At 34.2% G+C, this 65,675-nt stretch overlaps 3 protein-coding genes across 4 annotated transcripts; 1 reads left to right on the top strand and 2 right to left on the bottom strand.

The window, feature by feature from the left end:
• The first annotated feature begins 10,878 nt into the window (after window positions 1–10,878).
• LOC114717685 (heparan-alpha-glucosaminide N-acetyltransferase) lies at window positions 10,879–19,764 on the top strand. Of its 2 annotated transcripts, XM_028902891.1 has the most exons (14): window positions 10,882–10,984; window positions 11,083–11,358; window positions 13,634–13,771; window positions 14,010–14,091; window positions 14,324–14,400; window positions 14,762–14,868; window positions 15,664–15,778; window positions 15,905–16,021; window positions 16,109–16,200; window positions 17,805–17,871; window positions 17,984–18,062; window positions 18,425–18,516; window positions 18,660–18,803; window positions 19,276–19,764. In XM_028902891.1, the coding sequence occupies exons 2-14, from the start codon at window positions 11,083–11,085 to the stop codon at window positions 19,300–19,302; spliced, it is 1,413 nt and encodes a 470-aa protein (XP_028758724.1). In that variant the 5' UTR covers window positions 10,882–10,984; the 3' UTR covers window positions 19,303–19,764. The 2 variants fall into 2 exon arrangements, with proteins under 2 accessions (XP_028758723.1, XP_028758724.1); XM_028902890.1 differs by having other exon boundaries at window positions 10,879–11,358.
• Window positions 19,765–21,509: 1,745 nt separating this feature from the next.
• On the bottom strand, window positions 21,510–23,904 carry LOC114717664 (transmembrane protein 41B-like). Its single transcript, XM_028902874.1, has 2 exons — window positions 23,523–23,904; window positions 21,510–22,234 (listed from the first exon to the last, which is right to left on the bottom strand). Exons 1-2 carry the CDS (start codon window positions 23,828–23,830, stop codon window positions 21,844–21,846), a joined length of 699 nt encoding a protein of 232 aa, XP_028758707.1. The 5' UTR covers window positions 23,831–23,904; the 3' UTR covers window positions 21,510–21,843.
• A 1,016-nt stretch (window positions 23,905–24,920) lies between these two features.
• Window positions 24,921–42,854, bottom strand: LOC114717699 (potassium transporter 5-like). The gene is given in 12 exon segments (XM_028902899.1): window positions 24,921–25,312; window positions 28,871–29,095; window positions 31,927–32,408; window positions 32,507–32,761; window positions 32,864–32,978; window positions 33,282–33,334; window positions 33,430–33,690; window positions 33,782–33,823; window positions 42,007–42,127; window positions 42,130–42,257; window positions 42,398–42,620; window positions 42,724–42,854. Coding segments are annotated over 12 exon segments (2,241 nt in total). The 5' UTR covers window positions 42,850–42,854; the 3' UTR covers window positions 24,921–25,102.
• Window positions 42,855–65,675: the final 22,821 nt, after the last annotated feature.

The following is a 65,675-nucleotide window of genomic DNA, read 5'->3' as shown; positions in this document are numbered from 1 at the left end:
TCAACCATTTATCGATAAAGTATTCGATCAACACTTTGAAGATATATTTCCTCATACTTAGCTTTATTGATAATATGACTGATCAAATTTTTTGATCATTTTTCAATTATTGAACTAGTTTATTTCACAACATCTATTCACGATGATCTTCAAAATCTTTTATCTCTTTATCTTCATGCTTTTCTCAGCCTTCTTTTGACACATAACTCTTTATTAAAAGGATATGAAGGCAAACTTAACTTGAAAAAGATTATTCTTGCATAATCCATTTAGAGCTCACTGTATTCATGTTTCGTCATTTATTGATCATGTGTTCGATCATCGTATGATCCATAATCTATTCGATAAATGCATATATCTGATTTAGTCTTTCTTGTGATATTTAATCAATAACTTGATCGATCAAACATTTATCGATCAAGACATTGATCAAGTAAGTTCAAGATTACTTTTGAAGTATCTGATGATTGATTTTGTGCTTTCCAATCTATTGTATCAATATCATGATTATCACTTACTCTGTTACCCTTACAAATTGCCTTGAAGAGAAGACTTACTTATCAAAAGACTTATGCAGATGATGAAGCTCAACGGGTATTAGTAGCTTGTAATCTACCATGTCAGAAAGCATTAATGACGAACTACTGTTGTAACTACTAAACACACTCAAGCGATCTTCCAACAGCTAAAAGCTCTTCAATCTAACGGATAATTAATTTTCTCTAACTATAAAAGGCGCAAAGGGCATTGAATTAAGTAATTGAATACGTAAGCTACTGTCTGTTGAAAATCTACCGTTGCATTTAATACTCTCTGTTTTACTAAACTTCAATGTTTAACATTTATATACTCTGTAAGAGAGACTGATACACTTTACATTACTCATTTTCTCATTTTCTAAGAATAACTCAAGAGTATGGACTGTTGAGGGGATTGTAGACTTACGGGTAGTAAGGAGGAGTGATTGAGAACATAGTGAAAATCTCATAGGTGTTCTGAGACACCAAGAGCCCGTTTAATCTTATGAACATAGTAAAGATCTCAGAGGTGTTTTGAGGACTGGACGTAGGTGAAGTGGTTGAGATCAAACCAGTAGAAACTCCGTGTCTTCGTTAACATTAACGAATTGCTCTTTTTACATTGAAAATGATATGCACATGAAATATTGCATAACGGTATTGATTTGATGCAAACATATCACATTTTTACATGACATGAATTACATGATGATTATGGTTCTTTACTACTGAGATTTCTATGAAATCTCACTCCCCTCAATATAAAAACAATATAGGAACCCCAAGTGGTGTTACTAAGGGCAAGGAGAAAGGAAAGAGATTCACTTGGAGGATTAAGCTTAATGTCATTGAAGTTATGATTTGTAAATTATAATGAGTTATTATGTATTATTATAAACTATGTTGGAATAGCATATCAATGATTAAGGATGCTCTAACTATAAGCAATTGACTAAGAAATTATGTTTATGCATGTGTTATATTATTAGAAAAGCTAGATGGAAGGAAAAAACAAAGAAAATGCAAGAATTGTATATAAAAAAAAAAAAGGGATAAAGTTGACTTTTTGGAAGTAAAGTTTGATCAATGTGATTTTAGGCAATTGGATGAATCTGAATCTGAAATTTAGCATGCTTATATATATATATATATATATATATCATTTTTAGCTTTAAAATAAGTGGTAATTCATTAAAGTTAGAGTTTTGTACAAAAAGTTATACCCTTCCAATTTGGGAATAAATCCTAAAAAATTGAAAAATAACCAAATAAACAGTACAACTTTAAACAAAATCTGGGATTAATGTGTGAGATCTGGATGCTTATGATATTTTTCCTCTAAAGAGCATGTCAAGAGCTTTCTATAGAATTTAGGACCGCTTCGTTTCGATTTTTCTACAATTAGTTATGAATTTTTAAAATTGACCCAAATTGCTGTGAACAGTGTATAGAAATCTGAAAATGAAAATTATGAAATTAAAATTTTCTCATACTTAAGGGTTATACAATGACCCTGAGTGGTTCCAATTGTTATATAATGAGGTAATAAAAGAAGTGTGACAAGTTATCTATCTCAGGTCTTAAATAATGATTGCATGAGATAATTTAGGAAAATCAACATATTTATTACAAAGCCAACTTAATTAATTTCATTAATCTCTTCAAATTAATTACCTAGATCTTATAACTTAATGTGCCAACAGTAATATTTCAGTCACATGGGACTCTATAGTCACATGGAACCCTTAAATAAACTCAAGAGGCAAATACTAGAGAGCAAACAACTAATCCTTACATCTACACATTTGAATAGACGACTATCCTTGTGTAGATGAGCAAAGCATTTCCCGAAGAGATCTACGCGGATTTTCGTAATGACACTCTCAACATGAGTATACGAGCACACTTCTGATAGTTGATCTGGATTTTTTCAGAATATACAAGACCAAACGTTTGATCATACTAGGTGACCAGTTCAGAGTTTACGGGTTGTCATCAATTTCTAAAGAACCCATGGGTTTGTTAAGAGAATGACTTCATGGGTTTGTTAATAATTATATTGACCTTTTTTTTTTTTTTTCCTTTTTTATATTTTAAGAGATGTCATTCTCTTTGTACTAATGCCAACTACACATTGCCCAGAACTCATGGGTTTGTTTGTTGTTATAATAATAATAATAATAATAATAGAATTAGGGATTATATATAATGTTTATAAAAACATAGAGAAAAATGATGTTATGAAATTTAAAAATTATTATAAAATATTTTTTTTTAGGATCCATTTATTTGAATTCCCTTTCTTGAAAAAATCACTAATTTTGTGAAAACATTTAGTCTTAAGAGATTTTATAAAGTTTGTTTAAATTTTAAAAATAATTAACATATGAAAAAAAATTAGTGATTTATATTTTTCGATAAAATCTCTACTTAAATTTTTCTTCACAAAAATATAAATTATAATAAAATCATTTATTTTTTATTTTAAACAATTTTTTTTCCAACATTGAAGTTTAAAAAAATGAGTCCATACAATTTTTTATGATATATTTCATATTATTTATTATAAAATAAAATTTATAAGGAAAAATATAGATTTGATCTTTTAATTTTGATATGATTTTCATTTTTATCATTTCATTTTATTGAGACTTATTTTAGCACTAAAAGTCTAAAACCTTGTCCACACTGCTAGATAAGCTGACAGAAAATATAATTTTCATGCTTAAAATTTATTTCTTGAACTTATTATGTTAATCTAGCTATTTTAAGTAAAATATTTTTAATGTTTAAAATCAGTAATCAATGCATTCAAAATTAAATAATAAAACTATCTATTCTAATTTATGGCATGAAAAATAACAAACATGAAATAACTTATTTTAAATATTTTAATAAAATTCTTAGAATTAAAATTTCAAAATAAATAAGTTTTATTTATTTGAGCAATATTTTTTTTATATAAAAAGCAGATTACGCATTGAAATATTAAGCGACGTAAGTACAACGTGAGAAGCCATCAAGCATGGTCCAAATGTCCTGAAGGACGTTGAGCAATATTTAAAAATTCAACCAACAGAAACATAAAGTACAAGAAATAAATACTAAAATTTCTTATAAAAATTATTTTCAATATATTAAAACAAATATGTAAAACATGAAAATAAAAAATATTTAATTGAAGGCTAAAAATTAAAATTTATTTATTTAATATTGTAAGTCTTACTTTAAACCATTAAAAGTATTTTTATTATAATTATTATAGACTAATTAAAATACAATAATAGTAGTAATATATATTTTTAACTATGTAAATAATAATTTTTCATTAACTTAATATATTTAGGAAAATTTTGTTCAAATATCGAAAATTAAAAAATTAATGTAAAACTTATTAAACTTGGAAGACTAAAGTAAAAGTTACTTCAAAATTAAGAAACTAACAATATGTTATTATTTGAGTGCTCAAAACAATATGTTTATTATTTTATTTGCAAACTATATTATATAGTTGCAGAGGCCATAACTTTAGCTCACGTAATCCCCAACCCAATGCCTAACATTTTTAAATTATTAAAAAAAGGAAAAAAAAGATAATATAATTTTTAATCCTAAATTTAAGCTCATTTTAGTTTGGGTCCATCGAATTTCAAACCCATGAGTTCGATATGAAATTTAGTCGATATTAAAACATTAGTCCCTCAAGGTGAGGTATAATGGTGTTAAAATATGGTGAAACCTTGTAAACAATATTAAAGTGATAATGTGGACTTACTAGATGGTTAAATAATAGAGGAAAAAGGGGAACGAATTCTCAAAATACAGCTATTTAGCCCTTTTTTCTCATTCATTTGGGGAATTATATATTACGTTGTGTTTTAAGAATCTATCCCCTTCTGTAAAATCACTTTTTATGTTGCATTTACGTTGTGCTTTAAGAACTCATCTCCCTTTATATAATCGTTTCGTATTGCGTTTTGAGTACTTGTTCTTTTCTCTCTCTGTAATCCACACAAGATCAAGTTTTGAGAACTTTTATTTTTTTCAATCTATTATCCACATAAGACATAGCTAGACGCCATCTGATGAATGTCGTCGCCACTTTAGGGTTGTTTATGATACTTCAACAAATTCTAACACCGTTACATATTTAAGACTAATGTTTTAATATGAATTAAATTTTAAAGACTAAAATCACATGTTTAAAATATGAGGGACCAAAATTAAAATGAGCTTAAATTTTAAGGACCAAAAATTTGCATTAACCAAAAAACTTTAACCCCTTTAGTTGGATGTTAATCGAAGAGTATTAAATATCTGATCGTGAAGTTACAATTTATTTTTTTGAAAATAAAGAATAGATTTATTTCAATACCACGAGATAACAATCAGCCTCTCTTTATTTAAGAATTTTTCAAACCATGCGCTCCTTGCTCATGTATTGTTGTTGGGCCCTTTGTGTTTCAAAGTTAATGTTAACAAGGGTGGCCTCGGTAAGGGCATGGATTGGGTTTGGAGATGTGTTTTTTTGAATACTGTTTCTTACCATTGCAATGGTGCTTTTCAATTGAGAGGGTATTTAGATGAAAACCAAATCATGGTTTTGAAAGTGATTTTATGATATATATATATATATATATATACACACACATATGTGTGTGTAGTGAATATATAGAGTAGTTTATCTCAATTTATGAAAAATTACTTTTACAAAGCACTTTTAGAGGTATACAAATACCCCCCAAGTCAAATATGTTGTTTGGTAGAGGATGGTTTTTACTCTCTTTGAAAGTCATGCATTATATTTCTTCATCTTGACATGTATCCATGGTCTGGACGGTAATGTGGGCCCATTGTGACCTGACCCTTGCGCAATGCGGGTTGAAAAGGCCCCTTTGCGTGCCAATCTGAGTCCGCCAACCTATCACATTTTTTAAATTTTCTAATTTTGTCAAATTTTCCTCTATACAATATGTATTAAAATTTTTGTTTTACCTTTCTTTCTTGGTTAATCACAACGTGGTAGCGTCTTATTTTATTTGTAAAATATTAATCATATTTAAGGAACTCATTTTTTTAGCCAAAACTGAATGCAAATAACCAATCAACCATTCCTAACATTAACAATGTATAATTTAGTAGCCGGGTTTCAATTGAGTAGATCAAATCCCAACCATTGCTCGTGTCAAAAGGAAAGAAGAAAAATACTTCATCATTTTTTAATGGAAGAATAATAATTAAGTTCCAAAATTGTAAATTAATAATAGTTAGGTCTTCAATAAGAAAAAATAACAGAAAAATACCTTTTGAATTTTAAAAAGACAAATAGGTTATACTAACTACTCTTGTAATAGTTTAATTACTTTTGTGATAGTTTTGACAAGTCAAAATATGTTAAAATTACTTATTTATCGTTTTTGAAATTCTATAGATATTTTTCTGTTATTCTCTCCTTTAACAATTTCATTTTATGAAAAAATAAGTCATAAATATCAATTCAAACAATTAGTCTCAATTGTAAATAGAATATTTAAACTTAAGATATAATTCTTATCTATAATTAAGATTTTTATTTAAAAGTATAATTAATTTTATTTTTAGTCTTTTAAATTTGAATTCATTTTAGTTTTGATATTTAAAATTTGAAATAAGTAGCTTTAGTCTCTAAAATTTTATTTCAAAGACCGAAAACATTATTGCAGCAACAAAAAACCAAAAATCCTTCGGTGGGGGAAAAATCTTTAAATGAAACAAACTGAAGTAAAATTTTAAGAACCAAAATTATTGATTTCAAATTTTATGGATCAAAATTAAATAATGTCAAATTTAGGAGACTAAATATAATATTAATCTTTGAAATTATTTAAATGCTACTTTCAATCCTTTATATAAAACCTAAATAACTAGTTTTAAAAAATAAGAAAATTAGTTAAATTGGTTGATTGTAAAAAAAAAAAGGTGTGTTGATTTTTTTAAATTATAATATCAAATCATATGTATTGGAATTATTTTTTTAATGAAAACCTTCACAATCAATAAAAACAGTTTTTAAAAAAATCAAATCTGAAAAATAAAGTGAAATAGTATCTTTAGATTTGGAATTAAACTCAACATTTTTTAGGAAATTGAAATGGAAATGAAATCCAAGTCTGTTGTACGTTTGGTATACCAAATCACAATGGAATTTGCTTCCATGTGGAAGCCAAAATGATGGAATTGGCTTCCATCTTACAACCCCAAGATTTACATTTCCATGTCTCATAACTTACTTTTGCCCTCCCTTTATATAACATAGGCATCTTCACACACATCGTTGCTGAGCTTCGTACCCCATCATCTCGCATCCCATTGCCGACAAGCTTTGCACCCACCAACAGATTTAGCGATTACATGTTCTTCAGATCATGACTACTAGAGGTGTTAGCTATCAAAGAGAGCTGATGAACTGAGAGAGGAAGAGGGTTGGGAATGGCTTCTCCTTTGTTTGCCAGAGCTTCGACTTCTTCTCTCTCTAGATCTAGAAGTTGAAGACGCCGCTGGCTTACTATATCTAGATTGAAGGGTTATTTTTTTCTCCTTTGTTATGAGATTTCTTCTCCCTTATACTTCATCTATTTCATCATTTCATCTTTTTCTTTATTGTATTTAGCTGAAACTCAATGGCATTTTTTCGTATTGAGCAAGACATTTTTACTTCTACATCTTGCTTTCTTTTTTGTTTGTTTTTTTTTCGGTGGCCATCATTTGTCATAGATTGTTTATGGTTCCTCTTTCTGGAGGGATGAAGGAAGGTCGGGCATGAAGATCGATGAAAGGGGATTTTTTCCCCTCTAATTGTAAAGGCATTTTAGTCTTTTCAAATAAAAATTTTGTCAAATTCCACCAACATACCAAACATACTTTTAAATCCCATTTCCATGTCTATTTCCATATCCATATCCATTTCCGTCAAATTAATTCTATCATACCAAACGGGGAGCAGAGGCAGGAGATTTTTTTTTGACCTTAGCAGGTAGTAGATACTCGTAGCTTACTTTTTAAAAGACTTTGTTGAAGCCTGGCTACCATTCATTCGACCTTTTCAACCTCAATTGTCCTTTTCCCAGAGTTAATGTATAGACGCAGAGCAGGAGCTCCAAGTGGACCCAATTCACGCGCAAAGATCAGATTTTACTTCGGCAGGCTAATATTTAAAAAAAAAAAAACTCAATACATGTGTTTCTATATTTAAAAAATATTACTCAATAATATATTAATAATAAGTAAAATTATTTATACGTACGATATTTATTGATTTTAAATAATTTTCATATTAATAAAAAAATAACATAGAATATCAAATTGATAAAAAAATACCAATAATACCAACTACCCATTCTTTTTTTTTTTTTTGACCAGCTTACTCCACAGATTACCGGTCCGTGGTGGATGTCTATGCATCTTTAGGTAAGGGGATTCCCTCACATTAATATTATATTATCACTGCGAATAATCATTGTTATCAACACTTTTTTTTATATTAATTCTTGACTAACTTCTGCTTTTCAATACGAGAAATTCTTACATACTCTGGGAGTGTCACCTCACATAAACTCCGACCAATAAAAATGTAACACTTAAATTGATTTTCATCCAAGCTGTCGCCTTTCATTTTGAAGCTAGCATCACACTCCCTAGAACCTACGGGCAGGCCCTTGACATTCAAGCACTCCCGCACTCCTTCACCCCCTCTCCTCTAACATTTTTAACTTTTACTTTATTTTCGGTGCAAATTGGGTTTTAACTTTTAAGTTCTACACTTCCATTTCTTTCCAATTTTTTTATTCCAAGATTCTTCATTTCTGGTTAACAAAATTATATAATAATTTTAACTGTTACAAAAGTTCAATCGCTTACCATTTAAATATTTTATAATTTATTTTGTATTATATAAAAAATATATTTTTATTTAAATATTTAACTTTTATTAAATTAAATTTGAGTTTCATCATATTTAGATGAAAAAAGTCTATCCATTTTTTATTTACATGTTAATTTTTCGTAAAAAAAATTCAATGTAATTAAATACATGATCTAAAGCATCCCCACTCCATCTAATCATCATAGGTAAAATTCAGATGAATTTAGAAAATTGACCTAGGAGTGCAGTAACACTTTTTTAATTCTGTTTACAAGATAGAAATAAAATATTTTTTATCCTATTTATAAATCATATTATTAAAATTTTTCATATAAATAAACAATTCTATTTTTTATTTATTATTATGTAAGTTTTTTTCTTTAGATAGAATGTATATTATTTGGAGAAAATCCCACAAAAAGAATATTAAATAATTAAAATTAATTAGGAATTAAGAATTTTGATATAAAAAAATGGGAAGAATTGAAGAAGGGGGGAACCCGTAGAAAGCGGGGTAGGGAGGGTGAAGGGGTATGGGGGTGCTTCACGCCTCTCTGCCAGCACGTCGGTTTAGAAAAACGTGATGCTAGTGTCAAAAAAGAAGCTGACAGCTTGGATTCAAATTAGCCCAGGTGTTGTATTTTCATTGACCAGAGTTTACATGAGGTGGCACTCCCAGAGTACGTAAAAATTTCTCTTTCAATAGAGTTTTAAAAATACCAATTTTAGAATTTTGGCAGTATGGACAACCATACTTAAACGAACTTCTTTTATTTCACTTCGTTAGATTATGGCCTTCTTTGTTACCATTGAAATTACTTATAAATACATTTTACGTAAATCGAGATAAAATTATTATCATATATTTACTTCGTATTTTGTAAGTTATAATTAAAAAGCTACATATAAGCCATTCCAAACAGGTCTGCATAACAATCCATCAAATTAAAAAAAAATAATAAAAAAGAAGAAAAAAAGTTCCATGCATCTGTTCAACCTTACGGAAGTGTCAGTGCTTTTTAATGTTTGCTTCAAGTTGCGTTAATCTCCATTTATTCCGGCAATCAAAAAGTTTGGGGACTCAAACCATGGTTTGGGAAAAATGCTACCCAAACAGCCTCTCCAAAAACCAAAACCATGGTTTTGGGTCAAAACCATGGTTTTGACTCCAAAACCATGGTTTTGGAAAAAGCAAAATTTTTTTGCTTTTGGAGAAAAAAGGAAGAGTGTGAGGGCCTATATGATATGTATCTTGTTATTTTTTTTATAAACATATTTTTTTATAAAATATTTAATCTTATATTTTATAAATATATATAGACATTAATTATTTATTAATTATATTATCTTATGTATTATTAATTATGTTGGTAAAAAACATATTATTAACAATTTTATTTCTTCAAATTAAAATATATCATAAAATCTATTTTTCTGTAATTATCATATTAACTTATGTCTTTTTTTTAGTAATTTGTATATATAAAAAGTGCTTCTGATAACAACTATCCAAACACTCTCACTTCTCAGAATCACTTTTTTACAAAATCTATTCTTCACAGAATCTATTTTTTCCAGAATCTATTCTCCAGAATCACTTTTCCAAACCACGGTTTGGTTTCATCCAAACACACCCTTAATTTAATGAGTTCTAAAGATAAATCTATTCATTTGGAAACTTATATGATATTTAAAAATTATTTATTAACTATCCTTATTTATTAGGAATCCCTGATCCTATCGGATTGCACATGGATATAGATTTGTTTTTCCAAATAATGTATATAAAATTCAAAAAAAGAAATTAATTATTTGAAAAAAAATCAATATCATTGAATATTACCAGCTCATTTTAATTTTATATAATAAGTGTTTTCACAAACAATCTTATACATTTTAATTGTTTAATTATATAATCTGGCCAAAACATTTATATAATACATTTTTTGCCGACCATTTGTATAGTACATTTAAATTAGTTTGTTTAATTATAATGCTACTTTGAAATTAACTGTTTAAAGGAAGAAAATCATCTCATCTCAAGAAATGATAAAGTAACATTAACAAATCATTCTGTTTTTATCTTATTTATTGATTTATTGATTATCATGTGTATTAATAAAGAAACCAATTCATTAACAATTATATATATATTCACCGACTTAATATCATAAGATATACATGAACACATTTAAAAGTTAGCACATATTAATTTAGTAAATTTAATTTCACTTTAATATCTGAAATTTGCAAATGATATTCCTCAAATAATTTTTATATATTCTTCGCAGAATCTTGTTGATTTTTTTTCTTTTTTTTTTTTAACTAATAAAACTGCACGTTATAGCTGAATAGATACGTGTGGAAGTATCCTAAAAAAAGAAAAAGAGATAATACTAGAAAAATTAAAATTTGTTGTGTGTCCCCGACCTTTAAATATTTGCTTTCGCCGAAGCAGAGAGAAGGTGTAGTGGGCTGAGGCTTCTTCAGAATCAGGAGCGAGAAAAAGGAAGAGCGCATCTCGATGGAGTAGTTCATCTTTTCCATCATCATATTCTCGTCTCAAGTAAGGGAACTCCCCTCTCTATCTCGAAACTCGAATAAATATGCGAATTTAGCGAAAGCAGAGGGATATATGGTGATTCTTTTGATGGGAACAACTAGATGGTGGATTTGAGAGTCATGGGAACTTACAAGCCAATCAAGAACTACGATGAGGGTGATGATGAGCAAAGGAGGTTGGATCCTTGCAGAATGCTGCAAACAACTGGACAAGACGATGTGGAGATGGCTCTTCCGATTTCTGAATCAAGATCTGCCACTGCCTACGCCAATGAGGAAAGATGGGCGAAGAAAATCGACGATCACTCACTCTCGTCTTCCAGGAACCAACCTCAACGTCTTGTTTCACTTGACGTTTTTCGAGGTCTCACCGTTGCGGTAATGTTTTTCTCGCATCTTGCTAGCTAGCTCTCTCTTTTTGTCTCCCCCCTCTGTTTTATGTTGCTGAAGTAGTTACTAATTAGGGGTTTTGGTTAGTATGGCTTGACAGACTTTCTGAACTCGTTTTCATATGATTATTAATAATTAATAATGGTTTAACGGTCGTGTCTCCAGCGCAGAGGTGAAGAGGTGTCTTCCTTGTTCGTCCAATTTGGCCTAAACGTTCTTTCCCCTTCTTTTTGCCTCTGTCATTTGTTTCCCCCCCTTTCTTTTGTCTCTTTTTTAAATTCTTCTTCGATAGATGGTAAGATAGCCCAAGAATGAGGTCCGGGTTCGGCATACCAAATATGGCGCCACTTCTTCTTCTTGTTTTTTTTTTTTTTGGGGGGGGGGGGGTCGTTCTTTCGTGTTCGTCTCTCGTCTCGCTGGCAAATCTTAAAAGTCCAGTAATATTCTCCGATATTTATGGAGGTAGCTTGTTGTCATGGAGAAATGGATTCATCCGGATCTTTAGCTGCCCCGATATTATACCTGTCCAGTTATTCCAAATTTAGCCCTTGTCATCCTTGCGCTCGATTTCCTTGCTTATCCGTGTTTCAGAAATTTAATGATGCAAACATTCAGAAACGCGGTCGTCATAAATACAGCTCACCTTTTAAAGATATAATAATTAATTTCTCCTTACTTTACTTTGAAGAGACGCTATATCATGCACTCGTTTGGTGCCTTGATCCATCGTTTCTTATTGACGGTCTTTCACTCATATGGAAAGTTGACCCTTCCGACTAGTAAAGTGTAAACTATTCTTATAGGTTTTTCCAGCTTTTCCGAATTGACAAGTAATAGACTATCATATGTGAGAGCCTCGGAAGTACTACTCGTGCATTAGAGCCGGGATCCAAGCCTTTAGCTGCCTCAAATAATATACCTCCGCAGACTATACTTAGAAACTTTCTCACTTGTCATTGACTTTTCCCTCTTAAGGTCGTTGTTTTTTCCCCTTACGTGGATGGTCTTCTTAAATAGCTTACCGTTCACCTCTTATTTATAATGATATTTATTCTAAGTTTGCAGATTGAACCTTTGACCTAGCTAGCGTGGCAATCCCCAGTTTACCACGCCCGTCAAAGACGCATAATTTATATTCATATGGGCCCAATCGCTCGTCAAATGCCCTTTTTAGACTTTTTTTTTCCCTCTTATAATTTTATGGAAGCCTTTTTTGAGCATCATGTTTATAATTCACGTATGTGCAGCTGCTATTCTTATTTCCAATTTCCGTATGTTAATTTTGGTGAAATAAAAAACCATATAGTGGATTTACTTGAGAAATTAGCTGTCTTGTCTGTTTCCTTTCCATTTTCTTATGGAGTTTTAGAGTGTGTTGGTTTTCAATTCGTCAGAAGTCTCCATTTGCCAAAAAATTACTTCTGTAAAAGGTAGTTTTTGTAACGGAATTTATCTTTGTATACATTTTTTCAAAACGTAGTTTGGTATACTCAGATGTATGGAAAGTAATCCAGACCAGCTTTTATCGTTGGATGGTAACTTAAAGTTGTTCAAAAGCCAAACTAACTTTTGTTAAGTAACCCATGCTAGAATTTAGCAAATGGACTTTCAGAAGCATTGCAAATGGACTCTCTGAATATGAAAATTATCCACACTGCTTTTGGCTTTTGAAAGTTCCTCAAAAGGACTTTTGCTTTCCCAATGTTACCCAACATGCTCTTAGTCTAGTCTCTAAGCAGAGTTTAACTTCTTTTTGATAATTCAACGATTTCCAAAGTGAGGCGTTGAAGGCAACTTCAAAAATAAGGACATCCTCAGTTTTACAGGTCATGGTGTTTTAAATAGGGTCAGGATGTTATTGTTGGGGATGAAATCAATTTTTCCGTGATTGGAAGTTTTATCTATTCTTTCACTAATCTCCCCCTATAAATTTAGCACTGATTGCACCTATGCAACCTTGTGATATCTATTTTTAGAAGGTATTGCATGAAACCTCGTTTTATAGACTTTGGACATGAGTTTACAGATTATTCTGACTTCTCAAGGAAAACATTGTTTTGTAACTTTGTGAAAGAAGCATGATTTAGTCATTTTAAGTAGCTGAAGGGTTGATAAAATCTATATGCGGTTAATTTTGGACATAATAAATCAATCTTTTGGTTAATGAAACTTAATAATATTTCATCAAGAATTCCTGGATTTATTTCTCCCAAATTTTTCATTTTTAAATTTTCTGATTATTCATTGCTCAATCTCTATGCAGCTGATGATACTGGTGGATGATGTTGGTGGGATCCTTCCAGCGATTAATCATTCCCCATGGAATGGTTTAACAGTAGCAGATTTTGTCATGCCATTTTTCCTTTTTATAGTTGGTGTTTCTCTTGCACTTACATACAAGGTATCCATCTTATACTGTTGTCTAATGAGGTTAGTCAAAATATGTTTGTTATGGCATTATTTAGTACCATAGTTTGTGTTTCTTCTGCATGCTAGATTTTGTGTCATTTAACTAAAACCAATTTCATTATGTAACTTTCTGTAGGCTAGATTTGAATCATTTGACTAGAACCAGTTTCATTATAGGTCTTTCTAGAATCCTGTTTATTTGTTTTGACAAATCTTGGTTGTTTGAACAGAAGCTGTCTTCCAGAGTTGTTTCAACTAGAAAAGCAATTTTGCGAGCACTGAAGCTTCTGGCATTTGGCCTTTTTGTTCAAGGTGGTTGACTGAAACTTTGGCTTTGTATGTAGCAAATCCTAGGCCATGTTTTAAGCGTGATTGGTTGGTGCCAATTTGAAAGGAACATGTGTTAAACAAATATCGTTATTGATAATTAAAAAATCAATTATGATGTACGTGCTAGATTCTGAGTACTAGCAATTTTGATACATAGATGCATATGTGTGTATACATATTTCTCTGTTAAATGCTCTCCCAACTTTTTCTGCAGGAGGATTTCTCCATGGCCTCAACGATCTGACATATGGAGTGGATATTAAACAGATTAGATGGATGGGAATACTGCAGGTATGTTTTTCATATTGGTTCTCGATACCTTTTCTTAATTCCACGTAGTTGATACAAAGACAGAAAGACATCATGTGCCAACTGGCAGCAGGAAGTTATGTATATATGCAAGAAGTCTGAACAATAAGAGCTATTTCCCATAGAAAAATTCTTAAATGTTTCTGCAAGTGACCAAATGTGGAAGTTCATGTGAAAATTTTTTCTTTTGTTGTGAGTACATCCTGTGTAATAATGATCTCCTCTATTTAATGATTCTGCAAGTGACCAAAAGTCAAGCTTCTTATTTATTTATTTATTGTTGGTTGTCTTTGTTCTTCCTGTATAAATAACGGCTACTTTTATTTTCTTGATTGGGCGGCAGAGAATTGCAGTAGCATATTTGGTTGCAGCACTATGTGAAATTTGGCTCAAGGGTGATGACACTGTTAATTCAGGATCATCTTTACTAAGAAAGTATCAAAACCAGTGGTAAGCTTAAATAATCCTTCTGAATTTTGATGTTCTTAATTGAGGATTGGTGAAGCTACATGATTTTCAACTTGGAAGCATGGGTTAATTGCTCTTTCAAGATATAATAATAATGCCGGATTTGGTGACTGAATAAACATTTTTTATTATTATGTATACCCAAACTTTTTGAGTATAATGGAAAAGAAATATATGAGATTTGTTAATGGAGTAAATCTCGAAGGACCGATATACCATAAAATTTGAATTTAATATTTTTGTTTAGAATTCAGAGTTTACAAAGTAGACTATGAATTGATGATTAAATCATATAAATGCAATTTTAATGCCAATGGTTGGAGGCAGTAAATTGATTTTTGTTTGCTCCAAAAACTACGTTACGTGGCACATGGAACATCATAGATTACTTTCTCTTGATCCCGTAGTTTTGCAGAATCTGAGATTGGAACAAATACGTAGAAGGAATCTATGAAGTGAAAAATCATAATGGTCACCCAATGCTGTTCAAATGGCAATTTTGGTGTTTGTGATATGTGTTGGGATATGTTTTCCCCTTCCTGCTGCATTTCTAATTTTGACATTTCTGCATGAGCATGAAAGTGTAATTTAATCTTGGTCACGACTTGTTGAAATCTGCTGGAGTGACTGGATTTCTGCTCGCAATTCAATCGCAGTGTTCATGATGCATGTTTTGTGCCTTCCTCTTCTATCATGCATCCCAAACCAATGCTTTCCTTTTAGATTAACAGTTTATTTTATTTTGCATAATGACTGTGCTTTGCTGATCTTTAACAGGGGGGTGGCTCTGTTTCTTATTAGCCTTTATCTTTCCTTGCTATATGGCTTGTATGTTTCTGACTGGGAGTATCAGATTCCAACAGAGCCTTCTTTACCACCAAAGATAGCTTCTGTAAGTGTTGATGTTTGTTTACTGTTCTATGTTGTTGGGAGGGTAATGATTTTTCGTTGGGGTATAATTTAACTGAGGGTATTGTTTGGAAATGGAATCCGTGTAACCTACGAAACTATTTGCCAGGTTAAATGTGGAGTAAGAGGTGATACTGGACCAGCTTGTAATGCTGTTGGAATGATTGATCGTAAGATATTGGGCATACAGCATTTATACAGGAGACCAATTTATGCAAGGATGCAGGTATACTTTCTTCTATGTTGAATGGTCTTGACTATGTTTGTTTATTTATCTTCTTGTGACCATTTTACCTTTATTTTTTTCAAATAGGAGTGCAGTATCAATTCCCCAGACTATGGACCCTTGCCTTCTGATGCTCCCTCTTGGTGTCAGGCCCCTTTTGATCCTGAAGGACTCCTGAGGTGAGTTTGTTATTTGCCCTCATCTTTCCTACTTCATGCTTGATATACAAATGCAGAGTGGACTATTAAAGAATACAGCTGATGATTGCTGATTTATGGGATTCAAAATGTTTCTTTACGAATATAGAGGGGCACCTCTCATTTTAGATTGGCATAGTTTTCTTGTTATGACATCACTTATAAAAGGATGACATAGCATGTAATCCCACCACTTCATAGCCTGGTAGGTTTGGCCCTCCCTGAAATACCAGCCCACGTTAGGCCGGTTTCGTTTAGTGTGTTGGGACTGCTGGGCGGCAGGCAGCGTGTCCTCTGCCCACTCAACCTGGTTTATATATAACATATTTATATTTATTTTTCAAATTTGTTTAATGTTGATTGATTTTGGAGTTTTTAACTGAAGTTATCTTTATGATTATCATTGTCATTAAGAATTTTTAATAGTTGATTCCTTTTATTTTTAAAATTCTAAATTGATTTCACTATTTCATGTTATGTAAAAATAACGTCTGATTATTAAATATTCTTGATTTTTTTAAAAGATAAAATTTACCTCAAAATTGATTTATAAAATATATATATCTTGAATGAATTTGATTATATTTTTGTAATAAAAAATTATTTTTTATTTTCTTCTTTCCACTTTTTGAATTTTTTTTTTCAAGTTTTACCGCTGGCCCAAAACTTGGCCTGAGCTGGTTTTGGCCCACTTGTCTCAGCTGTTCTTTGAGCAGGGGTTCAATCTAGCCTGTCTCGACCTGGGAACACATTTTTTGGTTTTGGCGGAAAACAGGCCTCCTGAAAACTCTCTCTGGTTCTTTTATTCCCTTTTACTTTTTAATTAAAAAGTATTGGGGTTCGGTCCTTAAAAGAGACAACTCAGTTTGTGAGTAAATTTCTCCGCCCATATTGAAACAAGCTCAAGCGTTGTAATTTGGTTCAATCTTGCCCCATCTCGACCTGTGAACACATTTTTTGGTTTTAGTTGAAAACAAGCTTCCAGAAAACTCTTTCTCGTTCTTTTTCCCTTTTACTTTTTAATTAAAAAGTATTGTAATTTTTTTATTCAAAGACAAAATTTGTCAGTAAATTTCTCTGTCCGTATTGAAACAAGCTCAAGCCATGCATGAGTTGAGACCATTCTCAATTGCCTCTCAATTGAGATGCAATTGATTTTAAATGTTTAAGATCTGATTTATGGACTGTCTTAATTGTCTAGATATACTGTGGAAAATTGAGAAGTAATTGAGCATCCTGTAGTGACACCCATCGGCTTCTTAATTAGTCCCTTACCCCCTAGTGATAGGATGCTTTATGCGGGCTTCCCATCTTGCGATGGTAAGGACTCAGGAGACATTACCACAAGACATCTAAATAACCGCTGCTGGGCCTTCATAACTTTGAATTTGGAGCACTTGTTTTTGCTTTCCTATATTTGTGGCTTTTTTATGATTGGTAGAATCGATAATGAAGTTTTCATTCTGTACATGCCAGATATTGAGTTAGTAATTTCATTCTATCTCCAAAAAAATTGCAATTGTTTGGAATTTTTTTCTTTTCGGAAATGGAATATTTACAGAATTCTCATTTCATTGAATTTGTAGCTCAGTGATGGCTATTGTTACCTGCTTGGTTGGCTTGCAATACGGACATATTATAGTCCATTTTAAGGTAGCACTGTTTCTTAGTATCTTTTGTTTTTTTCTGCGGTCCATCGATACAAGTTTTTCTTTTTCTTTTTTCTTTTTTTCCCTTACAGTGCTTTTGACGTTGTTTCATGCAGGACCACAGAGTGAGAATCCTGCATTGGATGATCCCAACTTCTTGTCTGGTAGTCTTTGGCTTTGCCTTGGACGTATTTGGTAAGCTTACTGCTCTTAACCTATGTGAGTACTGATCAAAGTTTAGAGAAGAAATTCAAGGAAGGTGCAAAGAAATAGGGGAGACAATGTTGAAGAGTAAATTGTTTCTATGCTCATTCGTCTGTGTGGGTCTGTATCCAATAAGAATATGAAATCCTAGCGAATACAAACTCCTTCTACAATAATTATGATGATCAAAATAATTTATGTATTTGAGTTCAACCTTAATACTGCTCGAACCTATGCTAAATAGAGAATGCCTTAAATTACTCCAAAACCAACTGTAATCAGATTATATCATAATTTTGCAGGTGATTGATGTACTTCTAAGTTATCTGTTCTCTCTGTTATTTAATTTGTAGGGATGCACATAAATAAGGTTCTGTACTCATTCAGTTATATGTGCGTCACTGCTGGTGCTGCTGGCATTCTCTTTACGGGAATTTACTTGATGGTAAATTTTGATTTATGATTGTGAGCTGACGGTTCATAGTGGTTTTCTTATATTATCTACTTTTCAACACGATATAATGTTAATTTTGTACAATGTGTCTAACAATTTTGTGCCTAACTTTCAATTTTAAAAAAAAAATGCAGGTTGATGTTTGTGGATATCGTCGCGTTACGACGGTCATGAAATGGATGGGTATGCATGCTCTAGCGATTTATATCCTTGCCGCTTGCAACGTATTTCCTATCGTCCTGCAAGGATTTTATTGGGGCCACCCACGGAATAATATCGTAAGCCCCTCTGCGCCCTAATCTGTATTTTTAATTTCTTTGCATACCCAGTACTTTTTTTTGGGTTAATACCATTTATTCTTTGAATTTGGTTTCTGAAATTCGGAACAAGTAGTTTGGGGGGGTGTTTGACAACCTGTAAAAGTGCTTCTGAGAAGGACTTTTCCACAAATCGACGCAAACTCCTCCACATATTTACTTCGTAAACTGTAAAAGCATTTTTGAAATCTTTGTTTGGTTTCCATCTAAACATCCCCTTAGTCATTAAAATTTGACTTCATTTTGGTTACGATCCTGAAATTTGATTTATTTTGGCCCACCTAAAGATTTTTTTGTCCTTTAAACTATTGGTTTCCAAATTTCAAGGACTAAAAACGAGGTAAATATAAATGTTTTTTTTTTTGGCCCTGAATGTCTTTACTCGTGGTCTTTACAACTGAAATTAAATCTGCAATTTTTACATTATCGGCAGCTTAAGTTAGTCGGAATCGGAACTTGAATGGAAGAGGCAGATAAGATCATGGACTTGATTGTTCGAAGTTCAACTTTGGGCTAGTTATTGAGTACTTGGTTCGGGGAAGCGGATCGCGCTCCACATCTACGGGTGAGACCTATTTTGGAGGCAGCTTCACCTATTGATTATTAGTTGGCCTGCGCCTACGCTGTTTAGTTTAGGGAGTAAACGATGAAAGCCAAGATCTCACGATGAATTTAAGTTTGACTAAACATCGATGCAAAATTTTAATTTTCAATTATTATTAGTATGCATTATTTAGTATTTACTGATATAGAAACAAAAAGTATTCCCTGTTCGACAACCCCACATCATTTAAGGGTCTGTTTGGATCCGCACGTGTGTGGATGAAAAGCAGCTTTTGAAAGCCAAAAACCCGTTTGGCATTTTGTGAGGTGTTTGTCAGCTTTTGGTCAATCTTACTTACAAGCTAAAAGCTGCTTTTTTTAGGGAAGATTGTAAAATTATGTGAAACTTATAATTTATAGGAAAGTATATTTTTGAAATTAAAAGACATTTTTACTCTTATGCTGTCCTTACACTTCTATTTGCATTTTTTTTAATGCTTCCTAATCAATCCATAGTTATTTATTTTTAATGTTTTCTTAAATAAAAATAATTTTTAAGATGATTTTTTATAATATTTTTTATTTTTAATATTATTTTTTATTTTATATTTATATAAATTGTGCAAAATATATCATCCAATTAATTATATAATATTATTTGGTTTAAAAATTTTCACCTTGCTATAATTTCTAATTTAAATATATTGTATTCATAAAATATAATTTCTTCCTATTATAATAATTTAAAATTATTATATTATTTAATGGAGGTATATTCTTCTTGGTTTTCTTACGACTAAATTTACTTATCCAATCATAATCTAAATAATTTTTTTATTTTACAAATTAGTTTTTATAAAAGTTAATTCAAACAAAAATTATATTACCTAATCTTACTTTTTTAAAAGTTAAATTGAAAATAAATTATTTTTCTATTGTTAATCCAAACGGATATTAAGTAATTCAAAAAGAATCATAATCGTGTATTTTTTTTTCTTGGAAGAATCTTAATTTGGAACCAATTTGAGAAGTTAATTATGGACAAAATTTAGATAAATTGCTTAGATTTATTAAGCTAAATTTATAGATGAATTTGTAAATATTATTTTAATAAATAATAATAAAATAATAAATGTGATTAGAGAACTTGACCGTCATCACCATCATTGTTGAACTAGGTGAATCCCCCATGATATTGAAATAATGACTCCCATCTTATTTGTCAAAGAAAAATGGAATACGTTATAAAAAATTAATTAATCAGTTGGTATGTATTTAGAATATATTTTATATTTATATTGTACTCCTTTTGTTTTTTTAAAATAAAATACAACTAATCAAATTACGTTATTTGAATGTTAAAATTAATTGAAAATGATCAACATGTAAAAAATATAACTTTTTTGTCAAATATAATCTCATTTACGTGGAAGAGTGTGTGTGATTAAGAGGGAATATGTGAAAATTAAATACAATTATATAAATAATTAAATAAGTGTAAAATAAGATATTAACAAACAAATTTTGTTATTATCTCTAAATATCTCTTATTAAAAAAAAAAAAACCGGATGGAGCACAATTTTGTTTTGAGATTTATGCTCATGCACTTTAAATTAACATGTTTATGATATTTGCTGTGATTTCTGAGCTTGCACACCCAGTTTATACCATGCTCCACATTTGTGTTTGATAATGGATAATGACAAAAGTATGAGGTTGTCATCATTAAGATGTTTTGATTAACTTTTTAAAAAGTGTTTTGTTAGATTTCTACTTGCATAAAAATACCTGTTTTAAGTGTTTTTAGGAGTTACCAAACACCCCTCCTAAGTCTGAAATGTGATATTAAAATTTGATATTTGATTAAAAACGTATGATCTCACCTTGCAAATTGATTTCTTGTCATTAATGAGCCGCTAATTAATCACAAGCTTAATTTGCAGGAAAGTGTTATATGGTATTTTACCTTCAGCTAGTTTTTTTTTTTTTTTAATAGAATATGCAAGATGGAAGAATTATAGGTTGAAAAAATACATATCTTTTCACTATATTTTACCATATCAATAATATTTCATGTATAATATAATAATGATCGTAAAATGTGACAAATGATGCAAAGTAACTTCATACGGCCAACTCCTTTGCTGGCGAGTTTTCTAGCAGTTGGACCTACTGAAGAAATACTCACACAACAATGAATTCCACTTATCACCAATACATGGATTCTTCTACATGTGTGACTTTCATAAGTAGATCATTGGTTTAAGTGTTATCACAAAAAACAGTTCTAAGAAGAAAAAGGATAAGACAAAAAAAGTCCTATAAGGAGTCGGCATAATAGAACATGTCAGGGACTAAATATGAATATCAAGCCAAAAGACCAACCCTTTTCAAGGCACTTCATTTCCAGATAAGTTCTACCCCAAGTCAAAAGGGTTATTTTTGAACGGAAAGCTTTTAGCTATTGAAACGGGACTTTGAGTACTTCTTGATTCTCAAAGAAATAAGCACACTAGATAGTATGCCAACTACTGGAAACAGGTAAGACCATATTGGAGATTTCCCAGAGCCAGAGGCCGTAGCAACAGCAGCACCAGCAAGGCTTCCAAGAGAAGTATTCTGCAAGATCATTGGGATGCATCCGATAACAGTGGGAAGCAGAAAATCCAACAAGAACCCTACTTTTGTAGCAGCAAGTGTATAGTTAACAACATAGGAGGGCAAAGGAGAGAAGCGAGCAAGAAGTACAAATTTCCAACCATCTTGCTCAACTCCTCTAGAAAGGAGATGAAAATATTTGTTTTTCTGAGCCCACCCTACTGCTGAAGTTGAACTTCTCAAAATTAACCTGAATTGAAAAAAGGAATCGAGTTGAATTCGATTGAAACAAATAACATCAAACATAGGAGGAATTATGTGTGTTAATTGCAAACATAACATTTAATGCAAGGGAAACTGTTGCTCAACGTGTTAACAAGAGTAGGGTAGCCTTCATGCAACAACCTTATTGACCAATGCTATCCCCCAACAAAATTTAATCTCATTAGGGTAGCACAACACAGGCAGTTTTCAGCAAACTGTCGTAGTGATTTTCATGTCATTGAACCAAGAATGAGAGCTTAATCTCTGGTAATGTAATATTGTTTAAAATCACCATATACTTTATGAACCTACTTATATCAGGATAAATTCATGACTACCCTCCCTCAGGGATAAGAACTATCTGACTCTTTCTTCTGAATATATACATAAGGCCATAACCTGAGCTTGTGCAAGAAGTTAAATAGACGCAATAAAACTACAGAATACAAGGGCACTGATTCTAACTCTTGTAGTTCCTGGCACATATATCTATTGAAAGACAGAAAGAAAACTAAAATTATTTTTCTCAGGCAATTCAGCTTGCAAGATAAACAGCTGATAAGAATTCCTTTTCCATTGTTATCCTAAATAATAGGAGATATCAAGGAGTTTTTCAAGATATTCCCAGGTTCTCAAACCAGCTGGATATTGAAAGTAGAGTGCATTAATGCGTTCTTTAGATTCAGTAGCGAAGACATTGGTTGATCAAAACCATGGAGAAGTGATTATTCAATACTGGGTTAAAAAGGAAAAAGAAAGAGGGTCACAACCTGTAATTCTAGGAGTCTCTACGCTCTAGTCTCTAGCAAATGACAGCCCATTACCATTTATCGAAAAAGACGGTTTTAAAATAAGATTTACATACCCTCAATCAGTACTTTTTCTACCGATGAGTAGGTTTTTTGTTTTACCTCACTACTGATGAATAGGTTAATATGCTTATATAGGTAGAATTTCGTTATTCACCTATACACAAAAATGAATGATCAATATCAGGAAACGAGTAGGGTAGTGGAGGATGAAATGACTGGCATACAATTACAACTCATATGAATTAATCCAGAGTCTCTCCGCGACTTAATTTGATGAAGACTGGACTCAACTTAACAGATTGATCAGAGAATAGTCTCAGCTGAGTCCGTAACTAATAAGTCATAAAGAATTATATTGAACAAGGAAAGCGAGTGAAAATTCAACCAAAACCTAATAAAGATATGAGAGTCTTGTTCCGTTGACGATAAGCAACGAAATTGATATAGAAGAAGAAGGCAAACCTGCCGATCCAGAACGAAAGAGAAGCACCAAGCACCTTAGCCGAGAAGACGCAGAGCAGGGCCGGGAAGAAGCCAAATAGCAGAGAAGCGGCGGCTTCCAAGAAAACAGAAGAGGGCAAACAGAGAGCGATAGAGAGTGTATGGATAGCGACGTACAGTGGGATGGCCCAAATACCCAGTTTATCATACTGATCTTTCAATATCTGAATAGCTACCTCTTTGTCCCATCCATAATTCTTTATCAATCCTCTAAATATCCCCAGGATCCCCACAAGCACAGCTATCTTCAACCATCTTCCCATTCCCATTTTCTCCTACGCAGCTAGGGCACAGATCTCGCGCACAAATTTCTCTCTCCTTATGGCCGCCCTCGTTCGCCGAGCGTTTGGATCGGTCCGGGGCACTTCTATCCAAACACATTGTGGCCAAGTGACCGGCGCAGTTAACTATTTGAATTTTATCTATTTAAATTTATCAAAAAAACTAGTTAAAACCAGTTTGAAATAATAAATTTGCAAGTCATATATTTTTTTCCTCAGATATACCTTATTGATAGAGAAAATAAGTAAAAGATACAATAAAAAAAAAAAAAATATATAGTGATATAATTGAAAAAAAAACTAATTAAATACTTAGATAAAAGTAAATATTATCTTATAAAAAAATCAAGTTTCTTTAACAAAATTTATCTTATATTTTGAATCCGATAGAGTATTAAAGAAAGGGAAAATCCCAAAAAATATATACCCTAAAAATTTTTACATAGCAAGTGAATGATTCAAATATGAAAGATAACGTTGGCAAAAAAAGAAATAAAAAAAATCGAATCAGCTTAGTTGAATCAATTTGAAATTTTCAAATATTGTCGAAAAAGACGCCACTGCCCCTAATTACATAGAAAAGGAAACAAGGCAAAGGAACGTCGACACTGCAAAGGAGGGAAGCAAGACTATACAAGTTGGGCACGTGGATTTTCTACAGTAAGGTATCTATTTGATATGCTAACTAGTAATTTCTTAACAAGGGAGTTGTACATTGTCTGAACTAGAATTCTGTTGGTCAAATATTCACTATATTATTAGTTATGTGCTTGCTGCTAATTCTGAAATTAAAAAAAAAAAAAAAAGAAGGTAAAGATGAACAGATTTTGCAGATCAAGAAAGGCAAAAAGCGAAGGGAAAGATTATTCTCTTGGTTACAATATAACAATGTTAATATCGAGGAAGATTTATTTCTTGTGAATAAAAGATATATATGGAAAAGCGACTGACTTACTACTATCCAGCTAAGAGGGTAAAAGTCCATCTATTTAACATAGACGAATGTTTCATTACACAGATGAGACTTGAAGAGGGAGAATTTCGCATCTCTAACATAAATCCCTATAGTTCATCTACATGGCAAACAAGAAGCCTCATATTTTAAGTTTACATTTAAAATTAAAACATCACTCCCTCTCTCATTTATGTAGAAGTGTGAGCTAGAAACAAAGATAAATATGCAGATTCACACAAAAACCAAAGTACAAAAGTGATGTTGAAAATACATGATACGTTAATACATATACTCGCACGAAGCTGTCATATTTCATAGGTCATTCCGACCTTAAGAAGCCTTTTACGAGGAACAGCCATATGTGTGACCCCTTGCCTAAAGTTGTGCCTCAAGAATCTGTAAATATAATTAACAACGATCTTATTGATGAAGGATGAATTAGGCTTAGCCACCACCTCTGCTTCCCCCAACAAATACACCACCCCTTTCTCCCTTGCTTTTGCCACAAACTTGACCTCCTCATCAACAACATTGTTGCAACACCTTCTTCTTAAACATCCTCCTTATCCTTCGAGTTACTAGCCTTCACTGTTCATCATGAATGGGAGGGTGAGATTCTAAAGAATTCCCGTAGTAATAATTTCCATCAAACATATATGCAGATCACATAAAGCATGCAAAACAAGTCATATGGAACATAACCTTGCAAGCTATGCATAAAAAGCATTTAAGTGCAATGATACATAGTTAGATTGATTAGCTGAATGCGCAATCAACGGCACATAAGGCCGGACATACAATGGCTTGTAAGGCCACATAAACAATGGCTCATAAGGCCACGCTTGTAATGGCACATAAGGCCGCGCAAACAATGGCTCATAAGGCCCCATATCTTTCAGTTACACGTGATCACGGCTAATAACACATGCAAGGAATTAAGGATTACATGTTTTTATGCTTTTTGAATAGCAATATGGCACAAACAGACATGCAGCAATCATACACAAGTGTAAGGTAGGAAAGAACTACTACCTGACGCTTCCGCTTCAAAATTAAACCTTACTTGCTTCCTTCTCTTAGCTTCTTCAGTAGACTTTTGCAGATATCAAAACCTATTATATTAGTAAGGGTAGGTCAATGCTTGGTCCAATTGTATCTCATAAATTAAGTAACTCTTTAAATCTCAAATCTTCTTTAATTTCTACCCTTACGTAGTAGTCAGTCATCCTGAACAATTTTTCTTATTCAAACTATTTTCTTTGGAAGGCTCCGTTCCTTATCTAAACCCATACAGTTACTTTACTTAGTAATTGGTCATTTTGGTCAAATAAAAATATTATTTTTATTTATTATATTTTAAGGACAACGCCATGTCCTCCTCCTCTCCTCCTTTCTAAATCCGGCTCGCTCCACTTCTATCAAGTGGTTGGTATCGTGGAAAAAGTAAAGATACACACACACATATTTATATGTATTATTTTAATCCTCATTTAACTTCATTTTTCGAAAAATAATTCTATAAGCTCTCTTAGCCTTTATTCATAATTAAATTAATACTTATCATTTAAATCCAAGCTAAGCAATTTTACTTTCTAACCATCTATTAATGTTCTTAATCTTTGGTCTAACATTCCTTAAACAACCTTTCTAATCAATTGTCAATTTTTAACCCATACCTTAAAATAATTTCCAAACATCATGAATATTAGTCCATTTAAAATGTCCATTCGCCATTTGGAAACCTCAAACAAACCCCAACAATAAATTTCAAATCAATTCCTAGCTTAATTTCTTTCATCCTCAAAACAGCCACCAAATTAATTTCCAGATTTGAGATATACCTTCCAATTCATTCCACCGCAATTCCTTAATTTATCCTTTAGAACTCTATCTTCAAAACTTTCAAAAATTTCCTGGAACCTCAAATAAATTTCTTAATAATTACAACAGCCTGTAAGACCTATTCATATTTAATCCTCCAAATCATCATTTTCGTTCTTTAACTTGGTCCAAATAACTTGAACAATCACTTGATCTGAGAGAGCATCACTCAACAATTTTAATAAAGTTTTAGATTTCCTAATCTTACACACACATATAAAGAAATATATAGTTCCCTTACTTCAAATTCAACGCCAAGCATGTACCCATATATACATATATATATGTATAGTTTCAGTTTCAGATTTCAAAAATCTGTCACTAGATTCATATCTCCCAATTCGATCAGCAATTATAGCTATATATGTACTTCCTCTACCATACATAACATTTACTCCAAACCTGGAAATTTTCCAGATTTGTAGCTATATGTTTAAACTCAAGTTTAGCATTCAAATTATGACACTCATTAATCCCTCTAACAATATAACCTCCACACACTTCTAGCTACAACATTTTTTTCCAGTTTTTATTCCTACCGTAGTTTCAATCCATTTTTTTCGGTACTCATTTCCCAGCCACATACACCAACTGGTTCCCACATATATCCACTCTCATATCAGGTTTTTGAATAACTCCTCTGGACAGCATAGTGCAAAAACGAAAATCATCATTTAAGCAGCAAAAACTGATAAGCAATCACATCTCCCACTCACACATAAAACATATATACCATTGCTATACTTTCTATTAATCTCAGCTTCTTCATGAAATCTGGACCTTTAAATTCAATTACACATTTATCTAAAACATGTTTTGCTCTTTCTAATCCTATAAACCGAAACCCCTCATCACCTACTCATACGTTATTCTTTCTACCCATTAAAATATGTTCTTAAGCCCTTCTATATGTTCATATGTCATTCACGAATCACAACTTCCACACATGCATGAATCTGACTTCAACTTCTTCAAGTTATATACCTCTGTTTGGTAAACTTAAGAACAGAGCATCCATTCGATATATATGTATACTTACATATTCATACCTACAGACACCTACTCCCTCCCACTAGCTACAAAACTTGACAGCACGGAGGACCAGTCACGCATTTGACTTTGAAAATTCACTAGCCAGATTCGGACACACACATACAAACCGAATAGAAATGCAGAGACAGAGAAAGGAACATGCAAGCTCAAAAACTACCACTGCCCACTTCAACCTTGTCGTGGAATAAGAGTTCACCAATCACCGATCCTCTTCACCTTTCCTCTACTTTCTTTTGCTAACACTTAACTTCTTTCATCATCCACTTCATATTCAGCCACCCAAAGCAGAAAATAATGGTAGAAGAGTGATCAAGGGGCTTACTTCGACTGAGTGATCGGTTTGCATGTAGGTGTAGCTCCTCCGATCACTACCTCCGGCACTGCTTCTTCTCCGCCTCTCTCTCGTTCTCTCTCTCTCTACGTCTGCTGCTGATTCGAAATAGAAGGGAAGGAGAAGTTCAGATGAGTTAAATGAGTTGAGGAGTCTCGAAAAGACCATTTTACCCCTCTAACCATTCTTATTTCCGATTTCATCCTTTCACTAAATTTCTGAAATCATAGAATAAATCCAGAAATTTTCCATGATGTTTTGTTTGGATTTTCCTTCTCCATTATCTTCTTTGACCCATAAAATAATTTTCCTAAAAATTTCAGGTCAAAAGTCAACTCCTAACTATTTTTCTGGAATTTTGGAAGAAAATAGCCCTTAAATCCAGAAATTAATCCTTAACCCATTTTAAGGATTTTATGCCTCAACTATCTTCTTTACTACTTCAAATGATTATCCTAAAATTTTTAGATTAATTATAAATCTCTAAGTATTTTTCCATCATTTTCGGAGAAAATAAACCATTTTTCTCTTAAAATTATCTATTAAAATTATTTAAGTCATTTTTTGGGAAATACCTTTTCCAAAATGTCTCTAAGCCCTAAAAATCAATATTCCATAATTTTTCCCAATTTATTTGGAAAATAAATAATTTTAATAAATTTTTTTTCTGTTTATCCTAAGTCATAAAATTCGGGGTGTTACAATTGTGGCTTTGAGGGGAACGGGTAGAATCTGATGAGGCACGTGAAATTCCCAGATTTAGCTCCCGTGCTATCCTATGGGAACTAGAGCTTTTCCCTCTCATCACCTCACTATCACTCTCCTTCTAGTTCCAGGCCAAAGCACCAACTTGTGCTGTGCTTCCCTGAGCCTCTTGATTAGCCTCTTCACGGATCACAATAAGATCTTCATGACGAATAAACTCCTCCAAGTGTTGAACTAATTGATTTTCAAACACCTTTGGTTCTTTAATCCTATCATTGTAACCGTACCTCACAACACATCGAAACATCTTGTGCTCTCTTGGTCCTACCTGGTGTAACACCCAAATTTTCTAAGCTACTTAAAACACCATGTAAAAACTAATTTGATCTTAAGGTCTCAATAATAAAGTTTACACTAAAGGACTCAGCCTTTTAATCACCACAAGTAAACATGAGCAATTAAACCCATAATATAATTCGAGCATAAATATCCAAGCTTGCAGTCTCAAAATCTAACATAACATATCCCATGGATAAAACTTGAAATGAAACGCTACAATCTATCCATTCAAGGAATTAATAAAATACTGATTTGATATTCTAGGGTCATGGCAAATAGTAAAGAATCAAATTAATTCAGCATGTACTTGAGAAGTGTAAGAGCTACTAGCTTACTCCTCTGGTACCTTCCCTTGCTCCCTATAAGGATTGTCACCTGGAAAAATGTTAAATAATTGGGGTGAGCACAAACGTCTCAGTAACCCAGAGTTCAACCATGTATATACAACCATTACCCAAACATTTTCATATTGGCTAAGCAAACAGATATTGCAATAGCTTAAATAATCATTAGCAAAATATGTAACTAATTCAATAATATACCATGTTCATATGCAATGGATGCTTCCACCCTTATTGCTCAATCCAACCTTATTCCGCTGACTAGAACCATAGGCTTATAAACGGTCTAGCCCACACACTGGACTGACCAAAACTACTCCAGTACTTAGGATGTATCTGGCCAAAGATACAGAGCCCAAGCCTAGACTATGGCTCCCCTCCTTAAAAGAACCAGGAGGTGTCACTATCCCACGTTCCCCCTCTACAAACCTGGCCAGGTAAGTATTAAGGAACGGGGCCCTAAAAAGGCCAACCACTTTGCACTAAGTGGAGGCAAACCACGTGGTCACAATTTGTCACATATATCAATATTATAAACTCCCAAGTCCAACTGCCTATGCATGTCATGAATATATAACAAATCCAGTATATGCAAGCATGCTTGAAAGAAAATGAATTACCATAAATTTTTCGTCAAAAATATCCAAGACACATTCATGCTTAAAGGAGAATTCAAATAACATAGAAGATAATACAATTTTATTCTTTCACCTTTTTAGTCTTATCTATTTATTTGCAACAATTAAGTCGATAGAGTCAATACAATTTTAATCATGATGGATAAAGATTACACACACATAGAAAAACCCCAAGTTACCTGACTCCCTTTGCTCCTCAGTAGTGAAACAAAAATTCCAAGCAATAAGGCTCTCGGTGAGAGTCTACAAAATTATACAAATACCAAGTCAAATTATAATTTGAGCTATTCAAGTTTATCTCAAAGCTACTCTAAGATTTTTCCTAAAAGCCATTTAAGTTTTAAACCTATGCCACAGGCCTCTAATTAAGTCTTCTTAAATTTCAGGATCACAAATCGCTTACATATTATTGATTTCAAATATTATTTTAAAGCTGTCAAGAGACCCTTTTAAATTCACACCTATTTATAACTAACCATAAATTTCATACATATATTCAGTTTACACAATTTCCCATTATTTATTTTAATCTATTATGCGAATATATATAATTTTATATATAAATGATTTAAGGGAACACTCATTTAAAAAAAATCCACCGATCCCTACCACTTATGCGTCCTTAATATATATGTGGGTGTGTGTGTTTTTTTCTCAAGCCATTATCCCATCTTTTAATGCTAACAGGGGGTAAATTTGTTTTATCTATGTTGCTAAATGACTTGTGGATACCAATATATGAACGTACACACCTATGACTAGAGGGGAGGAACACCGAAACGGGGTAGAAGATGATAATATATATATATATATATATATAGAGGCGCATATATTTATTTATATTTCTATCAAGCATATATATGTGCATAGTCTTACGAAGAGGCAGAATCTAAAACAAAAACACATGATACAAGGGAGAGATATACGAAAAAGGAAAAGAAAAGTAGGTACACACCTTAACAAATATATATGTCTTGGAGATGATGGTGATAAGAAGGCCTACGGTGGACTAAGGAGAAAGGACGAAAGGAATGAGGTAAAGAGAAATTATGAAAAAGTTAATATAAAAAGAGATGAGAAACAAGAATGGAAACGTTTACCTTGAATCTAATTTGATTTATGAAGATAGAATGTTTAGAGTAGAAGCAGGAGTAACGCTTTCTGAAAACCACCAGTCTATGGTAGCGGAAAAGCTAAAGAAGAAACTGAGTGGCGGCTAAAAGATAAAGAATGAGTGGGTAGGAAGTAGGGTTAAGTTATTATATTTTTAAAATTAATAAATCTTTATTTAATTAATTAATTACTTTATCTTACTATTATTATTGAAATTACTATTATTATGGAAATTTCATTAATCTTAAGTAGATAACCGACTGATATGAAATTTGCCAGAATCATTTAAAGTTTTTTTTAAATTTAAATTAAACTCAAATCTTTTTTTTTTGTATATATAATTATATATATATTTTATTAAAATTCGTATAACAGATTCAAATTTGAATTCCAATCTATCTTATATTATTATATCATTATTTATTCTTCCTATTCAAAGATGTTTGATTTATATACATATATATATATATATGTGTGTGTGTGTGTAAAAACCGTTTATATATACATATAACCGATTTATTTATTTTTTTTAAAAATATTATATGTATTTTACCATATCTACATAACAAACTTATCTTTTTCAATTAATTTTTTTTAATATACCTTTTGAATAATAAGGGAAAATTTACTCGTTCCAAACATTATACATATATATATATGTAATTCATATATATATATATATATTAACTAACTAACTCTAAAACCTAAATAAATTTGGGATGTTACACCTGGCGAAACAGGAACCTCTCTTCTAATGTGACTCTGCTAAGAGGAATTGACTTTATAGAAACAAACACAACTACAGAGTGGATTGATGGTACATTGGCAATGAAGTGAGGGAATATGGGAGGAATGCCCTGAGCTAGCTCAAAATATAGAAGTCCGATTCCGGGCACACGATTCACATTCGAACCATTGATCAATTCATTTACATGTTCAGTGGAGATCTTATTCTCAAGCTCAAAATTGTATCTTTCTTTGTGCACATAATGCCACATTCCCATGATTATGGTAAAGAAGAAAGCAGATACAATTGGAAGAAAGCCTCCTTGTGGAAACTTGGTTAATTGAGATGAAAGATAGAGTGCCTCTATGGAGCCAAATATCATAAGGAAGAGAGTAACCCACCAGAGACTTGTCTTCCAAATAGTTAGCATTATAAGTGTAACCAGCGAGGTCGTGATCATCATGTCACAAACCACAGCAATCCCTGCATCACATGTAAAAAGGTTAATTAAAATGAAATGATTCAACCAAATCAAAATAGGTAGATTAACAAGATTTATTAAAAAGAACAGCCATATTTACCATATGCATGACTAATATTTTCTGTGGTCTTGAAGGCCGCACAGATAATAATACAAGCAACCATGAACATGTAGTTGATCTCAGGAATATAGACTTGGCCGCTGTGCTTCACAGAAGTGTGAACAACCTTCACCCTTGGGAAAAAACCCAGATTTAGAGCCTGTGATAAGATGGAAAATGCTCCTGAAATCATTGCTTGGCTAGCTATAATGGCAGCGCCTATGGCTACGACAAATGTTGGCCAATATAAGGGATCTGCATATTATTATTCACAACTGAAGGGCTAAATGTCAGGGATTAATCCTTTCCAGTTCAAAAGTTTTTGTGTCTGTCTCCTTTTATAATGAATAAACTTACCTGGTATGCTATCATAGAAGGTATTGGACACGTTTTCTGGGAACTTTCGTAGATATGCTGCCTGCCCACTATATGCAGCTAGTAATGTAGGGAATGTGACACAAGTGAAGCTAATCTGCAACATTATTATTTATCATGTAGGTCAATTCAATTGGTTGCTTCACCAAGGAATTTTCAGGGACAATAGTGTTTTTCTTAGTAGAGAATCCTTGAGAAAAGCTAAGGGTTAACACAGCTTGAGAAAACAGAACCAAAACAGAGTATGCCAAGTTTTAAGAATGATGTGTTGAGCATACTGAGATTTAAGCTTTTTAATTTCTACGATATAAAATTGAACTCCCTTTGCTTTTAGAATTTTTTTTTAAAAAATACCCACCTTGGGAATATAATGTTAAATGAAGATTAAACATGGACTTACTTGAACTGCTCGTACGTTAAAGTGACCCAAGTCAGCAAACATGGCTTTTGATCCTGATATTTGTATGTATAGAACACTAATCAATAATTAGAATTTAAGGGAGATCCAAGTTAAAGCAATAATTAAAGATTCAAAAGTAGCTACGTGCCTGTAATGCATAAAGAGACTCCTCCAAGTGATATCCATCCTTGCTTACCATTCCTCTTGAAATAATCAAATATGTACTTTGGATTGAAAGCACACAATACCCCAACGTCGTATTTGAATATATTGCAAAGACCGATTCCCCCGATGAATGAAAACCATATAAGGATAATGGGAGCGAATGAAAATCCCACTTTATCAGTCCCAAATCGTTGAATAGAGAAAAGGGCCACTAGGATCCCTATAGTTATTCCCACAACTGCGCCTGAAAAGATTCAATTACGTATACGATTACCTAATCTCGAATTGATTCGTATGTTCAAATATTAATTCACACATATATGAGAGTATGCTACCTTGACCCATGGATTTGCTGATCCTGCTTACCGCAGAAAGAACTGCATGCATATAGTTAACAAATGGATTAGAAACTGAGCAAAATATATATATATTGAAGGTTTTTGGGCATACCTGGAGTGTGCAATGTAATCAGGTTGCCACGCGGAGGTCCGATCACGGTGACGGAGTCAGATCTGATAGACACAGCAAATGCACCGGAGGGAAAGTTTTTGCAGAGAGGGAGGGAGGAGTCTGGAAAAGGCAGAAGACGAGAAAAGAAAACCGAACGTGTGTGTGAAAAACTGATGCTGCGGTTAACTTATCCCATGCATATTTTCAAAAAGAAAACTGCCTCCCTCGTCATAACTGTTCCCGCTTTTGGCAAATTTATGTAAGATGGCAAAAATTGCACTTTAAGACCCACAAGTCTTGTTATTTACACCAGGACCCCAAATGATAATGGGCTTGGGTCCAATCCACCAAGGGTGGACTGGCCCATTTTCTTACATCTCCCACTCACACTTGGTGGATTAGATGTCGCGGATCTAGTCTCTTTACCTTCCCTCAATTTCATACTTAGTGCTTTGCCGTGACCGCGTGGGCATGACGTCTTCGCTTGGGTCTCTATACTAGAAACCCCTTTTATAGGATCAGCACAGGTCACCCTTTCCTTTGTGTAGCTTGAACTTTAAAATTATGCCTCAGATGTCCCAGATTTACTTATATACACTTTTTCACGGTAAATCTAATCCCTCTCGAGTCAATGGTTGACTCAAATTACCTTTCTCGTATGTCTAGTATCCACACTTACGACCACAAAATGTCATAAGGGACATGTCACAGACACCAGCATAGGTGTGTATATTACAGTCAATCTTCCTTTCGCCCAAATATCACTTTGAAATGAATCAGTCGCTTTCTTAGTGTACTACCTTAGATCGCATCAATCATGACCATAGGACATATGCTAAAGTAGCAGTCACTGAAACATATCTTCATGATATTGTCAAAGTCAAAGGACACCAATAGGAGGATAATTCCTCCCTGGGACTCACACAGCAATGAAGCAGGGATCTTTCACTTGCTTCCCTTTTGCGGTTCTCTCAGCACATGTGGTATGAAACACATGTTACGGTGTTACTCTTTTACTATAAGAGTGTATGTCGATTTAGATTTATTATTAACACCGTACAAACTTAGGTCCAGACACACTCAGTATCTAAACCCAAATTCTTCAACTCTGCTCATTGTTATGACGTCGACGTTGAAGAGTTTGTTGTCTGGCTACAGGTATTATGGAAGTGGGATTCCAAACTTCGATCCGGCTTTATCAACGTGGATCTCATCTTGACTTGCTACACTTTAGTCAAGGCGACATAAAGTTTGTGTTTCTTCTCTACCATATCAGCATTCATTGCTGCTTTACTGGTGAACACAAATGTCTCATCTTTGTTCACTCCACCTGAGTGTCAAAGGCGGTTGCCCGTGTGAGAGAGCCAACCTTTTTAACCTATACGACATACTAGACATTGTATACTTTCGGACAAACATATAAAGTGATAACGAAATATAATTTCATTAATGAAGCATTCATATTACACTTTATGTATGCCAAGGGCTTGTACATGTTCTTTAAAAACTCTTTCGCCTATTGGCTTTGTCAGAGGATCTGCTACCATACATTTGGTTGAAATATATTGTACAGTAACAATCTTTTGTGCTATGTAATCTCTAACGAAATTATACTTGATGTCAATGTGCTTGGTTTTGCTGTGATACTTAGGATCTTTAGTATAGGCTATAGCTGCAGTATTGTCACAGTATATCATCACCGGATTGGTACTCTTGTTTCCAAATCCAATGTGTTTTATAAATCTCTTCAGCCATAAAGCGTCTTGCACTGCTGCAGTGCAAGCCACAAATTCAGCTTCCATCAAATGTAAGGCAATGCACGTTTGCTTCTTGCTACTCCAACATATGGCGCCATTGTTGAGTAAGAAGGTATAACCTGAAGTTGACCTTCGTTCTTCTTTATCTCCGCCTACATCAGCATCGGAGTACCCAACAAGACACAGGTCACCTCCTTCGTAGCACAGTGCATAATTGGAAGTGCCCTTTAAATATCTCAAGATCCTCTTCACTGCTTTCCAATGCTTTTCACCGGGGTTAGACTGGAATCTGCTCACCAGTCCCACTGCATAACAGATGTCTGGTCTTGTACACATCATTGCGTACATCAGACTACCAACAACACTGGCATATGGAACTCTTTCCATCTTCTTTTTATCAGATTCGGTTTTGGGACACATGTCAGAACTCAAAGCCACTCCAAGAGCAACAGGGGTACTCATGGGATTGCAGTCTTTCATGTTAAATCGCTCAAGAATCTTGTTGATGTAATTCTCTTGTGAAAGAGAGAGGATTCATTTTGAACGATTTCTTTGGATTTTAACTCCAAGTATGTATTCTGCTTCACCCATATCTTTCATTTCAAAATTCGATGAAAGCCATTCTTTAATAGCCACCACCGAATCTAGACTATTTCTGGCTAATAGTATATCATCTACATATAAGGATAACATGACAAAATTACCCTCAAACCGCTTAATGTAGACGCAGTGGTCTTCCTCTATCATTTGGAAGTCATATGAGGTTATTGCTTTGTGAAACCTCAAATACCACTGTCTGGATGATTGTTTCAATCCATAAATGGATCTTTTAAGTTTACAAACTTTATTTTCTTTTCCTTTTTCAATGAAACCTAATGGTTGTTCCATATAGATTTTTTCATCCAGATCACCATTCAGAAATGCGGTTTTTACATCCATCTGATGTAATTCTAAATCTAAACTGTTTACTATTGCCAGAATGAGTCTAATAGAATTGAAACGCACAACAGGTGAGAATGTATCTTCATAATCTATTCCTTCCTGTTGTGTGTACCCCTTTGCCACTAATCGAGCCTTGTATTTGTCAATTGATCCATCCACTTTTCTTTTAATTTTGAGAACCTACTTGTTCCTAATGGCTTTACGCCCTTTTGGAAGATCAACTAACACCCAAACTTGGTTCTTTTTCATTGAGTCCATTTCTTCTTCTATAGCTTTCATCCATTCATCTTTTGCAAGACTTGACAAGGCTTCTCGTACAGAACGGGGCTCATCATCCCCTTCTGGAGTAATTAAGAGAGATTCGTCTTCTATTTGAAAGCGTCTTTTGGGAACACTTTCCCTGTTACTCCTTTTGACGGGAGCTATTTGCTTATCTTTCTTTCTTTGTTCAGGTCTTGGTGTTGACCTTTCTTGGCTCCCACTCAGATTGACAGACCTAGACGATTCTGGTCTATCAATTTGTTCTACACTGACTTGTTCCTGTGTCTCATAAAGAGATACAGTACGGTCAACATCTCCTCTATTAGGAAATTCAGTCTCAATGAATGTGGCATCTCTTGATTCCATTTCAGTCACTGTTCCATCTTCGTTTTCACCTATGAAAACGTATCCTTTAGATTGTTCAGAGTACCTTATAAAGATACACTTCTTTCCTCTAGGACCCAATTTCCTATGCTTGTGGGAATCATCATGAACATATGCCGCTGACCCCCAGGGTCTTAGGACACTTAGATCCGGTTTGCATTTTGTCCATAATTCATAGGGTGTGGAAGCGACTGATTTTGAGGGCACACGGTTAAGTATGAAGGTTGCCGTTAACAAAGCATCGCCCCAATATGAAATTGGTAGGTTTGCTTGAGCCATCATAGACCTAACCATGTCTAGAAGAATTCTATTCCTCCTCTCAGCCACTCCATTCTGTTGTGGAGTGCCAGGGATAGTTAATTGTCTAATTATCCCTTTTTCTCACAGAGCTGTTTAAATTGATCAGATAAATATTCATGACCTCGATCTGTACGTAATGCTTTAATTTTACTGTCCATTTGATTCTCTACCTCATTTATGTATCATCTAAAGCACTTAAGAGCTTCAGACTTATGCGAGATCATATAGACATGACCATATCATGAAAAATCGTCAATAAAGGTAATAAAATACCAAGCTCCGTGTCTCGCCCTCACACTCATTGGACCACAAATATCAGAATGGATTAATTAGAATGGATTTTCAGCTCTTGTTCCCTTACCGAAAGGTTTTCTAGTTGCCTTACCAGCTAGACAATTTTCACATAAGGACATTTCCATGTTAGGGATTGCGCCCAACATTCCTTCTTTTGCTAGTTTAATCATTCTATTTTGATTAATATGTCCTAGTCTAGCATGCTAGATATTCATATCAGGATTGCTTGAAGAAATAGCAAAACAATCATGAGCGTTAAAACCAAAAGCAAGATCCATAACAAAAAATTTCTGGAATCTGAATGCTGAACCATAAAATTCAGAATTGAAGGAAATGTCTGCAACTTTATCATGAAAATAAACATTAAACCCAAAGTCTACTAAGCAAATAACAGAAATTAAATTCCGTCGGATGTCGGGAGCATGAAGCACATCATGGAGTATCAAGGTCTTTCCACCACCCAAAGCAAGCTTGCAGGTGCTAATGCCTCGAACCTCGATTCTCGCATTGTTCCCAACATAAAGCCACTTGCTTTGATACGGCAACTGACGGTATTCCACGAAGGATCCCCGATCCCTGCTTACGTGGTCTGTAGAGCCTGAGTCTATAATCCAAGAAGAAGAAACAGGTTCTGTTAGAAAAACAGTACTAGAAACATATGAAACATGTGAATTCACATAATTCACTAATACCATTTCGCTCTCAGCCTGTTTAGAACAGTCACGTGCGAAATGGCCCATTTGTTGGCAGGCGAAGCATTTGACCTTCTTCAGGTCCAGCTTCTTCTTCCCGCCTTTCTTTTCCTTCTTCTTGAATTGTTTCTTGCCCTTTTTAAATTGAGGACCGCCCTTCTTCCCTTTCTTTTGGGGCTTCTTGCCCTTTTTGAAATTGGGCTTAGATTGGGAAGTTCCAGCATCCTCAGTCAAATAGGTCTGTCCAGAGCTCTTGTAAGCCTCCAGACATTCATCTTCCAGCTCCAGATGCTTAGCTACATCATTAAAAGTGATGATGTTTTCATTGTGGGTTAGGTTGACTTTCATGTGCTCCCAACTTGCAGGGACTGACCTGATGACAGCCTGCACTTGCTGCTCATCAGACAGATTATGTCCAGCTTCCTTCAGTTCTCGGATCATATTGGCCATCTCTCTCAGATGTTGCTTCATAGGATTGTTTGGCATGAGCTTATAGGTATCGAACTTAATTGTCAACCTTCTAAGCTTGGTCGTAGAGACTCCGCCAAACTTATCCTTTAATGCTATCCACATGGCTTGTGCAGTTTTGTGCGACTCAAACTCGCACATCAGGTCATCAGCCATGGAGCTCAAAAGTGTGATTCTTGCTATGCTATTCTTCTTTTTCCAGGTTAGATATGCCTCTTGGTCTCTCCAGTGCTGGTTTGTGTTGCCAGCCTCAGGTTCAACCATAGCAGTGGTGAGAAGCTTTATCGCATCCTGTTCCTCTAGGATATATTGGACCTTTCGGTGCCAAATGTCCCAGTTGTCCCCGTTAAGCTTTTCTCCCTTGTTCAATTCAGCAATTATGTTCTTGGTTGCCATTCTTAGTTCTATAACAAATCTATCGCACATTAATCTATGTTCTCTTAAAAGAGAACCGAACCAAAGAACATTTCAGTTATATAGCACAATGAAGTATACAATGTAATGTGCCTATATTATCCTCGATCAGTAAATAATGAAATTACAAGATCTATGATCAAGAGAATACATTTGTACCTCCCATCACACAGATACTAGTAATTATCATTATATTCTATCAAGAATACTATATACGCACTTTAAAAATGTAACCTTTAGAAGTCTTATCTTCTAAAAGCTCCCACTTATAAAAGGCATACATATGATATTCATAAATAATCATACAACAATAATTCAAGTAATTTCATTAAATGAAATAACATACTTAGTCTGTTTACAATGTATGAAACCACAAATTCAAGGCGAAGACAAATATTACATCATTTGATATGAACATAAATGTAATCAAGCATTGCTTTTCTTAGGCTTCTAAGTTTGCGCATTTTGTTCATAAAGGAGGATACTAGCTCTATGGCCCAAATCCAGTAAGACTTTCTTATGGGTTTGCCTTTAGGTCCACCTCTAACTCTTATTGCTCTTATGTACTCCATTATGACTCTAAGGTAGAATTCGGTATTCTTCTTATCGGTCATGTAATAGACGTAGCTAGCGAGCACACCATTGATGCCTTTTATGTTTGTCAATTTAGCTGCATCTCTTTCAGCTATTCTCATAGCTAAAGCAGGGGTACAGGGTTGATCCACCTCTTCACCTTCCTTTACTTCGGTTTTATTCGGAAGATCTAGTGAATCATTACAGACCAAATGAGGTTCGGTACGGAGGGGTTCAGTGGGAAATAAAGATTCTGACTCAGGTCCAGAATCCATTAACTCCTCCGGGATTTCTTGAGGAACCTCTTCAGGGTCCTCTTCAGGATCCTCATCCTCTGGTTCATGTTCTGGAACTGCATTGTCCATGTATAAGTATTCCAATGAACCATCTTGGATATTTTCAATGCTACTAGAAGCCTCTTGCTTCATTTTCACCTAGAACAAAATAATTTAAATTATTTTGAATATTCTGGAATTTATTTTCGCATGAAAATACCAGAAAATACACTGAAAATACTCACAAATAGATCCTTAATTGTCTCCAAAATTATCAAATTATATATCAAAATGAAGATCTTGATTTTAGGCATTTTTAGAGACAAACCACACTTCAAACGGACCTTCCACACGCCTACACGCGCCCCTAGAAGGAAAAATTAGCGAAAAATTGAAAAAAATTTCCCACTCGCTTAGTATGCGCGTGTACTACACGCGCCTTCATGCAGCTCGCCGCCGGTGACACGCGCCGTCCTGGAGGCCACTACGTGCCACCACCTTTCAGGTGGTGGTCCCTAATTGTCCATATGGGATGCCACGTGGCGGGACGCGCCACGTGGCGCTGCTGGCTCAAAAAAAAAATTTTTTTTTTTAAGACAGACCCTTTTTTTTTTAATAGTATTTGGACCGGTTGGGTTTGGGTCCATTTCGGCCCAACCGGTTCCCTTCACAAAACAATTTTTTTTTTATTTTTTATGATTTTGGTCTGGGCTGGATCCTGCCTCCAGCCCAGTACACCCCTTCCTTTTTTTTTTGTTGGGCTGGATCCTACATCCAGCCCAGTAAATTTGTTTTTTTTTTTTACAGGAGGGGCCAAAACGACGCCGTTTTGGCCTTTGGAGGTCTCCTTCAACCTCCAGCTGGGTCGCCTTGACTCGGCTTCTGCAACCGGGTCGGGTCCGACGGGTCCGTCGGACCCGATTTCTTCTCTCCTCCGTATCTTCGCCGTCCAATGTCCGTTTTTAGCGTACTTTATATCATTTTCTTTGTTTTTTCGAGTTCTACGCAATGGGATAAATTTTGAATCCAAAAAACTTCATTTCCGAGACACCCAAAAATGAAAACGTACGGCCGAAAAAGGATACTGTATAAAACGATTTTCACAGAGGCAGAGAAGCAACCCAATATGTCTAAACATAAATATAAGACACAAAAACTATCATACTGAAAGTAAAATGGAGGATTTGCATAATATATTGAAGCAAATCGCAAGTTACTCAGACCGAATAATCAGAAAAAGAATACTGATATGAAAACGCAGGCCACAGAATCAACAAGAAAAATCACATGCTCTGATACCAATGAAGGTTTTCGGGCATACCTGGAGTCTGCAATGTAATCAGGTTGCCATGCGGAGGTTCGATCACGGTGACAGAGTCGGATCTGATAGACATTGCAAATGCACCGGAGGGAAAGTTTTTGCAGAGAGGGAGGGAGGAGTCTGGAAAAGGCAAAAGACGAGAAAAGAAAACCGAACGTGTGTGTGAAAAACTGATGCTGCGGTTAACTTATCCCATGCATATTTTCAAAAAGAAAATCGCCTCCCTCGTCATAACTGTTCCCGCTTTTGGCAAATTTATGTAAGATGGCAAAAATTGCACTTTAAGACCCACAAGTCTTGTTATTTACACCAGGACCCCAAATGATAATGGGCTTGGGTCCAATCCACCAAGGGTGGACTGGCCCATTTTCTTACATATATAATTATAATCGGTTCTAGATATACTTATTTAGACTGAGATTCAAATACCTGAAATTGATGGAGTAAGAACTCCATCTCCAATCACCATCGAAGTTCCCACAATGGTTATAAGTACGAGAAAAATCCTCACAGGCTTACTATTTTCTACCTTGTTCTTTATTTTCTCGGCCCCCGTTTAAGTTGGCTGCATGGTTCTTCCAGTCTGTAGTTTGAAAGCTCCCTGTCCTCTGGCTGTTGATTTGGAATGAGACCCACCTTTAAGTGGCGACATAACAACGAATAGAGCGCAAATGCTCCACCTACAAACAAACAAATAAAGTTCATATTTCAGAACCCATAAAAAAAAACAGAAAGAAAATAAGTACACAGATCAATCCCACGCCTTTATATCCAAGAAAGAAAGAATATATACAAGCACAATAATAAGTAGAGATCTTACCGTTTCCATTGTCGTTAGCCCATAAGACGATGAAAACATACTTAAGCATAGGTACGAGGATGATGGTATAGATGATAAGGGACAAGACACCGAGAATGTCATCGATGTTTTGAATCCCTTTGGTGAAAGTACTGGCATACACATAAAGTGGGGACGTGTCGACATCTCCATACACAATCCCCAAGCTTTGAAATGCTAAACTTAGAGTGACTTTCCAAGTAAACTGTGAACAAATAAAGTGTGAAATTAATTAAGATTCAATTACAATAAAGTGAGAAAGATAAAAGGCAAAACCTAGGAGAGAGAGAGAGAGTGAAATAGTGTACTGTTGAGGTTTGGGTCTCAGAAACTCTTCCAGCTTCCAGATTGAGAGAGTCAACTCGACGGAGCTTTGCCCATGAGACCTTACGCTCTTTGAGCTTGTTTTCTTCCTTCGTTGTTTCCATCTCCATCTCTCTTTGTGCCTTGGATATGCTTTTAGGCTCTCACACACGTGTATATGTAGTATCCAATAAATGGTTACATCGGACAACTTTGCTTCTCTATTCATTCTTAAAAGCGTAAACTAATAACAAAGTCAGACATCGCACTCAATAATTGTCTTATTTTATACCTTACACGCCGTCTCCTACGGTCAGCATTTTGTGCGTCCGTAACAGAGTAAGCAGAAGCTCAATTGTTGGCCTTTTGTTTATTTTTGCTGTAGAGCTCTCGATGATGAAAAGGCATGATTCATCATCTCCAAAGACTTTTGGCCTGTTTATTTTTTTTTTCCTTATTTTCTTATTCTTAAAAAAAATTTCTAAAATTATTTTTTAGAACAAGTTTTGAAAAAAAATTGTTTAGAAAATAATTTTAAGAAAATCACATTTCGAAACAAATTGTATAAAAAAGCTACACTTTGATGGGTTGTAGTTGTCACTAGTAGTGGTAGTTAGCGAGTAATAGGTGAGAAGACAAGAAGATTTTTTTAAATTTTCAAAACAAAAATAAAAAACACAAAAACAAAAACAAGAAAACATATAAAGATTGTTTTGTTTTTTTAGTTTTTTCAAAACATATTACTTTTTTTTTCAATAATCAATTAAAAATAAATTACCTTTTTTTTTTAAAAAAAAATTGTTTTCAAAATAGGAAACTAAAAAATTCCTTTATTATTGGACTTTATTGGACTTTACTATTTTCAGTCCTAAATATAAAAATTTAGTTGAGGTTTATTTTGGGTTTAAATATAAAATCTTAATTTACTTTGTCTCTTATATTTATTTATTTATTTTTCCAAAGTAATCATTACATATGTTAAAGTGTTTTTATTCTGATACACAATATTAATAAGAATATTATATAGAAGATAATGTTTATTTGTTACAAATAATTAATTTAACTAATTTTTTTAGTATCATAAATTAATTATCTAACTTTTAAATTAAAGATTGGAGGTAGTATTTTATTGAAGCGTCACGTGGGTTACGCTCTTTGTTTTTTTTAATAAATTAAAAACAACTCCTTCTGCCCGTAATTGATGGCAAAGTGGGGTTTATATAGAGGCTCGGGGCCACTACATGACAAAGGCTTAATAGTACACCTCATTATGACGGATAGACGTCATGATGACCTGTCATAATGATACCTAATGATGACGTTCACTTTACTGATTACAAGAGGACGGAATAGACTACAGGACAAACTACTTTAATAAAGCTACTTTAATAAAGTAAAAGTAGATGGCGACATAAAGTGGGAATCTGACGGGTCCCGCCTTATCTTCAAAGCATCCAAAAAGGAGATTTCCTGATGATGATGTCTCCTAGTCTTTATAGATAGGCTCATGGCTAGGAGATAGGTTCATGATGCCTTCTGGATCGAGGTCATCTGAGTCATAGTGTCTCCTTGTGCAGTAGTAGTCTTCGAGGTCTGGGTCAAGGTCATCTTGGTTAGGATCCTGGGATTCGCCTGCAAGGAATGGGAGTTGTGACTGAAAACTTGGCTGAGGGAGATAGAGTCTTTCAGGCTGAGTGAGTTGAATCTGTGAGTGTCTGTCATAAGGGTCTTCAGAGGCTTTTGTTTGTGGAGGGACCTGTGACCTGTTCGGTGGAGGTCTGACAGCACTCATGATGAAATCTCTCTGGAATTTTTCAAGTGTTGTGTTGCTAGATGATGTTGAGTTTGGAGGGAAAGGTCCAAGAGAAAGACATGAAGTGTCTTCTCCTTTGTCAGGCTGGTTAAGTGCAGTTAACGTTTTCCCAATTTTTTCCATTAATAACGCTTCCTTTCTTGGCCATGAGGGGGTGCTGACTTGGAGGATCAGATGGTTGTCCGTGTAGAGCCTTTGGTCAGCACTTATACCATAGTTCCTGAAAAAAGTATACCGACAGAAAAATCTTTTTTGTTTGGGAGTTGGTAAGTCCCAGATATTATGTTCCTTGAGAATTTTTCAAAGTTTTCCTCTCTAGTAGGGTAGAGGAGCAAGCGTCTCAAAGAGTGTGGTAAGAGGAGAATTTTCATTTCTGAAGTCATTCAGATGATCATGGACGACAACAGCTGAGAAGGCTATGGCACAGGTATAATTGGCTGAGACAGACCAGATGTACCACAAAAGTTCCTCTGGTATGGGTCCTTTGATGATGGGAACAGTGAGGTATGGGGCATCAGCATCAAAGTGTTGAGGGTAAGGGTGGATTCTGGTGTCTACAAAGACACGGTGGAGCCAGTAGAACATAGTGCTTCTGGTGAGGTTTTGGACACCTGCTGGAGATTCAGGACGGGATCTAGGAGGGAAAATGGTGGCTCTCATTCTGCGAGGCATTTCTGGGTCAGAGATGGTTAGGATGAAAAGAGATTGATGTCTAGAGAGTGACAGGAGTTTTGGAGGCTGGGAAACTTTCTGAGGTCTTGTGAGGAAATCTGCTATGATGTTCTGGTGGCCTTTGAGATGATGGACGGTGAATTTATAGCGAGAGAACCAGCCCTTCCATCGGAGTAACTGACTATCTAGCAAAGTCTTTCCCTTGGGATTAAGCATTCTGGGAAAAGACGTATTGTCCATTTCTACTCTGAATTGATAAGGACTGAGATGGAAGCTGAACTTCTTGATTCCTCTTTTGACTGCAAGGATCTCTTTGTAGGTAGCATGATAATGCTTCTCTGATTCTTTGAATTGTCCACTTGCATGTTCATGTAGAATCTCTTCCTATCTATTTCTTCAATTAAGACAGCTCCCCAAAAATCATCACTAGCATCAGTCTGGAGGATTCGTAGCCCCCTGTCAGGAATCTTTAAAGGAGGCGGTTGCTAGGCAATTCTTTTGAGGGTCTTGACAGCTGAGGTCTGCTCTGTTCCCCACGCGGGAGGATTCTTTTTGAGAAGTTTGGACAGCTGGCTTGTATGATTTGACACATGAGGGATGAAATCCCGAAGATAATTAATAATCCCCAGAAATTGTTGGATTTGCTTTGTTGTCAGATTATCATCTGGGAATTTGAGCAATTCTTCTGCAATGTGTGGTCCAGGATAATACTGACCATTTTCAAAATGCATTCCAAGAAACTCTATGCTTTTGACACCTATTTCTCCTTTCTTTGCCGACAACATAATCCTATATTTTTCAATTATTTCTCCGAACTGGGCCAATAAAAGTTTATGGGAATCCTCATCTTTTGAGAAAAGTAAAAGGTCATCAATGTAAATGAGGAGGTTATCAAGCATAGGTTCAAAGATTCTGGTCATGGCTTTTTGGAACAGTGATGGGGCGACCTTAAGCCCAAATGGCATAACAGTCCATTGGTATTGGGCATTTGGAATACAGAAAGCAGTTTTGGATCGATCTTCTGGGTGAATACCCAATTGCCAAAATCCTACTTTAAGATCAAACTTGGAGAATATTTTGCATCTCTAAGATAGACTGTAAGTGAACTGGGCTTTGGTAAAGGGAATTTGTCATCTTGAAGGAAAATATTAAGAGGCTTATAGTCAATGACTAACCTTTTCTTTCCTCTTTTGATTTCTGATCTTTTTTCAATATAGAATGCCTGGCAAGCCCAATTAGATTTTGTTGGTTCAATAAGGCCTTGTTTGAGAAGTGCAGCACATTCCTCTTTAGCGAGCTTGAGATCTTCTGGATTCATTCCTGGATGAGAGGCTTTTGTGGGACTAATGTCTTCATTCTTCTTGAAGGGGAGTTTTATGAAAAACTCTTGATTTTTCCATAATGGAAATGGATGGGAGAACTGTTGATGACTATCAGCGCAAAACTTGAGAAGATGATCTTGAATATCTTCATATCCTGATGGTGCCTGTTGGATTTCAAAGAGGTTAGGAATTTCAGCATATGCACTAAAGAAATTTTTATATCTAATTCCTTTAGGCAAGACTTGAAGATTCCTAGTATGATAATAAGCATCGAATCCAATAAGGATATCTTTCCCTGGGATATCACTACCAATAACTTTCATCCATAGAACACATCCTGGAAAGAATTGAATACCAATCTTCCTGTGAGTAATCCAGTCAATCTTAAACGGTTTTGAATCAACAGTAAGGAAAAATTGATCACAAGGGATCCATGTTTCAGAAGGAAGGATATCAGGATTCATGATGGTTTTGCATGCTCCAGTATCAATAAAAGCAATAACAGGGATTGGCTTTTCATATCTTCCTGGAAGGCTATGAATTTTGACGTTTGGCTTGGGAGTGACTTTATTGTAATCTGGCTGAGAAGCCAGGGAACCAAGGAAAGAAGACAGATGCACAGGCTGTTCAAGGGAATATAAATACCCTTGAGGATCATCATCTTCTTGGGATAAGGATTTAGAATCAGTTTCTTTATTTTTAGAGAAAGGAAGATCATATTGTGTTTCTTCATCCTGAGCATCTTGTTCTTCAACCACAGATTCTATATCTTCATCTTCATTGATCATTAGAACAGTCTGCAAGTGTTCCAGCATCTTCACATCCTTTTTTGTCTTGTTAGGATAATTTTTTGCAAAATGTCCTTTTTTCTTGCATACATAACATCGGTTAGATTTCTTTGAGTACGGCTTGTGCCTCTTGAAATATCTCAGGAAAGGTTTTCTGGATCTTCTCCTAGAATAAGAACCCTTTGGATATCTGAATCGACGATAATGAGATTTTCTCTTGGTAGAACAAGAGCAATCTTTATCATCTTTACACTTTATCTTGAGATGCGGTTTCTTGCAAGCATGTCTGAGTTTTGACTGTCTTTTCAGCATTCCTTTGAAGAACTTCTGTTGTTCACAGAGCTTATCCACAGTTGCTAATGCCAATTGATATATTTCTCCAACAGAAATGTCAGACATATTTCTATGGAGTGCATTGATAGCTCTATAAAGTTCTGGTTGCAGTACATCTGGAAGAGAGGCAATAAAAGTATGCCTGAGGTTGACATCATTAGCTCCTCCAAGCATGTAGTATTTTTCAGACATTCTCTGGAAATGCTTCTGCAAGTCTCTTTTGTCTAAGGAACAACATTTCATTTCAAAATATTCTTGGTGATACCTTTTGTCAATGATCTGGAAATCACCAATGAATTCCTTGTGAATAAGTCCCATAAGTGTTCCTGTATTATCAACTCTGGCTGCTGCTATCTTCTGGTAATCACTGAGACTTTGATACTATTCTCTTAGTGTTCCTGTTAGTCTTGAGAGGAATTCTGTGAGAACTTCCTCTAGAGTTGCATCATGCCTGGCAAGCTGTAGGTCAATCCATGCTCCAAACTCGTGGAGTCTGTCTCTCCATTTTTCTGGAGAAACATCATCAAAGGTGAACCATGGACCTGTAGTAGGTTTATAGTCTGTTCTTCTTGACTCAGACGTATGAGGGACAGATGGTTCTTCATCAATAGGATCTTCAACTGTAGGATCTGGTTGGACCATTGCTATCTTAGAGATATCAGTATGATATGTCTCAGAATCAGAGTTAGAACTGTATTCAATGGAGGAATCAGACTCAGTTTCAGAGGTTCCATCTGTTGATGACTAATCTTTATTCACAGATTGGAAAGTGACTATCGTTTTGTTTGGGTCAGCAACTTCTTTTCCTTTTTCTCTAGCTGGAAGAGAAGTTTGTTTTGTTGGAAATGATGGTGGAGTTCTTATTACAACTCCTTGAGAGGATGGTGTTGGTTCAATAGGTTTAGTGTATGAGGATGATGGGTAGAAAAGTCTTTCAGATGAAGGGAAGTGAGGTGGTCTTACTGGAGGTATGGGAGGAGGATTTGGTTGGACAGGTGAAAGAGTTGGTTATCGATATTTTCTCAACTGTCTTAAAATAGGATAAGACATTTTGAAAACCTTGCTGTAATCAGATTCTCTGGGGTAAGAAGGAGGTGATGTTGGATATGTAGGAGGTTGGAAACTAGAGGGGTAAGACGGATAAGGGTCATAGATGGTTTGTGAATGATCTTTAGCGATGTCTAACTCGATCCTTTGCAAATCCTTTCGGATTTGTGACAGTTCTCGTTCTTTCCTGGTAAATTCTGGTCCAATATATCCCTTTTCGATAAATCGCTTCAGATCTGCATCCAGTTGGTAAGCCTGAGAAGATAAAGTCATATAGAGCTGTTTGACTTGATCAGAGACTTGGTCAAGCCTGCTTGTCAGAGTATCAGTTCTAAGAGTCAGCAGGTCAAGTTTTGAATCAATCTTTGTCAAAGTTCTATTCTGGCCGATTGCATTCTGGGTCTGCCAGTTGAGAACTTCTTCTGCTGCTGAGACTGGTCTAGCTTCACCAGTAGGAGAGATTTCTGTTAGAATAGAGAAAGGTCTTGCTGTAACCTTTGTTTCTCTGTTGGTTCTTCTTTCAAGGGGAGGAAAATCCTGCTTATAAGGATCCATCATTGCTATACATGGAATGGATTGTTGGGTGACAGGAATCACTGGGTCCGGCCTTTGTTTAGGCAGGAGGTCTTCATGACCTGTTTCTTTAAGCAGATCATATAGAGATAATCTGCTAGAAGGAACAGTAGGGACAGGAGCCTTCCAGTTTCTAGCTTTCTGCTTAGGACCATGATCATCATCATCATGGTGATGATGGTAATGTCTGCGGGAACAAGGAGATGTGTTCTTCTCCTTTTTCTTCTTTTTGATGGCATATCTAATGGGGTAAGACCATCCAGCTTCATCTTCATCGTCTGATGCTTCCCACCAGTAAGGTGTATCACACTCACAGTCAGGATCACATTCTTCTGGTGCATGATCCCAAATGAAGTGGCCATTTATGTGAGACATATAACATGGCTTGGCCTTCTGGTCTACCCAGGCAATTAGAGGTTCTTGCTTGGATGAAACATATGCCGGGGTGATAGTCAGAATACGTCCAGAAGATACAGAAGGACCTTCCTGGCCTGGCTTAGTGAACACGGTCTTGACTATGCCATCTAGAAGCCTTTTTATCTCAGGAGGAGTGGAAGTATGAACATCTCTTTGAACACCATGAAAGTGTTTTTCATAATTGGTGATCCACTCAAGAGGCATCAACTGAGCAAGTTCCTCTTTTGGGATCTGTTGAGGAATCTAGATGATAGAAGTATCATCAGCTCTATCAGAAACCACATAAAGAGCATCTTTAGTGAAATTTGGGAAATGAAGATCAAGAGCATGGTTTTGGAGTCTGTAAAGGACTTGATGATGAAGAGTTGCTGCGATAGCTCTGGGATCTTGCTCTACTCCAACTATCTGGACTTGGATTTTTAGTCTATCTGTCAAAGTTGGATCTGAAAGCTTGATGTTGAAGTCTGGAGCCATAGTAAGGATGACACTACCGTTGCTAAGAGTGGTCAGGACAGCACCAATCAAAGCATTACTGTAAGTAGTATAGGTAGTATCAACTAAAGCAACTTTAGCAGTGGCTGGAATTCCTTTTTTCCCATGAAGTGTAAGGATAAGGCGTATAGCACCAATATGAAGATGGGTATAACCTTGAGCTATCCACTCATTGATCAAAGGTTGAGGTATGTCAATAGTGACATATTGTTCAGAGGAAGAGGCAGGAAGACCACAGTTTTCTAATTTGGTAGACTGATCAACCTCTTTCACATGAGGTCTTTGGGTGGAGATCAAATTTCTAACATTTCTGGTGACACGATTGGTACGGTGATAAAGGCTGTAAGGGCTGAGAAGAGGTAGATCTGTTTCCTGAATTCTAGCATCTTCAGGAAGATGGTCTATCTCAACAAGGTTTTCTATTTTTCTGAAGAGAGTTCTGCGAATAGAGGATGGAAGTCTTTGTGGGGTGAAGGAAGAAGAAAGGCGAACGAGTTCAAGATTGTTTGAGGTTTCACTCATGATAAGATGGTATCTTCTTACTCACCTTCACTAACAATATCTCACTTCTGTCAGAAATTGTGCTGGCTTTGATACCACTCGGGTAACTAATTGTTTTTTTTTACCTGATTAATTTATAATTGTTGGAATCATATGATTCTGGCGTCCTTGGGCTTTTTTTCTCTCTAACACAGGGGATATAATATTTATTTCTTTCCTATTTACATGGATAATAGATTTGGAAAAAAATTTTTGCTAATAAAATTTTAAAAATGAATGATCGTGACTGTTACATTGATTAATTTTAAAGAAATATTATTCATGATTTTTTAGTAGGAAAAATGATAGAAAAAATCTATTGAATTTCAAAATAACAAGGAGATGATTTTGACAAATTCAATAGTAAAAAGTATTACAAGAGTAATTAGCATTACTACCTATTTATCTTTTTCAAATTCAATAGGCACTTTTTTATCATTTTTTTAGGTCAAGATTGTGACTTAATAGAACTTTTATATTTTATATATAATGATTATTTTAGTGTGAGAAAATTAAAAATATTTATTATCAACAAGAAAATGTTTGTGTTTTAAAAAATAAAAAAATTTATATGATTTAAACTTGTTATATTAAATTTAAAAAAGTCTATATATATTCTTCTATTTTGTCTTGACTTAGACTCCGCTTCCACAAAATCCAATGGAGTGTCAACCAAAATAAAAAGTTAGGGTGGTCAAGGGACAAGTAATCCAGATGGGATGACCTCTCCTCCTGTGTCCCGTTCATATCGAGAAAGGACAAAAACATTCAGTTTTTTTTTTTTGAATTTCTTTTTACTTTTTGAAAATAATTATATATGACATATAGGAGTTTATGATAAAAACTATACAAAAAAAGTATATGAAAATTGAGAAGAACTGAAAATTGAAAAAATGTTTCTTGAAAGACAAAAATAAATAAACTCAAAATGTCTACTAAAAAAATCATATATCATCTATATAAGAGAACTTGTAAAAATATAATTAAAATAACAATTGGTAATATAAGTAAAATGCATTCATAAAATTAAAAGAATAGTATATTAGGATAAGAAATAATTATCTCATGTATCATTCTATTTTGAGATAATTTTATCTTGTCCCAAAATAATTGAGATCTATCCGCTTCCGCAAAATCCGATGGAATGTCAACCAAAATAAAAAGTTAGGGTGGTCAAGGGACAAGTAATCCAGATGGGATGACCTCTCCTCCTGTGTCTCGCTCGTATCGAGAAGGGACAGAAACATTCAGTTTTTTTTTTTGAATTTTTTTTTACTTTTTGAAAAATAACTATATATGAAATATAGGAGCTTATGATAAAAACTGTACAAAAAAAGTATATGAAAATTGAGAAGAACTGAAAATTAAAAAAATGTTTCTTGAAAGATAGAAATAAATAAACTCAAAATGTCTACTAAAAAAAATCATATATCATCTATATAAGAGAACTTGTAAAAAATATAATTAAAATAACAATTGGTAATATAAGTAAAATGCATTTATAAAATTAAAAAATAGTATATTAGGATAAGACATAATTATCTCATGTATCATTCTATTTTGAGACAATTTTGTCTTGTCACAAAATAATTGAGATCTATCTGCTTCCGCAAAATCCGATGGAATGTCAACCAAAATAAAAAGTTAGGGTGGTCAAGGGACAAGTAATCCAGATAGGATGACCTCTCCTCCTGTGTCCCGTTCGTATCGAGAAGGGACAGAAACATTCAGTTTTTTTTTTTGAATTTTTTTTACTTTTTGAAAATAACTATATATGAAATATAGGAGCTTATGATAAAAACTGTACAAAAAAAGTATATGAAAATTGAGAAGAACTGAAAATTGAAAAAATGTTTCTTGAAAGATAGAAATAAATAAACTCAAAATGTCTACTAAAAAAATCATATATCATCTATATAAGAGAACTTGTAAAAAATATAATTAAAATAACAATTGGTAATATAAGTAAAATGCATTTATAAAATTAAAAAAAATAGTATATTAGGATAAGACATAATTATCTCATGTATCATTCTATTTTGAGACAATTTTATCTTGTCCCAAAATAATTGAGATCTAAATGAGACATTAGGATGGGACACACTTAAATAACCCTAATGTTATATTTGGTACGAAGGAAGTAGAGAAAAAAGAGGGGATGAAATATTTTAATTAGCCCAATTTAAAAAAAAAAATGAGTTTCTAAAATTTTAATAAAAAAGATATAAGATAAAAAGATAATAAGAATTAATTAAAAACTTTTAAATTAATTTTTAAATTTTTTAAATTTAAACTTATTAAAAAAAATTTCTCGTTTTTATTTCCCAGGTAAGAAACGGACTTAGAATCAGCCTGTGACCTTTTATTCTCGCACGCCCAAGTCCCAAGTCCAATCTCTCTTGTCGTATTCTAGTGTATTGTGATAGCCATAATGCATTAAAAAAAATCAGGCAAAAAAAAAATGCATTAAAAAACAGAATTACGTCACTCATACGGAAAAAGCAGAAAGAATTACAAGTACTCATTGCTTCATGCTATACTACTATTTATTTAGAGGATAATATTATGTGTATATATGGATGTTTTTAACAAAAAGTGAAAACAAGAATGGAGTGTTTTTTATTAAAAATTTCAAACTCAAAATCAAGCCTCCGTGCAACACTGGTTTGTTTGCCGTATGGATTTTTCCCACCTTTATACTATGTTTGGATGGAGAGAAAATGAGGGAGAAAAAAAAACTAGGAAGAAAAATAAAAAGAGAAGTGGTTTTTCTCTTGTTTGGATGAGGGAAGAAAAGTGAGAGGGAAGAAAAGTTAGGAAGAAAATGAGGTAGGTCCCATGACCTATTTTCCTCCTAAGTTTTCTTTCCATATATGGAGAGAAAGTGAGAAAAAAACATATTTTGTCTCTCTACCCTTACATATGTTTTTTCAGCAAAATAATACCTTTTTTTTTTTTTCATTTTTTCACTTTATTTATTATTATCAAGTCTTTTTTCTGTGTTTGCTTAATTGAAAAATAAAATAACTAAAATTGCACAAATCCTTCTAAAATGAACTGAAAGGAAAAACAAGTACAGTTATTGTTATGGTTTTTTTAGCATTGCATTACACAAAATGTTATTTTTTTCTTTTTTTACAAAATTATTTGATATTAAAATGTAATAACATGATAATATATCTTTATGAAATACTTTGATTTTAAATTATATGGTTATGTTAATGTAAATATGGTTTTTATTATAATATTTAATTTGATTTAATTAAGATATATTTTGATATAACAGAAAGGGTATTTTAGTCATTCATATATTTATTCATTTTCTTTCTTTCTGTTTTCTTTTGTCCATCCAAACATGAGAAGTGATAATATTTTCTCTTCAATTTTCTCTTCTCTCTATTTTTTTTCCTCTTATTTTCTTTCCTCTCAACTTTCTTTCCATCTAAACGGAGGGTAAACTTATTCACACGAGGTTCTGACTCAAAAAAGAGTTATTCACATGATGCAATCATGAAATGACACACACACACACATATATTGTTAGAATCAATCTCACCCAAGAGGGGGGTGAATTGGGTGAGTTAAAAAAATTACAAAATTAAAACGAGACAGTATCGAAAACAGAGAGTTAGAGTCAAGAGAGATTTCACCGCAGAGGGAAGACACAAAATTTATACTGGTTCGGTCTTAACCACTTGACCTACGTCCAGTCCTCAGAACACCTCTGAGTATTTCACTATCTTCCAAGATCGATAGGGCTCTTGGTGCCTCGGTACAGTAACTGAATCCCTCAATCACTCCCCCTTACTCCCGTAAGAATACAAGCCCTCTCAAGAGTCCACACTCTTGAGATCACTCAATAGTAATTAATGAAGGATAGTTATCGACTCTCTTACAGAGTGAAATTTATGATGAACACTGACGCTCAGTAGTATTGAAGAAAACAGAGTATTGAATGCTAGACTTAATAATCACAGATGGTAGTTCCGGTATTCAATCCTCTCATTAATGCTTCTTCGCGCCTTTTATAGTTGAGATCGTTAAGTATCCGTTAGACGGAAGAGCTTCTAGCCGTTGTGACTCCGTTTGCGTGTTTAGCCAGTTCCAACAGTTTCGCCATTAATGCGTCTGAGCTTTCTGACACTGCGGGTTACAGGTTACGTAATCTCGTTGAAGAGCCGTTGTAATTTCTCTTAGTAATTTGCATATTTTAAACTTAAACAAGTAAGAGTCTTGCGGTGTAGGCTTTAGTTATGAGCAAAGAAGAAGAACAAATTGATTATTCAATGATTCTAGACGAAATGAATTATCTGTAAAGAGAACAGAAAGACATCCTGGACATGGTTGATCGAAGTGGTGATCGATTACTTGTTGATCGATCAGGTTATCGATAAACAGAGTGAAAGCTTTTTGAATCAGTTCAACAAGATTATCGATCAAGTGTTGGATCATTGATTTTAAGAATCATCATAGTCAACTGATGTTGAAATGGAAATCGTTCCATGATCGAACAAGTGATCGAACATTTGTTGATCGAACAGATTATCGATAATCCAAGTGTTACAGAAATGAAACTTCAGTCATTGATGATCGAACAAATTATCGATAAATGGATAATGGATAAGGTTATCGATAAACAATGAGTAAGAATATATTTAGCAAAAAACACAGGTTATGTGGATTAATCGAACAGGTGATCGATCAATGAATATTCGATCAAGTGATCGGTAAAATGAAAAACAGAGATTTAATCCTGTAAGGTAAAGACATTGATTATCGATCACGTTATGTGAAAACAGGAGTTTCAGGAAATCGGATGATCGATCATTTTATCGATAAATCAATGATTGATTAGGTGATCGAAAAAATGATTCAACATAAGTTAATGCAGTGAAGATAATAACAATGAGGCTCTTTATCGATCATGTTATGTGAAAAGATACTATGCAGACAGGTTAAATTATCGATAATGTTATCGATAATTTGACTGTAGAAAAACTAAGTATGATCAGATAGAACATTGATTATCGATCATGTGATCGATGATTTAGTAATCGATAAGATTATCGATTCAGCAGCTATGATGAGTACCTACATTCAGAGAGTTAGAACATAATGTTCGATCATATGATCGATAAACAAGTGATCGATAGTATGATGGATAAATGATGACAGAATTAATGTGCAGAACGAGTAGATTGTGTTACCTCTTATCGAAGTCGTTATTGATAACTGATTTATCGATCATATGATCGATAAATGCACTTCAGATTTGGTTCTCTTTATCTGTTCCTTGTTCATTTATCTGATGTTATCGATCAAGTGATCGATAATTAATTGTAGCCTTATGTAACTTCCATGTTAGCGATAATCGATCATTTTATCGATCAACAACTTATCGAATAGCTCTTCGATTAAAATACTTAATATAAAACTGATTTATACTGAACAGTTATCTGATAGCTTATCGATAATCATTTGATCAATCAGATGATCGATCAACATACTTAACCCAATTAATCTAACTTTGTTATCATCAAAACCATAATCCTAACATATATATCTCCCTCTCTCGTTAATTCGCTTTAATTCGCTGCTCTCTCTCTCTCTCTCGTTAATTCGCTTTAATTCGCTGCTCTCTCTCTCTCTCTCGTTAATTCGCTTTAATTCGCTGCTCTCTCTCTCTCTGGATATTGAATTACCCAAACACTACCACAAACACAAAAATGGGCTTTAATATAATAACACATTTTTTCTTTCTTTCTTTTTTCATGTGGTGTATAAGAAACATTATGGGCCGGTTTGGTTCAACCTCATTACAGGCCTGCAATGATAACAGGGATTGTATTACTAAGAGAATGATGTTTGGTTGGTTTTTAGTATGGTAATAAGATTTACTATGGTAATGATGATTACCAAAAATTTGGTAATATCCATTCACACCTCTCCCCTTATGAATACTCATTACCACCCCATTGCATATTTTGGAAAGTCTTATTTGCCCACCATATCTAATGTAAAAAGACACAAAATACCCTCAATCCCTCCCCCTCATCTTCTATTTCTTGGACTTCTTCTGCGGCCTCTGTCTCACTCACCGCCATTGTTGTTAGCGTCATCTTTGACGCCCCATCACCTCCCTCCTTTGCTTCCACCATCTTCTTCAATATTGACGAAGCCTGTTCCTTCAACGTCGGCAAAGCTTCATTTCCCAATCAAGATTCCTTCTCATAGTCACGCTCCATAGCTTTCACCTCAGACATTCGACTTCAAAACAAAGTAATTGAAAAGGATGTATGAAGAGAAAGATCAATAGTTTTGATTTTCCCAAAGATCCAAAAAATTGATTCCAAATCTGTACTGTTAGTTTTGATTTGTCATTTTTTGTACTTTAGTCAGTTGGTTCCAAAAAATTGGTTCCAAATCTGTATAGTTTGTGGTCAGACTTGTGATTCATGAATTTTTATTGTATATTAAAACCAATCTTAGGGCCTGTTTCCCTTTTCATTTTATTTGTTGCCGTTGAAGAAATACGAAAGTATAAGGCAAACTTTTTTTTTTGGTTGGATGAGGATATTTTGGTCATTTTATTTGTTTACATTTTTAATTTATCATGAAAATTAATTTTTCTTTTACACATGTCCAATGTCATACCAAACATTCTGATGGTAATCAAAATTGCATTACATCTCATTGCATTGCAGTGCATTGCATGATAGAGGGTATATGCAATTGAACCAAACATGCCCTATTTTTTTTACGCAATGGCGTTTCCAAAGTACTAGGTATTAAGGAAGCAGCGCGTTGGCATAAAATAATAATAGTGAAAAAACGGGAAGCAGTGACATTTTTTTTCTTTATTAAAACAAGCACTATCTTTTTAGGAAATGGCAGCACTTAATTGAGAAAGCGTTAACACTATTTTTTTTTTGAAAAAAAATCATTTTTAGGCTCTTTTTTTTATCGTCAGTCTGCACATTATTTTTATCAGCAAATCAGATATGACAGAAAAATATCATAACTTGCACAAGAAAGTAAAATATTAATTACAAACAATATATATAGACATATATTATAAAAACAAGGCTTAGACCTGACGATTAGATTAGCTGGTTAGGGCTGTTCTAGCTTAACCATAGGTCTCGAGTTTGAGACGTGGGAATGCATCATCTTAGGGGCCAGGGGCACTAACCTTAATGGTTCCTGTCATGCTTCGATTCAGATTAGTTTGAGTTCGTTGTTATGCTTGAAAGATGGCCTGGCTCAGGATACCGTGTGCCAATGCAAAAAAAAAGGGCTTAATCATACAAAACCTCCTCGAATTTTTAGAACTGTTGCATATAACCTCCATAATATTTTGAAGTTTAAATTTAATCTTCTGATCTTTTATTATTTTATCATGGACATCTTGTCGTTAACTTATTGTTATCTTTTTAACAGAATTTTGGCATGTCAAGTTACCATAAGACACTTTGCATCTAGAATCCTATCTAATATAATCATTTTAGAATAATTATATCACTTTTATATGAGGATTAAAATGTCATTTTATCGTTTAAAAAAACTCTTATTCCTTTTTATTCTTATATTTTTTATCAACGTAAATTTTTAAATAACAAATTTCTTCTATTCTTTTCCACACAAACATTGATATCTTAATTAATAAATGATTCTCAAAATCTTAATAAATTTATTAAGATTGCAAAATAAGATCATAACATTGTAAAAATGTTACTATGAAAGTAATGAGTTGGTTTTGATAAGCATTAAATGGGGGGGAAAAGTAAGATAAGAGGATTTAGTATTAAAGTGTCAGGAGAGTTAATGGTCAACTAGCTTAAACTTCAAGGAAGTTTTATAAAATTAAATTAGATAGGATGTTATGCAAGATGCCACTAAGATGTGAAGTCTCTTATGTTGATTTGATGTGGTAAATTCTGTTAAAAAGATAATGATGATTTAATAGCAAGGTGTCCATAATAAAATAATAAAAGATTAAGGGGGGTCAATTAAATCTAAACCTTAAAATATTAGGATGGTTATATGCAATTGCCGCATAGTTCAAAGGGGTTTTGTATAATTTAGCCTAAAAGCAATTGTAGATATTATGAAAGAGTAATGTAATAATTATAGATATCTCATCATGGACATTTGCAATATCCTAAATTTTATTTTAGTATTTATATAAAAAATTTCAAAAAAAATAATATTTTTACCAAAAAAAAATAAATAGCTTTCCATTGAATTCGGTTGAAAGCTGAGGCAATAATGAGGAAGGAAGAATTTTGGGACAAGAGATTTAACGCAAGAACAAAATTGAGAAAGGTGGTTAGAGAAGGTAGAGATAAAAAGAGGGCGAGAGGGAAAGAAAGAAAGAAAGAAAGAAAGAAGGGAGAGTGAGAGAAAGAGTGTGGAAGAGAGAGTAAGGAGCAGATCGTGATTATTGTGAGGGAGAAGACAAGCTTTAGGGATAATTTAAGTACATAAAATTACTTCTTTTCATCAAACTTTCTTCATAAATATTTTCTATATATTTTACGCTTCTTAATAGTAGTATTACTATAGTGATTAGAGAAAATTTTGAGACTTATATATATGATATAAGTATTAAGTTTTGATAATAGATAACTATAGAAATTTAGAGATAAATGAGTAGTTAATTTTAATCTGTTTAGATTTGCTCATTTGTTAGTTTCTAATATTTAAATTAATTTGTTTAGTTGAAAAATCTGTTATATATGACATATGTCATATTTTTATTGATTAAATTTAAGTTAAATGATTTATTTATGTTGTTTGACATATTATTGACATTTTAATCGATTTAGTTTTATTTATTGGTTGATTGGAGGTTTTAAAATAATTATTTTAACTAAAAAGTTTATTATTTATGGAAATATATATGATAGTTGTACCATTAAAATTTTGATCAAATTATTTATTTATAAAATATCTGGGGTACTATTAAATTTTTGATGGTTTGATTTTGAGATTTAAACTTTAAATGAGATTTTTAGAATTTAAAATCTAATAATTTGATATTTAGAAATTTTAGAAAATTCTTTTTTAAAGTAAATAATCCCAGAGGATGTAAATAAATAATATGGCTTGTTAGAACATAATAAGTTGGTTCTAAAATACTTAATTTTGGGTTATGCGAGTTACAGAATTTAGAATAAAAATTAAATTAAATTAAAAATATAACTAATATATATATATGCTTAATTAATTAGCTTATATTAATATGTGATTATATTAATTATGTAGATTAATTATTGGTTAAGCAAAGGATTGACCTTGTGGTAATCCTTTCTATTGTTTTGGTGAGAGGTAACCACTTTTCACTTGTTATATGTGCTAATAATGATGTGTATTTTGCTATTTTAGAATAATGATGTGTTATTTGAAACTCGAGTAGATATGTTATATCTTTTGAGCTATGAAAATTGTTTTATGGGATTTTTGGAATTGTGATTGAGAAGTTTGGAAAGATATATTATTTATATCTTGTGAATTATACTGAGAAAAGATTGAGACATTTTTCATTATATTGTGAATGATTGGTTGTTATTTTGATTTTGGATTGAGCCCTGTTCCACTATGTGGTAAGGTCGCCATTAATATACATTGTTGGCTTCCTTCATCCCTAGAGTGAGAGATAGGCCTTTGAGACTTCTTATTTGTCCCTCAGAGTGTGGGATATGCTTATATGTCTGATTGATCCCCTATAGTGAGGGATAGACTTATGTGGCTTGTGTAGGGTTTCAATGATTGAGATTATCTGAAAATACATATTTTCTATTTCCATTGATATATCTATATTTCTTGAGATTTAACAATTGTCCCACTTGACACCTTATGAGTACATGTTAGCATGTGTGATGAGTTGGAAAGCTGGTTACTAAGGCGTTTGTCTCACCCTGTGGTTTCTACTATCATTAGGTGATAGTTCAGGTAGTGGTCCATTACGGAAGGCTCTGGAAGCATAGTATGTTGTTATAGCTTGTATAGCCTCCCTGCTTTTGTTCTATATGCTGATTTATTATATATTGTCACATAGGACTCATCTACTATAATATTGTAAAATAATACTTTTAATTACTACTATTTGATATGAGAGGGCCATTAGAAGGCTAGAGACCTCTAAGACTCTACATGTGACACTCTTTTAAAGTGTTGACTTTTAACTAATTGACTCCATAACTTATATTAAAATGATTTATCAGTTCGTATGTTTGAAAGTATGAGTTTGATTTAGACTAATGGTTGAATGATATTTCTGGGCTTTGAAAGTCCAAGGCCTAAGTTAATGATCGATGTTGCTTGTGATATAAGTTTATTTCTTTTAACCATGATAGTGATTTTATAATTTTAAGGTTTTTTCTTTTCTATCATGGCTAATCTTTCGAATAAATTATTTGATTTAATCTAAATGGGTTTTGAAAGAAAGGTCGTTACATTTTGGTATCAGAGCTAAAGATTCTGTGAATTGGATTGCATTAAATTGCATTTATGACAATATATAATAATCTCACATAACCTTCCCTGTTAGTTTATGTCTGTGCTTGACATTACTTTTTGTTCCTTTTTTATGGGTTCCATTCTTAGGTAGGGAGGATGGTACGGATATGATCCCAACAAATAGATCAGGGTGGGGATGAATCCACAAACCCACCTAATCAACCACTGAATCCTCTGCAGTTTAACCAAGAAACCTTACTGTAACAGCTAGAAGAATTGGTAGTTATGGTGGCAGATGAGAGGGTAAGGAAGCTGGAGGAAGACTTGAGAAGTAAGAAAGCTATGGAAGAGTTCGAAGAGAGTGGGCTTCCTGAGCCATTTGTAGGTAATTCCAGAACCCGTGGGGGTTTTGTTGAAGGAACTAGAGCAGAGAGTAGCTCATGAGGGTGACAAGAAAAAGAGGAGACTGTGAACCTTAAGAGTGTATAGAAGGACATAGAACGGCACCACCTAAAACCTTTTGATGGGGCTATGGATCCTGATAAAGTTGAGGCTTGGATTGATGACATGGAGACAATATTTAAAGCTTGTGGCTGTAATACTTATCAGAAGGTACAAGCGGCGGCGGTCTTATTGAGGGACCGAGCTAAGAGTTGGTAGGGGAGCATAAGCGGCATAGATGACTGGGGGGTTACTTGGATAGAATTCAAGTAGATGTTCTTTGATCATTATTTTGCTTCATCCATGAGACAAGAAAAAGAAATAGCCTTTCATGCTCTTCGACAGGAGAACATGCCTGAAGATGAGTTTATTGTGAAGTATATTGACCTCTCCAAGCATGTTACCTATCTGCAGTAAAACGATAACCTGGAGTGGATGGCCCAGCAATTGATAGAACGGGTGAAGCTAGAGTTGAAGCAGCAAATGGCCTTATATGACATGCCTGTGCGAAACTTAGGATGACAGCTCGCAGAACCCAAGAGGTAGAGGAGAGCTGACGTCGAGATAACTAGAACAAATTCTCTAGTTTTATGAGGCCAATAGGAGGAATCAATAAGAAGAGTAATTATAGTTATGGGAGTTTGGGGAGCTCAGGCAAAAGGAAGAGCCAAAGTCAGAAGGATTCAGCCCGTAGAGGCTTTATGCAAAGGAGACAGGCTTAGAGGAACTATATGGGAGGAGATCAGAGTATCCACCATGAGCCTACCAGATCCACACCAAGTGTTAGTGGTCCTTGCTTGAGATGTGGGAGAAATCATACAAGAAAGTGTTGGGAATGCTATAGATGCCATAAGTTTGGACACTTAGCTCATAATTGTCTAGAGGCGTAGCAGCAAACTCCTAGTTTCAGATCCACAGTGTTAGGGAGAGTTTGATTTTGGTGTGTCTCCTAATCTGGTTAGAGGTACTGTTTCTCTTCAAGGATATGATATACCTGTGTTGTTTGATTTTAGTGCCACTCATTCTTTTATTGCTAGGGAATGTACTCAAAAGTTTAAATTTCCAATGCATGATTTTTCTTACTTGTTGAAAGTGTCAACTCTAGTGGGTACCACTATGTTAACCACATAGACTTGTTTAAGTCTCATGCTTAAATTTGAGAATCGTAAGTCTATGATTGACTTGATTTGTCTACCCCTAAAGGGTATTGACATGATTATTGGTATGGATTGGCTATCACCAAATAATGCCATTTTGGATTGTAAAAGGAAGATGGTAACCCTTCCTTTGTGTACTATGATAGCTGAGACTATTAATTGTCTTTTGTGGTTGTCTACTACTCAAGCAACTAAGTGTAGTCAGAAGGGTTGTTAGGCCTACACTATTTTCTTTTCTGTTAGTATAGATAAAGAAGTTGGTATTGAGCAAATCGAAGTAGTAAAGGAGTTTCCTGAAGTATTTCCTGAGGAAGTGTCTGGTTTACCCCTTGAGAGGGAAGTGGAGTTCTCTATTGAGCTAGTGCCAAGGACAGCTCCAATTTTCAAAGCACCGTATAGAATGTCACCTTCTGAATTGGCAAAACTGAAAAAGCAAATTGAAGAGTTACTTGAAAAGGGGTTTATTAGATCAAGTATCTCACTATGGGGATTACTAGTACTATTTGTGAGAAAGAACGATGGGAGCTTGGGATTGTGTATAGATTATAGGCAGTTGAGCAAATTGACTATCAAGAACAAGTTTCCTTTGCCTAGGATTGATGACTTGCTAGATTAGCTAATGGGATCAGTGATGTTTTCCAAGATTGGCTTAAGGTTGGGATGTCATCAATTACGAGTTAGAGCATAAAACATTCCGAAGATGGCATTTTGCACCAGATATGGGCACTACGAGTTTCTAGTGATGCCTTTTGGTTTGACAAATGCTCCGGCGGTGTTTATGGACTATATGAATAGGATCTTTAGGTTGTACTTGGAGGAGTTCATTGTGGTGTTTATAGATGATATCCTGATATACTCTAAGAATGAGGAAGAACATCTTTACATTACATTGCGAATATTGAGAGATCACTAGTTGTATGCTAAGTTAAGCAAGTGCGAGTTCTGGCTTAAAGAAGTGAAATTCTTAGGTCATGTAGTATCTGCCGAGGGAGTAACTGTTGATCTTAGCAAGGTTGATGCCATGTTGAAATGGGAATCACCAAAATCTGTGATGGAGGTGAGAAGTTTCGTGGGCTTAGCTGGGTATTACCAAAGATTCATCAAGAGATTTTCTCAAATCATTATGCCTCTAACTAAGTTGACCAAGAAAGACTAGTTGTTGTCTGGGACGAAAAGTATAAGGCAACTTTCCAAGAATTGAAGGCTAAGTTGACCACGGCCTTAGTGTTGACTATTCTAGATCCTAGTAAACTGTACACCCTTTATACCGATGCTTCACTTAAGGGTTTAGGATGTGTCCTGATGCAGGAAGTGAAGGGAATTGAAAGACGACGCGCAGCGGAAAACAACACAAAATTTTAAAACTTTTCAATCCCTTGCCCGGATCTACCGATCGCGTTTAAGTCAAGTAGTAAGAAGTATTACCTTCGGTGTTCGTTTCCGAGTGGCTTGGTGATTCCGCCGTTCAGGATGCCTCTGCTCGCCTCCTTTATCGTTCGAAGTCGACAACTCCGGTCGGCTTCCTCTACCGGTATCCACACGAGTAGCCCTCAAACTCGAACGACGTGCTAGCATCTATGTCCGTCTAGGGTTTTCAGAGAATCCGTCCACTCTTATCTCTCTTAGGCCGTCTCTTATCTGTTGGTGCTTTTCACTCTCACTCTTCAAACCCTAGCTCTCTAATATCGAATATATAGGATGCTATAGGTATTATGAGTGATATTTTAATTTCGAAATTAATCCCAAATTAATTCCGAAATTAATACAATATCAAATATTGCATAATTAGATAAGAGAACAATTAAATAAATACGGTTTATATTAAATCCGTCTCACAGATTTAATTCACCTATTTATCTAATTCAAAAATAAAGATATGACGGAATTAATTTACATAGATCTAATTTATCCTTATAAATTAAATCTAACAATTAATATCTCTTATATTTATATATATAATATATACGAATATATATATATATACACACGTCCACCCTATTTATTCATTGAATCTGGACATATCCTAGATTCAATGAATCTGGACATCATAACTCGTGTTGGGCTATTTGTGTGCGACCCTGTAGGCCCATATGAAGTTGGCAGTGGGCCATTAACTATAATGACTCACAAGCCGTAAGCGGTCTCTAGCAAGACATCACGACTACCCAAAACATATGAGGATCATTGAACGATGCAACCTTTCATGCAACCATATCGCGTCCCTTTTGTCACACGACATTTTGGTCATGGACGAGGCATGGAGAACGTCATCCTCCTATTCATGACCGTTACTTTCTCGATCCCTGAGTAGTCTGAGTATAGAAACGGAACTACCTTTCCATTATAGTATGGCCATACATTTCTCAGACTCACTCATCGAGGGGCCTAGTAATGTCTCTCTACGAATGTGAGGGACAAATTCCATCTTGACCATTGACATTCCTCCGCATGAAAAACCATTAAGCCTGAACATAGTCTTTATGATCACTCGGTCAAAAGTGACTTTTGACTAGGTCAAAGCTAAGCGTCTCTCATGTAGGAATCCATGATGATCTCAGGTCAAAGGGCACAGTGACATGGTTTGTATATGAGAGAAGCTTATGACTTAACCCATGCAGCTCTCTCATAGCGGGTCGGTCCAACACCTTGTACTCTTACATGTGCCTATGACTTTAATTTATATCTCTATATATCTTTAAAGTCATACTGGTCTTATTTCATCTTTGCTCCCACATAGATGACCGACCAGGGACATTTAGGATAAACCATGAGTTATCCAAGGATAGTCATCACAGTAAACATGCAAATAATATGATAACGTAATTAATAAATTCATAAATGAACAATGTTCAAAACATAATGATTGGCCCCTAGGGCACAATTTCCAACATCCTCCCACTT

The sequence above is a fragment of the Neltuma alba genome, unplaced genomic scaffold, assembly GCF_004799145.2.
Source record: "Neltuma alba isolate B1F8T4 unplaced genomic scaffold, ASM479914v2 tig00002146_pilon, whole genome shotgun sequence".
Classification (NCBI taxonomy): Eukaryota; Viridiplantae; Streptophyta; class Magnoliopsida; order Fabales; family Fabaceae; genus Neltuma; species Neltuma alba.
Note: the sequence above shows the minus strand (reverse complement) of the source record. Positions and strands in the feature narration are given on the sequence as shown.

Coding starts and splice junctions, on each gene's coding strand:
- LOC114717685 (XM_028902890.1), top strand. CDS start 11,083: ATGGTGGATTTGAGAGTCATGGGAACTTACAAGCCAATCAAGAACTAC. Junction 11,359..13,633: donor TTCGAGGTCTCACCGTTGCG/GTAATGTTTTTC, acceptor ATCTCTATGCAG/CTGATGATACTGGTGGATGA. Junction 18,804..19,275: donor GCCACCCACGGAATAATATC/GTAAGCCCCTCT, acceptor CATTATCGGCAG/CTTAAGTTAGTCGGAATCGG.
- LOC114717664 (XM_028902874.1), bottom strand. CDS start 23,830: ATGGGAATGGGAAGATGGTTGAAGATAGCTGTGCTTGTGGGGATCCTG. Junction 22,235..23,522: donor CTTTCGTTCTGGATCGGCAG/GTTTGCCTTCTT, acceptor TTTTCAATTCAG/GTTAATTTTGAGAAGTTCAA.